Genomic DNA, 60,948 nt, shown 5'->3' with positions numbered 1-60,948 from the left:
CAAATGATGCACTTCTCATATAGTGTAATCAAGCTAAGAGGTGATTTAACAGCACAATGTTCTATACAGGCACAATGTTCTATCCAGACAGCTACCAGTAAATATTCCAACAGTCTGTTGATGTCCAACCAATAACATTTTATTTCCACAATTGTTGTATAATATGGAAGGTTCGAAAAATATTTAAAAGAAACTAAATGATAGGCACAAAATATTGTGAAGAAAATGTGCAAGAGCCACCTCTACTTTACTTCCAGAGACATCAAGTCTCAGAAAAAACAAACCAACTAATAGTCCTGCAATTGGAACAGAATTGAAACTTAGAAGTAGTAGCAGCAAGCCAAAACAGGGAGGTTCCTTGTCATTCAAAAAATTACACACACCTATTCACTAATTTTCCCAAAAGAATATTTATATTAGGCTAGTATCCACGGGTGAATGAGAAAGGGAAAAGAACATAATGTAGTACAGATTTAACCTTACAGTAGTAAGTTACATTTAGCTCCATATTACCATCAATGGCACCTTTTTCTAACCAGAAAGCAAAAGCAACTGCAGCCAAAGGTTAGGCCCATCGCCGTCAACTGTACAACATCCTTAATCATTATTATGGCTCCTTTGGAGTAACATGGCTCCTGCTCTCAGTGACATTGGCTTTTATGCCAACGACTTCTGATGCGATTTCCCAGCTCCCACTTCTCCTTCCCCAGCTCGAGTTTCGTATGTCTGCTTGCACATTGGGGGCTCGCCTATCTGACCCAAGAACCGAATCAGCCTCAGAAGAATTGTGGTGGGGCACATCACTCCCTCGGCTCCGTATCTCTGCTTCGATGTCTTCAATATTATGACGCTGTGAGATCTTTAGAAGGTCTCCACCAAAATCAAGATCATCTTCTACTTTCACCCGTTGATCCTCACCCATTTCGACGTCAGCTTCCCTGGTAGTGGGCAAAGGAGGTCGTGGTTCTTCCTCTCGTACAAAAGCTCGGAAGTTGTTCCGTGATGGTTTTACTTTTGTGCAAAATACTTCCATGAAGTTGTTCACACAGCCAAGGTCATAGACATTGATCCTGTTTTCTGCTTTATAGCGGAAATTCTCATAGGTTGTCTGAAAAAGAACAGGTTAAACACTAGAGTGAATGCCCAGACTGCTGCATATTTAAAACAGCACAAGAGGAAAATTTCAAAACAATTACAAATATTCAGGTATATCTACATTTACTGAATCGACCTCAGCTTTTAAAGAAGCAAGAAGGGCATTCATTAAACAAGCTTCTCGAGGAATCTCACAGCAAGATACCTTGTCTAGAAGTTATTTACTTTAACAACTACACCGACAAACTTGACTATAAGATAATAATGCATGAATACCAGCAAAAAAGGATTAGTTGGTTTAAATGAATACAAGGAAAGAAAAGCAATTTAGAAAACAGAGTGCATTTTATCCTAAACAAGACCAGCCAAAAACCTTTACAAGAACTACCTGCAACTATTAAACACAAATGCTAAGGAACAACTTGAAATAAAAAAGAAGACATAAAACACCAACCTAACCCTACCCAAGTGCAACAGTACACTAAAATGCAGAAGCAATTATAAGTACATTAGGCTCCTCATCTTTTCCTTGCATCACGAGGTCAAAAAGGAATCAAAAACTTCCTACCATATTCTGCTAAAAAAATTAACAGCAGCACATTCATGGGCCCAACAAAGGTATAAAAGCAGCCAGAAGGCAAATCACAAAAGGCCTACCTGTGGAATGCACCACAAATGACAGGTTCATTCCGTATCTTGAAGCACAACTAGTATCAAATTTCCCTTAACCTCTATAATACCCAATCCTATCACCATTATGAATACAAGATAAAGCAGCTGACCTGATTGGTGCTTATTAGATACAAGTGAAAGCCAGTGAGCCCACCAACAAACCACAGGGAAATAAAACAATAAGCCATTAGAATCACGGATGCTGGTGACTCTTTCATTGCCTTCAAGACTGTGCCTTGATTATTATCCATTAGCACCTTGATGTACAGAGCACATATTGCAAACACATAGATGCACAGCAGCATAGCAGAAGCAACAAAGCAAAAGAAAAAACGGTAGTTTCGCTGCATAATAAAATGAGAGCTGTCAAGAATAACCCAATAGATCCAAACACTACGGAAAACTCTCAAAACCAATTTAAATAGTATAATACCCTACCAATCCAATGCATTGGCCCACCCATGGGCAGTGGTGATCAAATCGCTCCACACAATTGTTACAGATGGAGCAGTGCGAACAACGTGGAGGGCGATATAGCATGCAGGTATCACAATATTTCACTCTGACTGGCATCCCATTAACAATTACTTCTTTTGTTCGGGGAAATTGAAGGCTGGGCGTTTGTCTTCCACCCTCTACAGATGCAGAAAATTCATGACGGAACTCTTCCTCTGGTGGATGAGAATTACGTGGAACAATACCTGGATCTCGAGCTGATGTAAGAAGCAGAAGCACCAGTACCTGCCAAAACGAATTCGTGGATCAAGCCACAGCTTGTGAGTTGTATTATTATTCCTCTACACTATTTCGGACTATCAAAAAGTGATTCATGTAGAGGCAATAACAGTACATAGTTCAACATAAAAAGAAACAATCACAACAAATTATCAGGGAACTATTTTCAGAAGTACTGCATTCAGCTAAATCTATCCGAAACATAATGATAAAACAAGTAACCTCAATCAAATTCTAAAAGTTTCACTACCAAAATCTGAGAGCTGACAAAACATATCCATATGTACATGACATTTCCACATGTTCAGCAGGGTCTAACTAGTAAAATAGTGCAACCTCCAACAGTCCAAACTAAGAAGAAAATTAAGGCCTCATTTGTTTTTATTGAGATTAAGACGTTTGAATCTTAATGCATATCTGAATATTAAGATGTGGTGTCTAGATTTGAACATGATATGATTAAGACTGATTGTTTTTTCAACATCTGAATGTGCACAATTTAAATATACAATTCAAATTTAAAAAGGATTGATTAAACTTGATATCAATTAAACAATTATTGTAACATATGTAATCAAAGAAGGGCCTACATAAATTAATCTTTTAATCAAAATTATCCAATCTACATTTTCTTTACAAAATTTGCTTTAATGACAAGAGTTCAAGCCTATTTATTAAATGCAGCTATAGAATCTGTCATCTACAAAATTGTCAGAAAACATACTTGGGAATAGTTCATTAGCAATGCAGAAGGTAAAAGTACAAATTTATCTTCATCACTTTGACAAGTAAAGATTCCACTTCTCATCAGTTTACAACACTTATTTGTCCCGATAGAACAGAAAAGAGAGGGAAAACCAGAAAATGGAATGAGCCAAGGCCAAAACTTATTAATTTTTTTATGTTAATGATATTGAAGGATGCAGGCATCCTTGTTCATTTTTCTAATGAAATTTACCCATCCCATCCAAACCCGCCATCTTTATCGATGCATCCTTCTAACCGCGGGTTAATGCATCCTTCCAGCCACGGGTTAAATTATAACTGAAATGGGTCTCTTTAAACCTTTAATTTCAAAACTAAAAATTGCCATTGAAAAAATGGAATCAAGATATATAATTCCAAATAAAATATTAGGAATCTTACAAATAAAATAATTCGGTTGGCTGGTTGATAGTTGGTGAAAGATATGCAGGAAGTGGTGAAATTGTTTTTGCCGAAAGAGACGAGGTGACATGGAGAGAAAAAAAGAAGTGTATTTTTATGGTCAGAATGGTGTAGACTGGATTACCGACCTCCATTAAGGGCAAACAAATGAAACCTAAGATTGCCAAAAAAAAATCATCTATACTATCAGATATAAAAAGGTTGGGTAAAGGCTATTTAGGTTAATTCTTCTTAGTTTTGTTTTTTTAAGATGATCTTTGTAGTTATTTACCTTATTCATCTTCAGCAATTAGGTCTGAAATACCTGAGTAACAGAAGAAGTCTTTACATCTTATGTAACTAAAAGATCTAAGAAAATAGAAATCCAGATCCCTGAGTAATATGAAATTAAAAACCATACTCCAACCAGAAATCTTACTGCCCTTGGCACTACAGATAATATACCCACCTACAGCCACACAAAAAACAACCAAAAAACATAATAGCAATATCTAATCACAAAATTGTTATAATTATGTGTAAAAAAAGATAAAAGTAAAAGCTAATAAATAATCAGAAGAATGAAAATACAGCCATACACACATAGGGGCAAAGAAATCCTAGATGCAAATGCTACAATATCCATCAACAAAATGAAATGCAGCAACTAGCCACTAGCTAAAAAACAGAAGAATTCAAAGCAAAGCAAACTTGTCACACTTTTTAATCCCTATTGGTTAAAAAAGTACTGTACAGCTTACATGAATGGTGAAAACAATTGCTACTACCAAAATAGCATATCCAGCATTGTACGATGAGAACTCATGGCGCAAATGCCTTGCAACGAAAACACAGAAAACAGTGACGGGCACTATGATAAGCAATAAGCTGATGAGCAACGACTTTGCATCCGGCCCAAAAATCAACCTGCCACGTAGAAAAAAATACTGCAAGAGACAGGAAATGAGTAAAAAAACAAAGCAGATGAAACCCCAAGCAAAAAGTATAGCATGGCATGCGACTGCTGATTTTTACAGACGCAACAGATGAATAGTTCCACTGTTGTTGCTGCAAATGAAAATATTGAAAAATGATTTATCTTTTTCATCCTTGATTCACAAGAACAGTTGGAAGATCAAGAGACAGTTTCATGGCAAAGAAATGAAGAATTTCTTTTCATTGCAATCATCAGTGCAAATGGTCTCACCTATTCCCTTCTTTATTATTTTCCTCTCGGTGGTCTAAACCAGCATTCAAAAACTGGTCTAAATTTAAAATATTTTCTACTAGGCTTGAGCACAGACAGATTTACACATGGTAGCAACAAAAATTGGGTGGTCATGAGAATGAGGATGAGTGGAAGCAAGCAGTGTGAGTGGCATAAGCAAAACGGAAAATGCACGTAGCAGGTATACTGATTCCTTCTATTGGTATTGTTAATGTTCCGATGGCAATCTTCTCCAATTTCTTTTTCAAGACTTCTCTCTGTTCAGAACAAATCTAGATCTGGCTATAATCATGATTTTATAATCAAGGCAGAATGATATGGGAGGGCCTTGTACTTGACTTCGTTTGTTAGTTGCACCCTTATACTCACGACTTTGCCAACTAAACCCTTAAACTCATTGAAACACAATATTTCAAACCCCTTTCTCATTCGATATGTGTGCATGTAGCACAACCATTTACATGTGGAATTCCATATCATTTTTAGTGACACATAAGAGATTAAATGTTAAAAATAAAAAAAATAAAAAAACTACCTTTGCACATTCTGAAAAGTTTCAACATTGTGTTCTTCATATTTGTTCAGAATTGAGAACCAATTCGTGCCAAATAGGTGTAATTCTTCCTATTTGACTTAGATTTTTACACTAAAAGTCACAAACACAAACCCAATAAATTCCCATCACAATTTTCAATTAATTTCATAAATTCATAAAACCCATTAGTTATTCTTCAAGCTTATTCATGAAATTATTCATTTTTTCAATATCCATCATCACCCACATTAATTCATACAAGATTCGAAAGATACTCACGAAATTAAATATTTGAGGGTGGGAGATTGGTAGAAGCGCTATAGGCGGTGTTGATTTGCAGCAAAAGAAGGAAATTTTGAGGGAGCATTTAAGGGCGAGGGAGTGATGCAAGTTAAACTCTTGCATCAGGGAAGCTGAAAAGAAGGGGGATAAAAGATTTGGTTGATTGGGGTGGGGGGAGGGGGGGAGTGGTTTTTTTTTTTGGTTTAAATTTTTTTTATTTATGTTTTTTAATATAAAATAGTATACCCACTAGCTTTAAGACACGTGCAATCACGCATTTTTCCAACTCAACAATATTAATGCCACATAAGTTCGGTCAACGGTCAGAGGTGTTTAAAATACTGTGATTTACTGAGTTTTAAGGGTTCAGTTGACGAAGTCGTGAGTATAAGGGTCAAATTGACAAACGGAACCAAATTCAAGGACCTCCCAGGTCATTCTGCCTATAATCAATGATTTTTGAATTATACATATATATCTCAACACAAACGGAACTCTAATTGTAAGGTCCAGGAGGATGGTACTAACAAAAAGCCAATACGAAAGGAATTTAGGCGCCAAAAGTCAATGATCTAGCTTAGAGGGGTAGCCGCACAAAGAAGATATTTATGAGGAAAACCGCCTGATAAACTTCATTAATATTACAACAGTGACTTTTACATAGGGTCTTCCCCTTCTTTTTACCAGGTCCTCCCTACTTTTGCAATGTCAAGCATTAGCGTAGCACATGGATTTTAACACACCTAATATTTGCTTATCAAAATAGGAAAATAATGAAGATGATTCGACTTGAAGTTTATGTCTTTTTTGATAAGTACACAACAACAACAACACCTCCTCTGCACATGTCCAAACCATCTCAGTCTCGCTTCTCTCATCTTGTCTGCCATAGAGGTCACTCTCGCCTTCTCCCAAATAACCTCGTTCCTAATTTTATCACTCCTAGTATGTCCACACATCCATCTCAACAACCTCATCTCCGCAACATGCATCTTCTGAACATGAGAGTTCTTGACTGGCCAGCACTCCACCACATATAGCAACAATAAGTAGAATTGAGGTTAATTTTATGAATAAGCAACCTTTAATTATAGGAATTCAAGTGCTACTAACGTCCAAGAAAGTCTAGCAAGACTGCCAATAAGGAAGATAGCTACATTTTTCTTTTTCTAATCACAAATATCTACTGAGAAAAGCACACATTAGCGGAACCTTAAGAAGTTTGTCAGTGTATTAGGGCACATGTACCATGCTGAGATCACCTTCAGTGAAGGGGCAAGAATGTTAAAACAACTCTATTTCAACTTCTTCAGGTAAAGGCCAACTAGAGCACAGTTCATCAAGAAGAGGATAAAATCCACACTAGGTTGACTAACAAATAGTATTTCATTTGGCAGGCCCTCAGAGTAACACCTAATTCCCTTCCTAACCCTTCTTTTGTTGCTAGCAACTATCTAATCATTTTGAGATAACCATGAATGGACACAACAATCACGAGATTACACGTCTTCGAGATATTTATGACACCTTGACCTTCTGTTATGCAAAAGTAGAACAATTGAGAATTTTGAGAATTATACAGGTTCTCTTTGAAGGCATTTCTGGGTTGAATATTCATTGGAGAAAGAGTCATCTTTTCCAAATTAATGAAGTATCAAACGTGGAGGATTTGGCACTAATCCAGGGGGAGAAGTGGAGACTCTTCCCACTACTTATCTAGGCATGCCACTGGGGGCCAAGTCAAGATCTACCAGAATATGAAACAATGTCCCGGAGAAATGTGAGAAAAAGCTCTCACGATGGAAGTACCAATATTTGTCAATGGGAGGAAGGCTCGCTCTGATTAACTCTGTATTAGACTCACTACTAATCTATATGATGTCCCTTTTTCCCATTCCTATGGGAGTAGTTCAAAGACTGGACAGCATAAGAAGGAACTTTCTGTGATAGGGTAAAAACCAAAAAAAAGGTCTATCACCTGGATAATTGGAAAGAGGTAATTCTCAGGAAGGCTCAAGGTAGATTGGGATTTAGAAATTTGAAGAATCACAGCAAAGCCCTCAAATTTTAGATTCAACTGATCTTAACTCCTTTGAAAGGAGTCAATAAAAAAGTAAAAATATGGAAGTGGTTATAGAGGTACTCTCAAGACCCTTGGAGTTTATCAAGCAAGGTGATTAAAGCCAAATATGAAGTACAAGCCAACTGGATCACTAAACCAATCAACTCAACTCATGGAGTTAGTTTTGGAGGTCTATAAGGGTATTATGGCAAGCTCTAAAAACCAAGTCTCTATCAGAGTGCTAAATGGTAGGAGGACATTCTTTTGGGTTGATAATTGGCTACTTGGCTGGGGAATGGAGCCCTGAAAGATTTATTCTCTGACATATATGCTCTAGCTCATCACCAATAGAGATCCATAGCTAAAATGTGGTCACCTCAAGGTTGGGAATTGATACTTAGAAAAGACTTGAATGATTGGGAGATGAATAGATTTCTTTGAGTTCTACAAACAACCGGATAATTTCACAGGAACCCAGAATGGAGATGACACTCTGAGATGGTAGGAACATAGCAGTGGAAAATTCAGTGTTAATGCAGCCTACAAAATGATAAACCAACCAAGAACTCAAGCCACCAACTAGCCCCGGAAACATACTTGGAAGTCCAAGATACCATACGAAGTTCCATGCTTCTCATTGTTACTGGCCAAAGAAGTTATGCTCACACATGAAAATTTAAACAAGAAGAAGTGGACTCTCTGCTCAAGATGTTTTCTTTGTGAAAAGGAGGAGACAGTTGGCCACCTATTCTTGCACTGTAGGATAACTGATCAGTTATGGAAGATCATTAATCTCATAGGCATAGAGTGGACAATGCCTAGCAAGATTACTGAAGCTCTCTTTAAATGGGAAATAGCTAGAGCTGGAGTAGTTGACAGAAAAAGATGGAGAATGGTCCCTACTTGCGTTTGGTGGACAATTTGGAAAGAAAGGAACTCTAGATTCTTTGAGAACAGTAACCACATAGTGGAGAAGATCAAACTTAACTGTATTGAGCTCGTTTGTTTTTGGTGCAACCAGATCTAACCTGAGGATACTATACTTATCTTAGAGTGAGTGTTTTGGACGGCGAAAGGTGACAAGGGTCTACCTCGCCTCGCGGCGAGGTGCTTGCCTGTTTGAATTGAGGCGCCAATTAATACCAAAAACTTAAAATATTAAATTGGATATATAAATAACCAAAATCTCAATAGCAATAACATATTAGCAAATATTTCAATTCAAAAACTAATAGTAGATAGTAGATACTAAAAGTCTAGAACTTGAATGACTCAATAATTTTTAAGACAACTAACAAGCAATACTAGAACTCTAGAACTTGAATGACTAAATTGAGTTGGGCAGAAAAAAAATTATGACTAGAAGATTTTAAAAAATAAAATAAATAAGCAGATCGCAGTCTGGAGAAATAAAAAATAGAGCATAAAAAAATAGAGAAATGACTAACAGAGTAATAGGAAGCTCTGCACACTGCTAACTGCACAGTTACTTGCCGGAAAGAAAAAGAGAAGAAGAAGAAGAAGCAAAAAAAAAAACTAACTGTGGCTGAAGAGAAGCCGCGAAGCAGAGGAAAAAGAAGAAGAAAACGACGTACCTGAAGACTGAAGCTGAGGAGAAGAAAGTCCTGTGCTGAAGAGAAAATTGGAGAAGAGAGTCGCGAGTCACGTCTGTTTTTAAAAAACCTAATATTGCCTTTTAATTATTAACTCTCGTCTGTTATTTAAAAAAAAAATTAAAAGGTGGCAATGGTGTCGCCTCACCGCGTTGCCATTGCTCGCCTTTGCAAGGTCGCAATGCATCACCAGTAATAGGCGCAAAGCCTTCGCCTCGCCTCGCCTCTCACCAAAGGCACAAAGGCAATCGCCTTTGAGAACACAGTCTTAGACACATAGGTTCCTATTAGAACAGTAGAATGGTTTTGCTCTCTTTTGCTCACTTGTATATATGGTTTCAGCGCAACCCATGTATTGTTTTGTGTTTAATACATACAACATGTTACTTTCTCAAAGAAAAATCATGAACATTTTTGTGATTATAAAACATCTCTTCAAGGGTAAAATGGGAAGTTTAAAGTTAAATTATTTTTAAATAACAACGTATGTAATTCTTTTTGGGACAGGTTAAAAAGGAAAAAAATGACACATAAAATTGGGACAAAAGGGGTAATTTAAAATTTAATCAGTATGCTACTAAATTCATATACGTCTAGTTTATTAATCTTCCGTAAACTTTGCATTTCACTTCAAGGAAGTGTGCGCCTCACTTATTGCTTTCCCCTTCAAGCCCCGTGAATCTTGTTCCTTTTATGAGCTTTTCACTTTAAAAGCATTGCCACGTGGTCATACAAGATAGAATGCTTCCTCATAATTTTAACTTTAATCGAGTGTCTCTACATCCTTGTCATTCTATCCTATAAATATCATACACCTAAAAGTGTACTTTTCACAAATCTCACCCCCACTTAAGAGAAATGTCATTTTGCTACTCAACTCAATTCTAATAGTAGTTTGAAAATCCCAGAAAATGTTTTCCACAAGAAAATAAGTGATTCCTCATATGTTTTTTTGGTGCTTGATAAGTAAGAAACCTATATATTCCAAAGACTATAACATGACAAATTAACCAACTTTTCAGGGTGGAGTTGGGGTTTGGGTGGGGGGTTGGGGGTATGGAAACCATATGTTGGAAGTAGCATGGGAGAGTTTCGAAAAATGACTTCCCTCCTCTTGCCAAGGAAGTTATTTTCCAGAAATTAGAGAAAAGTGTACTATTAAGAGAGAAATTCAAAACATTTAAGCCAACCAAACATGAAAAAGTTGGAAAACATTTTCTACCTACCAATAAGATGAAATTAGCAGAAATGAGCATGATGAAATGGACATAGAGATACGATTAGGAATGAAGAAGATATTCGAAAATCGGACAAAGTGAGAGTGGCCTACGTGGTGGATAAGATGCGGAAAAGGAGACTGAGATAGTTTAGGCATGTGCAGAGGAGATACAAATGCCCAAATTAGAAGGTGTGAGAGGTTGCCCATGGTGGGTGACCGTGGGTCAGAGGAGCGGAGAGGTAAAGATAGGTCAAAGAAGTATCGGGGGAGGTGATTAAGCAGGACATGGCGCAGCTTCAGCTTCCAAGTTAATGGCCCTTGATATGAGGGTGTAGAAGTAGAGAATTAAGGTAGAAAATTAGTAGGTTGCCAAATGTATTTCTTTTCTGTACCAGGAGTATTAGTATTATTTTTACACTTGCTTATTCTTAGATCTCTAGTAATACCTAATTGTTTCTTTTGCTTCGTTTATCTTAATATCTTGTTGTTGATATTGCTTGTTATTATTTTCACCTCTCCTTGAAGAGAAGGTCTATCGAAAACAGTCTCCCGATCGTCACAAGGTAGGGATAAGGTTTGTGTAAGCACTACCCTCCCCATAACCCACTTGTGGGGGATTATACTAGGTTTGTTGTTGTTGTTGTTGTTTCTACATACCAGACAAACCCTTAAAACAAAAAGAGCTCTGAAATCCTTCTCAATTTTAGGGTTGCCTACTGTATCTTCACAGATATACACATTAGCACTATTCATGCTCAACGTGTCACGAAGTAAAGAAAGACAGCAGCAATACCTTCTATATGTCAAAAAGAATTCGAAAGTCCATGTGACACGATCAGATTCCTAAGCAACTAGCATCCATATTCACCAAAAAAAATCCATTATTGGAATATGACATTTCAAGTATTATTAAAGATACAGCTCTTCTTTTTTTTTCTCATTGGATAGATCTTTTATTATACATAACTGTGTGCGGGTATATCTATTGAATGTACACATATGTAAGCTATGTCTTAACCTCAAAGAAGAGTTTCAACAATGTTCTTTAGATTTTATGAATGTTAGGAACTTGCAGACCCTTGTCTGGAAAACATCTTCTTAATCAGCAGTAGCTCCAGCATGTGGGGTTAGATGCTTGACTGATGCAAATCCCACGAATTCCAAAATAAAAAGAATGTTGAGGAGTAACATTCTTTACAGTTCAGATCAAAACTTAACATTTTAAAGGCCATGAGAATAACTCAAAGCTGCAGATATATCACACTAAGAAATTAAAAATTCGATCTTTATGCAGAACTTAAGAAAGTAACTGATATACACACCAAAAAGTTTATATTATTATCCTCACTCATAGTGCCTCAAAACAACACAGCTCATTTCTAAAATGATGATATTAAAACATTGTTACTGACCAAAAAATGAAAGACTTGCTTAAAAGTAACAAAAAATTGTCTGAATCCCACTACATCAAAAAATACCCTAACCAAAAATTCAAGCAAAACCCAGAAACATTCAAACCATAACACACGAAAAAACATCAGAGAAAAGCAAAATTCAAACAATCACAAGCAAGAAAGTAAGAGAAATTTCTCACATTGCTTCCTTTCCAGACTTGGTACACGCGCTTTGCCATGGGGCACGCCTCAACCCCACGTGCTACGGCCTTTCAAACCTTAGGCTGGAACAGAGTCAAAGACTTGAAACTTGAGAATATTCATTTTCCTCCTCCTCCTCCTCCTCCCTCAAAACCTACCCAACACTAAAAACACAGAGAACGAAAATTCTCAGTAAATTCTCAACAAATTCATGCAATTTGTGAGCCAAATGCTCGAAAAAATAGCATTCCTTAAAGGGTTTTTCTGGGATTTTGATTTGGAATATGAGGAAGAAGAGATTTTGAGAGCGTGGGGGTTACAAGGACGAAAGAAGGTGGTGTGTGGTGGGTGGTGGTGGCGGTTTTGGAAAAAAGTCCCCTCGTTTATGTTTTTGGGAATTGTTTTTTAAAAAAAAAAATTGAACTGGTTTCGAAAAAGGCTAAACACTTTTTAAAGTTAGGGAAAAATTTAATTAATACTACATTAATTTTCTCTCTCTTAGGTCACTATTTTTAGTAGTGACATGATTTTCAGAATAGTTTTTGACTATCATTTTTGGTCATTAGATTTGTTTAAGATTTTGGACAGTCTAGATGTATGAATGCTTCTTGTCATATCGAAAATGTTTAAGGAGAAAAAAATAATAATACTCTAATAAAGAAAGAAAAATATAAAAACAAAGATGTGAAAGTATATAAATGTCTGGTTAAGGAGGGCAAGGAATATTCATGACAAAAAGAGCTTAAGGGGAAAAAAAGACATGCAAATTTACCATTGGCATTAGTGTTATTTGCACCAAATTATTTAGAAAGAAAATATACTTTTGACTTTGTTTGATTAATAATTAGGTTGGTTTTAGCTTGTACCATTGCTTTCAAAAAAAGATTAGTTCTTTTTATGATTAAAAGATTAAATTTCCATTTAATCAAAAAAAAAAAGATGCTCAATTGCAACATGATAAAGCAACATGAACTCATAAGTCGGTATGCAGGAAAACTATATTTTAAAATTTTTATAATTGATCAAAATATTATCAATTTCTTTTGTCATATCCCAAATTGCAATAAAACGCGATTGACACTCAATTCATACTTGAGTGAACCTTGTAATGTCTAGCTCAATGTATGAAGCGGGGATGGAAAAATTAGCCCATAAAATTATAAAACACCCAATTTATTTAGGTTTGAGCTAATTAATGATCCACTTGTTTTATGAACTCAACCCATTTTAATGTGCTTAATTCAATCCACTATAACTTATACAAATTCATTACTTTATGAGCTAATTACTTAGATTCACGCTAGTTGCAATATTACACTTCTTACCATATTTTGGATCTAGAATACATGTATTCGAGATACACATATTAATTTGTGCGTCTAATTAAGAGTATAATTGAAAGTCATTAATTAAGGTGTGTGTCTTAATTAAGGGATATGACTTAAAACCATTGATTAAGGAAAAAATTACGTTTGCAACAACTTTAAAAGATATGACATATCACAACTCCTAAAAAAATCAAAACAATCAAAATTCTTTTTTTTTTGGTCGATTCAGCAAAATTTAGACTTCTTAACTCAGATTCAAGAACTATTATTCAGATATTGTGTCATATACATCAATAATGTATCAGATACATCAATAATGTGTTAGATACATGCGTAAATCTCTTATAATGCGTAAATCTCCAATGCATGCATATATTTGTTCAGATACACATACACTTAATCAGATACACTGAGAAAAATTAGATACATATAATTTTAACTCAATAATGTGTCAGATACATCAATAATTTCAACTCAATTCAAAATGTCTCTTTCTCATCTTCTTACTGGTTAAGGTTTATCATGTTGGAAAAAACGGACTAACAGAAAAATATATATAGTCAAAATAGTAGGAAAAAAATGGAAAAAATAATGACACCAAAAATTTTACGTGAAAACCAAAATAAGAGAAAAATCATGGGCCAAGAGGAGCAACTAATATTACTATAGTAAAGAATTTTACACTGGATAGTACCGAGTACAATACTCAAAAAAGACTACCACACACTCAAAATGAATAATACTCTTTTGATTTCCACCTTACAAAAAATATCGTTCATACTATGTTTTTCTTCACAGACTATTTTCTTATAGTCTATGGAATACCTTACATCTCAAATTTTTTCTCTATGTTTGTGAATTGGATGTATTGAATGAGGAGCTGAAGAGCTCCTTTTATAGGTGAAATTTTCATTTCACCGTTCATAATTTTGTCAACAAAATTGTGCTACTTTTTCATTCAACATTGGCAGCAATTTTTAATTTAACATTTGTTGCTTCTTTTTTTCTTTTTTTCTTGCAGCAATAATTGAATAAGAAAAAGAGGTGCTGGACCCCATAAATCCCCTCTAGTCTCATTCACTAGAAAGAGGTATCTTCATATTCTTAGAGAAAGCTCATGCCAACAAATTCTTTGCACAACTCGAACTTGTCCCTTATTACTACTTTGGTCAGCATATCTGCAAGATTCTCATTTGTAGAAATTTTTTCAACCTGCATAGATTCATCTTCTATCTTTTCTCGAATCCAGTGATATCTCACGTCTATGTGTTTTGTCCTTGCATGGTACATGGAGTTCTTGCTCAAGTCTATTGCACTTTGACTGTCAGAATAGACGACATGCTCCTTTTGATGCAAGCCAAGATCTTGAAGAAATTGCTTGAGCCATATCATCTTCTTGCCAACTTCAGTAGTCGCGATATATTCAACTTCAGTTTTATACAGTGCAACACACTTCTGCAACTTCGACTGCCATGATATAGCTCCTCCTGAAAAAGTAAACAAATATCCAATAATGGATTTTCTATTATCAAGGTCACCTGCCATATCAGCATCTATATAGCCCTTCAAGATTGGATTTGATCCTCCAAAACACAAACATTTATCTGAGCTTCCTCTCAGATACCTGAGTATCCACTTTACAGCTTTCCAATGTTGTTTTTCTGGATTGTCGAGAAATCTGCTGACAACACCAACAACGTGAATAATATCAGATCTAGTGCATACCATTGCATACATTACACTTCCGGTGATGGAGGAATATGGAACTTTGGCAATATTCTCTTTTTCCTCCCTAGCTATAGGACACATCTTCTTGCTCAACTTCATATGACCAGCAAAAGGTGTGCTAACATTATCTAGGAGCTTGTTTTAGCCCGTAGAGACTCTTTTTGAGTTTGCACACAAAATTTTCTTTACCATTTACTTTTAAGCCATTAGGTTGTTCCATATAAATCTCCTCTTCTAGGTCACCATGAAGAAAAGTCGTCTTCACATTCATCTGCTTAATCTCCAAATTAAGACTAGCAGCCAAACCAAGAACTATATGAAGGGAGGATATTTTTACAATCAGAGAAAATATTTCATCAAAGTCTTTACCCTTTCTTTGACCAAATCCTTTAACAACCAATATAGCTTTGTACCTGAGCTTCAAGCTGTGTTCTTCAACTTTAACTTTGAACACCCACTCGTTCTTCAAAGCTCTCATGCCCTTAGGCAATTTCACCAACTCATAAGTGTGATTCTCATGCAAAAATTTCATCTCATCTTGCATGGCTTCAATCAATTGATTCTTATGCTCATTTTTCATGGCCTTCTCATAACACTCTAGTTCATCCCCGTTAGTGAGTAACACATACTCATTAGGTGAATAGTGAGAGCAAGGAGTACGCTATCTTGTGGACCTCCTAAGAGGATTATTTGCTTCTTCCACAACTTCATGAGCAAGAGCATCATCAATAACAACATCTTTGTTATCATCAACATCAACATATTGATCTGGGACTTGATTCCGAGCATCACCATGATCATCAAGCCCACCAACGTCATTCACACTTGTATGAGTAACTTGATCAAGATGGACTACTCCATCTGAACTTGAAGATTTTAGCTTCTTCGCTTTATTAATATCTTCAATGGTTTGATTTTCCATGAAGACGACATCGCGACTTCTCACCAGCTTCTTCTCAATTGGATCATATAGCCTGTAATCAAATTCATCAAGGTCATATCCAACAAAGATGTACTTTCTTGTCTTGGTATCTAACTTTGACCTCTCATCTTTCGGCACATGTACAAAGTCTTTGCAGCCAAATACTTTTAAGTGGTCATAGAAAATATCTTTTCCATACCAAACTCTATTTGGAACATCACTTTGCAAAGCACCAGTAGGAGATAAGTTAATAATATGTGCAGCGGTCAATAAGACCTCAGTCCAAAAGGAGTTCGGTAACTTTGCTTCAGAAAGCAAACATCTAACTCTTTCCATCAAGGTCTTATTCATCCTCTCAGCCAACCCATTAAGCTGAGGAGTCTTAGTAGGAGTCTTCTGGTGTCTAATACCTTGATGCTTGCAGTATTCGTCAAATGGTCCACAATATTCACCACCATTATAAGTATGAATACATTTTAGTTTCCTTCCAGTTTTTCTTTCAACTGAAGCCTGAAACTGCTTAAAGAACCCAATACTTTGTCTTTAGTCTTCAAGATATAGACCTAAAACTTTCTTGAGCAGTCATCAATGAAAGTGCCAAAATAGAGTGCACCAACCAATGTCCTTGTCTTAATTGGACCACATAAATCATAGTGCACCAACTTAAGTAACAATGTCTTTCTTGAATGAGTGTTAGACTTAAAGGAGACCCTGTTTTATTTTTTCGCCAAGCAGTGCTCTCATTTTTCTAATTTAGCACTTTGAAAATCAGACAACAATTTTTTTGGCCAAAACATTGAGTCCTTTCTCACCGATGTGGCTAAGACTTTTGTGCCATAACGTTGAGGAGTTATCGCCTTCAACTGCATTCACCATATTAGCACAAGTAGAAGTCGTAGTCCAGTATAGACCACAATGTTTATTACCACGAGCCATAACCAAGGAACCCTTAATAAGTCTACATTTTCCACCACCATTGGTACTAACATATCCTTCATCATTTATAACACCAACAGAAATTAGGTGCAGACGAACATCAGGTTCATATTTTACATTTTTCAAAACTAGTTTAGTTCCAATACTAGTTTCCAAACAGATTGTACCAACACCAACCACCCTAGGTACAGTTTCATTACCCATACTCAAGGTTCCAAAGTCACCAGGAGTATAGAAAGAGAAAAATTCCTTCCTTGATGTCATATGAGATGCGGTATCAGTGTCCACAACCCAGCTTGACTCATCACAAGCAATATTTATCAGATCTGTATTAAGAAATGTAACAAGATCTTCGGTGGAGATGGTGGCTAGGCAATTTTCATTACCATCTTCTTTATTTTCCAATTTTTCTTTATTCTCCCTTTTCAATTTCCGGCAGAACCTCTTTATGTGACCTTTCATGCCACAATGTAGCTCTCAATATCCCTAAGTCTGCCTCTGGATTTGCTTCTGCTATGTTCTCTATTTTGAGAACCACGATTTTTATTTCTCCCCATGAAACCAGTTACTAGGACATCCGATGAAGAAGAAGAAGAAACTTGAGATTTTCTTCTCATTTCTTCGTTCAAGACACTACTCTTAGCGGAATTCATAGAGATCACACCATCTGAAGCATAATTTGACAATGAAGTTCTAAATTTTTTTCAAGAGTCTGGTAGGGAACCAGGTAGAAGAAAGTCTTGAATTTCTTCATCAAATTTTATGCCCATAGCAGACAACTGGTTAATAATTCCCTGAAAATTATTCAGATGATTTGTTATCGGATAACCATCATGATATTTTAAACTTAACATTTGCTTTATTAAGAATATTTTATTGTTCCAGTCTTTCGAGCATACAAGCTTTCAAGATGCTCCCATAAGGTACGAGCATGTGTCTCTCCAAAAATATGGCTCAACACATTATCGTCAATCTATTGTCTAATAAATCCATACACTTGTCTGTGTAACAGATTTTACTCTTTATCTGTTTTATTATCAGGCTTTACAGTGGTAAAGAGTGGTTGATACAAATTCTTGACATAAAGCAAGTCTTCCATTCCCCCCTTCCAAATGACATAATTAACATCATTCAAAGTGACCATTCTACTAGTGTTGGCTTTCATTATTTTTTTCCCCAAAATATATATTAAATCAAAGTAAATTTTTTCTGATGTGGAAGTTCAGACTATGTTGCAACCATAGAGCATACTTGGATAAAACCTTGCTCTGATACCACTTTGTTGGGAAAACGGACTAACAGAAGAATATATATAGTCAAAATAGTAGAAATAAAATGGGAAAAATAATGACACCAAGAATTTTACGTGAAAACCCAAATAAGAAAAAACCACAAGCCAAGAGGAGAAACTGATATCACTATAGTAAGAAATTTTACACTGGATAGTACCGAGTACAATACTTAAAAAAGAATACCACAAACTCAAAAGGAATAATACTCTTTTGATTTCCATCTTACAAAAAATATCATTCACACTCTATTTTTCTTCACGGACTATTTTCTTATAGTTTATGGAATACCTCACAGCTCAAATATTTTCCTCTCTATCTGTGAATTGGATGTATTGAATGAGGAGCTGAAAAGCTCCTTTTATAGGTGAAATTTTCATTTTACCGTTCACAATTTTGTCAACAAAATTGTGCTACTTTTTCATTCAACATTGGCAACAATTTTTAATTCAATATTTGCTGCTTCCTTTTTTCTTGCAGCAATAATTGAATAAGAAAAAGAGGGGCTGGACCCCACATATCACAAATATTATATAAACCATCTTTCCATTTGCATCAGATATAAATTCTCATACTATCTTTCTCTTTTGTTCGTTGAAGTTGTTGCATTTTTGAATTCTCAAATTGAGTGGCTGAAAATATCGAGAATTGGAGTGGTAATTTCCATGTCGTTTTTTGAGCAACAATAAATAAATATCCTTCTCATTTGGAGAATCACTAACCATGGAAAAAAAATTAAGAAAACTTTAAATCAATGGAGTTTTACCTTGAATTTTAAAAATCAGAAGACAAAATAAATTAAAAATCTATCACATATGACTTTAAATAGTGGTTAAATAGACAGAAATCTCAAATTGTTGTGATGTTGTTTCAAATTTCAATTTTAATGGTGGAAATCATGGCGGAGAGAAGAAATGAAGAGAGAAAACAGTGGTGGAGGTGGAGGTTGATGAGAGAGAGAGAGAGTTGATTAACATGAAAGCTTGAATTGGGATGATTTAATTGTGTAGATAACTAATTTAGGCTAATTTTTAGGAATATGTGTATATGAAATATCTTTCTTAATATATGGTACAAAACTTTTAACTAGTGGTAATATATGTAATTGTTTAAAAGTATAGATAAAATCAATATGTATGGTAGTGATATATGTCTAATAAAGTAGTTTAGCCTTTAAAAATTGAATTAATATGCAGTCTAGATTGATCGATGAGAAATTTTATCTAAATATTTATATTTTTTTATTTGATGTATTAGATATAATCGTATACCAGGGAAAAAAAATATTAGGTATTCAAACATTTTATAAGTAAACATATAAATAATTTAAAACTTACTGGTAAGCATTGAATTGATAGGGTAATGACCATGCTTTTAGTTCATTGTTGTCTAATATGTCTCAGCCCAGTAACTTTTGGATGGATAAATGATCAATATTTTGAGATGCCAAATTCAATCCAACTTTTTATTTGACATTTTAATTGTATGACCCAATAAATGAAATAAAGCTAAAATATTTGAAATCATAAATATCTAGAAATAGCTTAGGAACCTCTAACGAAATAATGTCTGAAATACCAACAAGAAGTAGTCATGAATATCTACAAACTAAAATAAAATATGAAGTCTTTGGAAAATTCTCTTGAATAACATAAATGACAAAATAAATAATGGTGTGAGAAAGAGTATGCTACTGCTAAATGAGTTAACAAAGTCTGCCGACTAAGTCTAGAAAGTTTATCTCTAATTACGTGTTTTGTCACCTATAATCTCGATACCCTTCAACACGGTATGATAGGCTTAAATGGTCCATCTATCTCTTAAAGAATACCCAATAATATGTTAACAACTCCTAATATTTGAAGTTTAAGTAAAGACTTAAGACCATACAGTATAAAAGACAGAGTACAAAATATGATACAAGACTTGGATTAATGCAAGTACTTAAATAAGATGAAATGGAGAGACATGATAAGGCAAAAATTCTGCCGCTGAATTGAAGGACAATGAGGTATATCCACAGGCTTGCTTACAACTTTATTAGGACAGAAGAATTTGAGTTAGATCAAACTAAATTCAAGTTTTGTATCTAAACTAAATTTAAGCAATACACACATACAAGTAATTAAATCACATCATAGAAGTTAGTCATCTTCTGTCACTTAAAGTGGTGAGCAAATATATACACATGACTGAATTCTCTCATGTAATGAATGCATTCTGTCATGTAGGGCTCACAATTTAAGTAAACAATTTCTTATGCTCACCAAATGTTTAAACATATAGGCTCGGATTATGCAGTTGAGCATTTTATCAAGCACTTAGAACCTGTTTGGATAAGCTTTTTTTAAGCTCCTTATAAGCTGAAAAGTGTTTATTTTAAACTAAAAAAAATTGGGGTAACCCAACTTATTATTTTGGCTTATAATCTATTTTCAGCTTATAAGTTGTTTTATATAAACTAAATCAAACAAACCCAATTATTTTTGGGGGTTTATTTCAAACACAAAATAATTTTAAGTTGATCAGTCAAACACTAAAAAAACTGAAAACAACTCATAAGTTAATCCAAACGGGCTCTTAATGTGCATATTTCATTCTAATCCTTGATTTAAGGAAGAATTCTTATTCTAATTCAAAATAATTATCCAAATCTTCTCTTAACATCACGTAGTCAACCCTTCGAAATGTATAATTTAAAAACTATTCATTCATCTCAATTGGCGTATTGAAGTGAAATTGAGCTATACTTCATTGTTGGCTAAAGTTCATATCTCGAAACTATCATATCTCGAAACCATCACGAATTATACAGAAATATCATGATATATAAAATCATAAATTTCAAAAAAATTATAATCATAGAAATATTAATGATAGGCTTAAAACTAAATGATTATTTTTTCTTTCTTGAATTTCAATCCAATTAAACAGATTTCAATAAAATAGAATAATAAATTGTAAAAGCAAAAATGAAGAGAGCCAAATTCTATTCCCATCTGAAAAGTCTTCAGTCAAGTATAGCTAGCTCTAGCAGCACTGAAACCTCCTAACAAAAATTAGAAAAACAAGTAAAGAAATTATTTCAACGGAGAACAGAGATCATTTTTGAAAAAACTACCTAATTAAATATAACTCACTATCATATATATTATTATTACTTATATTTTAAACATTGTATATCTTATCATTAATTAAGAATTTTTTATTATATATTGAGAAAATATATTTAGATACGTGTATTTTTGCTATAAGATAGACAAGGAGAGAGGTAGGCGAGATGGGGAGTGAGGCGAAATACATGTATCTTTATGATCTCAGATACATGCAAATCACATTAAATACATGTATCTATATGATCTCAGATACATAAGAGTGTGATGAGCGAGATGGGAGAGAGGCGAGGGAGATGAGCGAAATTTGTTATGTATCTCGAATATATGTGAATTCAATTGGATACAATGTATCTAAAACAAATTACAGTTAATTTTGACATCATGTACTTCAAGATACATGACGTACTAAAATTTGGTAAAATACTTAATATTTCAAAATAGAATGTAGCTAAATAATTAGCTCACTAACTAGTGAGATTTATGTAAGTTCCCCATTATTTTTCCCTTCCTTCCTTCTAGATGAGTGTTATCTCCTATATTAAGGTTAGTAAACCAGAAACACTAAATATGCAAAGTAAAATAATATTCAAGTCTACAGAATTTATTGTGTATCCTTAAGGAATTTAATCACTTCACTGTACCTAAGGTTATAGATTATTTCCTCCATGATAAAACGGATAGAACATTAAAGAAGTAGTGGTACCTTAAATTTCGATAATATCAGCGAACTCAAAAAACAGCAACGTGATCACACAAAGACACAACTTTGTTTATAAGAAAATATATGCAGAAGAGAAGAAATTTTTCGATGATCAAAACTGAGAGGAAGCCTCTCTATTTATAGTCAACAAGGTTTCTTTTGGGAAGGAAAGTATCTGTTAAGAAGGAACATGTCCTTTCTAAATCTGCGAAGGGAAGCATCTGTTCGGAAGGAATAGGTCCCTTCTGCGAATGGAAATACATGTTCGGAAGGAACAGGTCCTTTTCGAATCCGTGATTTTAAATTAATACCGTTTTGCAAATTAGTTAATTCCGTTATTAATTTCGCTATTTAATTAATTCAAATTAATTTAATGAATAAATTAATTAATTAATAATTAACGGATTAGTATTAAAGAAAAAAATTAATTAATGAGATTGATAAATAAATTTTATCTAAAAATTATTAATCAATCACATCATTTGTTAAAGCCGAACCGAGCGAACGACAATGGCAGTGCAAGGGTACCCTTTACTTAACTCTTTATGAGTTAAAAGGAAATCTTTCCTAATATAAAAATAAAACTTTTTCTTTCTTCTATCAATAATAAAAAAATAACTTTTTATTTTATCTTCATTTTATTTCCCCACATTTTTTAATTCTTATTTTCTATTCATACTTCCCTTAAAACCCAAAGTTCGTTGTATTAAACTTATCTAATAGTTTATATGAAAGCAATTTTTTTTTATCGGAGATTACTAGTGGGCATACTACTGTTAGTAGAAGTATAATGAAATTCTACTGTATGGACCGTTGACCGCAATCCCAGTCCACGCTTTCAGACAAGCCAGCATCTTCTCTTTCATTCAAAACCCCATCTTCCTCACCCGTTAATGGCGGCTTCTCCTTTTCCTTCTTTCTCTAATCCGCCAATTTCCATCTTTCCTATCATTCTTATCAACCAATCGGAAAAAGAAAAACCCACTTTTGCTTTTAATTTTACTTTATTTCTTCCATGGATCCTCCACTTCAAGCTTTTATAGCTGCGGCTTCCAGCTTCGTTGCAGTCATCTTGATCTTTACTGCTCTCTATGTTTTCTGCAGAGACCCTATCAAACGTCGTCGTATTGAAGAGACCCTGAATCATCCCCAGAGCCGGACCCGAAACACCCGGGCGATAGCTAGTAGAAATACGGAGCTTTCATCCATCGCCGTGACTGAAAGTGCAACATTTGACCCATCTCTGCATCAAATCTCCATGAAGGAGCTCGCCGACGCGACCCGAGATTTCTCACCGGAGCTCATCATCGGCGACGGGAGTTTCGGGATGGTATACAAGGCGAAGCTGAACTCCGGCATCACCGTCGCCGTGAAGAAGCTCTCCGCCGATGCTTTTCAAGGATTCCGGGAATATCGGGCCGAGATGGAAACCCTAGGTAAGATCCAACACGAGAATATAGTCAAAATGCTCGGGTATTGCTCCACGGGTTGTGACCGGGTCCTTATTTACGAGTTCATCGAAAAAGGTAGTCTTGATCAATGGCTTTACGACACGTCATCGACATCGGATATGTTGGAATCAATGCCATGGAGTCCACTAAATTGGGGAACAAGGATTAAAATTGTTAAAGGAGTAGCTAAGGGACTTGCTTATATGCATAATTTGGATACTCCAATCATCCATAGAGATATCAAAGCTAGTAACATCTTATTAAATGGAAATTTTGAAGCTTATATTGCTGATTTTGGATTGGCTAGGAGAATTCAAGGGTCACATTTACATGTATCAACACAAGTAGCAGGAACAATGGGGTACATGCCACCAGAGTACATTAATGGTGCACCAATGGCAAAAACAAATGGAGATGTTTATAGTTTTGGTGTGTTAATGTTAGAGATTGTCACAGGGAGGCGTCCTAATTTCCCATTTACAGGAGAAGATGGTCATGAAATTAGGCTTGTCAATTGGATTAGTAGTATGGTAGAGCAAGAAAGGTATATGGAAATGGTTGATGTCAATCTTTCAAAGGCTGACTTGAAAGAAAGTGCAATTGTTGAGTATTTTAGGATTGCCATGATGTGTGCTAATGAAAATTGTCACGCTAGGCCTCCCATGAATGAAGTCGTCGAGATTCTGAATGGAATTTCAACATGTTAAAGGGATGACATTCATTTCTTCGTAAGTATTTTCATAGATGATTCTATCAAAAAATGAGCGTTGTCTTTGTAATTTGAAGACGCCTTTTGGTTGTTCATCTTTAATGTACACAATTCTATATATATATATATATATATATAGTAGTATAAGGTAATATGTGTTATTTTTGAAGTTTGTACTTGGTAGTTTATAAATTGTAAAAAAGTAGGGCAAATTGTTGTTTTTAATTGATTGAGGAATGAGATAAGGTAATCGAACATTATGTAAATATATTATGTACAATTGCACCAATTAAGATTCTTCCGTCCTAATAAAGTTGTAAGCAAGCCTGTGGATATACCTCCTTGTCCTTCAATTCTGCGGCTGAATTTCTGCATTATCATGTCTTCCCATTTCATCTTATTTAAGTACTTGCATTAATCCAAGTTTTGTATCATAATTTGTACTTTTGTCTTTTATATTATATGGTCTTCTAATTATATCTTATCTTGTAGATAGAATTACTCCATACTTATGCTGATGAAGATAATATATACTTAGTATAACGGTCAAGATGTGCTCAAATCGATCCAAATACCAATTGTTATTCAAAAAATGTAAGTACATAAACACCTTGATTTTTCTATTTTTATTTTTGCAAGACCTGCATTATCAAATCAAGTAGATGTTATAATAGAATACGTCGGTTGTTGAAAAGTGGCGGCCCTGTTTTCTGGCTGAATATGGCAATGATTCATGGCAAGAAAGTTCCGACTAGCGAATTGGTTGACCTCTTTTTGCATCACATGGCCTTGTTCTGTCAAAGGTACTATCATTAATCACCAACCAAAACAAATGTATTAAGCTAGTATCTGTTTTAAATGTTTGAGAAATTAAAGTAAGAAAGTAAAATACATTTGCACCAAAGTAATGTTTTAAATGTGCTGTTTACACCACAGATTACATATGACTTCACAAAACTTTAGGGAACTTTGGTTTTGTGATCTTGGCCGACGAGAGGTCATAGGTACTTCTTAGAATTAATTGAGATGAACCAAAATTTATTTAAAAAATTGATATAAGAATGTTTTGAGAGAAAACCTTAAAAACTCAATTACCCTTTTTGAAAAAAATTAGATTGTTTGTGTACTCGGCGTGGAAGATTTGAGGCAGGCTGTCATGGAGTATGCTAATAGTTATCACTATTTTATTCTCCTAGGAGCTACAAAGATGTACCAAAGATGGAAGAGCGTGAAAAGAAACATATTTGACCATGTAACTCGTTTGAATTGTCAACAAGTCAAGCGTAAACATAAAAAATCTAGCTCCGATTTCTGTTAGTCCTAAGTGAAAATGAGAAGTTATCACTATAGATTTCATGGAAGGCTTGCCTGCAAGGATTTAATAAATTGTAAAAGCATAAACAATCTAATCAGAAAATCCTATAAATTATTCAGGATCGTGAAACTATCTGATTTTCACATATATCAACAGTTATAATAATTCAGTCAAAAGAACATACCGGAATCAGCCATATCGTTCTTTGTGAATTTTGACTTGAATTGAGAGGAAGTCTTCTTTAATTGTTTTTCTTCAAAAGTTACCTCTCTTCCTTGCCTTAAACTCTCAGAATAATTTTGATAGAACGGGCTATATTATTTGGCAGAGAGAGAGAGTACCCTTTAATAAGAGAGTTTCCTTTGACAGTTACTTTTTACGTTTCCATCAACGTAAGAGATTAGCAGTTTTACAACCAATAGGTAACTTGCCATCTCTAATTCAGATAGGATATTAGCTACATAATTTATTAAACCAAAGTGAGCCATAACTTACATTCTCCCACTTGGCACACATTCTTAAACGTTTAATAAATATGTCATTCATCATGTGCACAATAATGTTAAATCCAACATCATTTGTTGTTATCGAATAAATCAACTAATATGAGTCATGGTGGTCATACATCACATCTCGACATAATTCCTTTCATGTACTACAATATTAATCGATTACCTAACACAGCCTTTAAATACGTAATGGTCCAATCATAATGCTTAGTATATCTTTACCTAAGCAAAAATATGTTATCGGCATTCTCAACATAATATGTACAAGAAAAAATATATAATAACAGAAACATATATATAGTTGAGCCAAGTGTCAATTGCATAAACATAATGAAATCTTTACATAAAGTTATTCATTGCTATCAATAAGACCCATTCTTTCAACATGCTCAACAAATGTTTTGGGCAGTAATCCTTTCATCAAAGGATCAACAATCATAAGCTTGTTGCTAATATGTTCAATTGTCACTTTATGTTTCTGGACTTCTTCTTTAACCGAAAAGTATTTCGATTCCATATGCTTGGAACCTTTTGAATACTTATCATTTTTTTAGAAGAAAACAGTTGCAGTATTATCACAATAAATTTTCAGCAACCTGGAAATATTGTCGACTAGTCCAAGTCCTAAAATAAATTTTCGTAATCAATTAGCTTGAACTGTGGCCTCAAAGCATTCCACAAACTCAGCTTTTATAGTGGATGCATCTATAACAGACTGCTTCGAACTCTTCCATGATATTGCTCCTTCAGCTAACAGGAACAAATATCCAAATATGAATTTTCTTGTATCACACAACTAGCATAATCTGAATCTGAATATCTAATCACATCAAGATGATTAGATCTTCTATAAGTGAGCATATGATCTTTCGTCCCTTGCAAGTATCACAACACTTTCTTTGCAGCCTTCCAGTGGTCTATTCCTGGATTGCTTTGATAACGGCCCAGCACCCCATCAGTAAAACTTATATATGGTCTCGTGCATGTCTGGGCATACATTAGGCTCCCAACAATTGATGCATAAGGCATTCATTTTCTTACATTCCAATTCATTTTTTGGATATTGATTGAGACTAAATTTATCTTCTTTCTGAATTGGAACGGAACTTAATGAGCATTTTTCCATTCTAAATCTCTCTAACACTTTATTAATATAGGCTCTCCGAGACAACCCTAATAATCCCTGTGATCTATCCCGAAATATTTCTATTCCAATCACATAGGATGCCTCGCTCATATCTTTCATTTCAAAATTGTTAGAGAGATATTTTTTGATATCGTACAACAAATCAAGATCATTAGTAGCAAGCAAGATGTCATCAACATATAGTACCAACATAATAAACTTAATCCCACTGACCTTTAGATATATACACCGATCAATGGTATTTTTCTTAAATCCAAATGACAATAGTTTCATTAAATTTAAGATACCATCGTCGGAAAGCTTGTTTAAGTCCGTATATTGACTTCTTAAGTTTACACACCATGTGTTCCTTTTCTTTAATAGAAAACCCCTTGGGTTGATTCATATAAACTTCTTCCTCTAAATTTTCATTTAGAAAGATTGTTTTCACATCCATTTGATGTAGCTTTAAGTCGTAATGAGCTACTAGAGCCATTATAATTCTGAGTGAATCTTTTCTAGAGACAGGTGAAAATGTCTCCTTATAGTCGATGCCATCTTTTTGAATGAAGTCTTTGGCAACAAATCTGGCCTTGTGAAGTTCGATGTTGCTAGTTGAGTCTCATTTGGTCTTAAAGACCCATTTACACCCAACTCTTTTGCAACCTTCAGGTAATTCAACAAGGTCCCAAACTTCATCATGCTCCATAGATTTCAACTCATCTTTCATAGCTTCTATCCATTTATCAGAATTCTTACTTTCAATGGCTTGTGAAAATGAAACTGGATCATTATCAATTCCTAAATCTATTTCTGACTCGTGTAGATATATCAAATAATCATTAGAAATAGCAGATCTCTTTTGTCTTTGAGATTTTCTTAATATTATTTCTTCTGGTTCATCTATAAGAGGTTCATTAATTATGACTTCAGTGTGATTAATAAGAGCATTAATTTGTTGTTCTTGTTGATTGTTAGTTTCTATAACAATTTCAGGAACAACAATTTTAGAAGAAATGCAGGGTAGAGGAATATGTACCCTAACTTCTTTAATTTCCACATTGTGTGGTTTTTCACTCCCACTAACTTCACTATTCTCAATGAACCTAGCATTTTCATTTTCAACTATTCTTGTATTATGATTTGGACAGTAAAGTCTATACCATTTTGATTTTTTTGAATAACCAATGAAGAAACCACTGACTGTTCTTGAATCCAATTTTTTTCTTGTGAGTTATAAACTCTAACTTCTGTCGGGCAACCCCAAACATGTAGGTACCTTAAACTAGGTTTTCTACCAGTCCAGAGTTCAAAAGGTGTCTTTGGAACTGCTTTATTAGGAAACCTATTTAATAAGTAAACGTCAGTCCTTAAAGCATATATCTACAACGAAGGAGGTAAAGATGAATTACTCAACATACTTCTAACCATATCCATTAATGTACGATTATGCCTTTCTGCCACACTATTTTGTTGTGGTGTGCCTGGCATTGTGTATTGAGTATATATGTCATGCTTTTCAAGAAATTTAGCAAATGGATCAGGGTGTTGTCCAGTTTCATCATAACTTCCATAATATTCACCACCTCTATCTGATCTGATTATTTTCACCTTTCAGTCTAGTTGTCTTTCTACCTCGTTGATAAATACCTCTAAACCATTTATCGCTTGAGATTTTTCATGCGACAAATAAACATATTCATAACATGAAAAATCATCAGTAAAAGTGATAAAATATTTTTCCTTACTAAAAGATGCGATATCAAAAGGATCACATATATCAGTCTGTATAATTTCAAGAAGTTGTGTGCTTCTTGTGGCTCCTTTTTTGTGTGTTTTGTCTATTTTTTTAATACAATCCACACAAATGTTAAGGTCTGTAAAATCCAAATCTGAAGAATTTCATTCTTAACTAATCTTTCCAGTCTTCTTTGGATATGTGACCTAAACGTTTATGCCACAAGTATGCAGATTGTTCATTCACCAAACTCCGTTTAGTTCCAATATTATGATGCAAATTTAAAAATGTTTCGACAAATAAATTATCAACATTTAATTTATATAAGCTATCACAAAGACTACTAGTACCAATGAGACGATTTTGCTTAAACAAACTAAAACATTCATTGTTGAAATTAAAAGAGTAACCAGTCTTATCCAACTTAGACAAAGAAACTAAATTTCTCGAAAGAGAAGGTACATAACAAGTTTCAAATAAATCTAAGTGATGCCCAGTATCAAGGATCAAACGATAAGTCCCGATAGCTTCAACTAGAGCCTTCTCTCTATTTTTCATATACATAAATCTTTCATTCTGGTTTGTGATATGTATTGTAAGGAATCCTTGCATCGTATTAGAAACAAGAACAGTACAACCAGAGTCAATCCACCAAGTATTATAAGGAACTTTAGTTAAATTTGATTCGAGACATGTAAAAGCACAAGACTTATCCTTCTTCTCAAATCATGCCTTACGTTTCAGGCAATCTTTCTGAAAGTGTCCAGATTTTCCACAAAAATGACACTTATCATTCTTATATTCCTTCTTACGTACTTGAGATAAGGATTCATTAACATTTTGTTGCCTCAGTTTTTCCTTAACATGCTTCTCTCCTTTCTTTCCAGCTCCTTGATGATTTACAAAGTTGATGGAGTGAGTTCCTTGATTCTTCATGCTTATTTCCTCTTGAACTAGCATCCCATGCACATTACATTTTTCTTTCATGGTGTTGTAGTTCATTTGGAAAGGACCATACTCAAACTATAATGAGTTGATGAAAAATTGTACAAGGAAATTTTGTTCCACTTTCATTCCTAAGGACTTTAGTCTTGCTGCTATTATTGTCATTTCAATGACATGCTCATGCATGGTACGTGAACAATCAAACTTCATAGTGGTTGAAGTACACATTAATGTCCCAGCAAGAGACTTATCAGCAGTTTGAGAGAATTCTTCCACAAATTTAAGAAATTCTTTTGCATTCTCAATTTTGAAAAGAATAGTCTTAATGTTGTCTGCAATATTCATTCGCATGAATATTAAGCCTAATCTATTAAACCTGTCCCAGTGCTTATAATAGGACCTTTCTTCAGCATTGCTAATTTCAGTAATAGCAGTTGGCTTCTCAATATAAAGAGCAACATCAAGATCTCAAACCCCAAGATGGAATTTGATCTGTTTGCACCAATCTGAGAAGTTAAGACTGTTGAAAGTCGTAACAAAGGCAGAGTGTGAATGAAGAGCAAATGCTGCAAATAGAATATGCTCATTTGTTAATACGTTGTGTTATGAATTAAAACATACTATCAAATTCAGAAATGATTTATTTACTCTTAATTATATATTGATGTCCTCCTTTGGGCAAACATCAAAATGCAACTTTAGACATAATGATGCTTAAAGGTAAATTTAACGTAATTCAATAATTTTTAATGCATCAATTGATAATATTTATTATCTTTGGATATATAAATAAAACTGACGATACATCTAAATTATCTTCTTGATGTTAAATGGTTATATGAACAAACAATCTACCTTTGGGTGATTCATAAATCTTATAACCAAAAAAAAAAAAATCAATTTACGTATACGTATTATATCGATTATAAGCATCAAAATTAATGGGTAATTAAAATTGAGTTTAAGCATTTATTTAGGAATTAATCATTCATAAAGATTTGATCACTTTGGTGATTAACAAATCTTACATACATAATTCCAAGGTTATATTCTATACGAAAATAAACTTTAGGTATAAATTTAGATAGTCAAATTTAATGTGAATTTATATCACTTACTAAAATAAATACATAAATATGATAATATACTGCAATGAGAAGTTTGTTAATTTATTGAATAATATCAAAATTCTTAAACACTTGAACCCATCATCATTACATAGATACAACAACAATCAATGTTAGTTTATGATTATTAACTTTAGTAGTAAGCTAATAAGCTCGACAGGGAACAAAAACAAAATTGTAAGTCTTACATAATAAGTGAGTTAAATTTTTGACCTCATTTAAATTTCCTCAGATTCAGTCATATATGCAAATCAGTATGCAACAAAAATCAAATTACGGATCATGAATTACAATGAAAAATCGATTATGAAACTGAGATATAATTAAAACTATAAAATAAATCATTCTCCTAAAATATTCAAACTCGTATCCATAAATTACCAGTAACCTACGACTCCTAAAATTTCATAAATAGAGTTTATTAATTGAAAGAAATATTAACTTTAATGAAAAATCATTAGTTCCTCAACCTGTGCGCTGACACCACGTATAAGGATTGAATAGATTGTAAAAGCATAAACAATCTACTTAGAAAATCCTATCAATTATTCAGGATCGTGAAATTACCTGATTTTCACATATATCAACAATTATAATAATTCAGTCAAAAGAACATACCGGAATCAGCCATATCGTTCTTTGTGAATCTTGACTTGAATTGAGAGGAAGTCTTCTTTAATTGTTTTTCTTCAAAAGTTATTTCTCTCCCTTACCTTAAACTTTCAGAATAGTTTTGATGGAATGGACTATACTATTTGGCAGAGAGAAAGGACCCTTTAATAAGAAAGTTTCCTTTGATGGTTACTTTTTACGTTCCATCAACGTAAGGGATTAGCAGTTTTACAACCAATAGGTAACTTGCCATCTCTAATTAGGATAGGATATTAACTACATAATTTATTAAATCATTAATAACATAATTTATTAAATCAAAGTGAGCCATAACTTACATTGCCATGTACTTCAAGAAAGTATGAGTCAGCGTGGGTAATTGTGGATCGGCTCACAAAGTTCGCACATTTCAGACAGGTATCGACTATAGAAAATCAGTTAGTACAAATTTACACTCGTGGGATAGTTCGATTGCACGGGGTACCCATTGTAATCATTTCTAACAGAGGGTCGCAATTCTTGCTCAATTTTGTTAGTTTTTTCATAAGCAATGGATAGGCGGGCTGAACTCAACACAATATTTCACTCGTAAGCTGATGGTCAGTCTGAATTGTTCATCAAGATCTTGGAGGACATGTTGAGAGTATGTGTCATTGTCTTTCAGCATTATTGGGATGACCAATTACCTTTGATGGAGTTCGTCTACAATAATTATCAGTGTAATAATTAGATGACACCGTATGAGGTCTTATATAATAGCAGTGTTATTTTCAAATTGGATGGTTTGAATCAGGTTAAAGAAAATTTTTAACTCTAAAAATAGTACAACAAAGATAAAAAAAAAGATGAAAAGAATTCAAGACCGACTTAAGACAAGTCAAAGTAGCAAAAGTCCTATTCTAAGAGAGTTTGAGGTTTGTGGTTCATGGAGGGTGAATTGGCACTTCTGAAGGTTTCACCGTATGAAGGGCATCATGACATTAGCCAAGAAATGTAAGTTGATCCATTTAAGGTAATGAAAATAGCATTGACTTACAAATTAACCTTGATAAGCAGTTTTCAATTTATAAATTACTTAAAATAAGTCTATTCAAATAGGCTATTAGTATGATCCATAATGTGGGGGTATGAGAAGAGTATAGACAACTCTATTCCTTACAAGGTAGAAATGTTGTTTTCGATAGACCGCCGACTCAGAAAAAAATAATTCAAAGCAATCCAACGAAAAAAATGAAAGTACTAGAAACAACAACTAATAAAAAAACAATAGATAGTAACATAACATAAACTATGACAAAACAATACGAATACTAAAATGAACGGGCAACAAGACAATATACTGCTACCTACTAATCTTCTGTCTTAATTCGTGTCCTCCACACCTCCTATTTAAGGTCACATTCTCGGTAAGTTGAAATTGCGCCATGGTCTGTCTAAGCACCCCTCTCTAATACTTCTCCAGTCTACCTCTACCTCTTTTGAAACTTTTCATTGTCAACCTCTCACACCTCCGTATCGAGACATCCGTGCATCTCCTGTTCACATGTCTCAAATCATCTCAATCTTGTTTCCCGCATTTTGTCCTTCGTTAAAACCACTCCACCTTTTCCCAAATATCTTCATTTGTAATTCTATCATTCCTAATATATTTATATATCCATCCGGCATTCTTATTTCCGCAATCTTACGAGAGTTCTTTTCATTTTCTTAATAAGCTCTTATCTCAGCAAAGCGTCTTTGTATCTAAATAATCTAAACTAATATCCAAAAAAGAAAAAAATGGGATTTACTACCCTGAAAAGATTAGTGATTAATTGGAATTTTCCAATTAGGCACCTGTTTTACCAAGGGAAGCATGAAAAAAGCTGTAATTGTTTTTACTTATCTTAAAGTAGCAGCATATCTGGAAATTCTGTCAGCTTTGGAGAGAAAGCCCACAATATGACACGGCAGCAAGAACACGTTGGATTGCGCATGTGGCAATCAGTTATTGGATTATGGACATAAGTCAACATTTGCTATTTCATTTTCACCTAATCTTAAATACATCACAAAAAAAAAAAAAAACACAGATTGAAAAGAGACTTTCCCAGTTTTACACTTTTCAGCCGTTGCTGCTCAAGTTCCCTTTCAACATTTCGCTTCGAATCTTTAGTCTTCGCATCCATCAATCGAGATCTGCAAGGATTTAGGATGTTCTCGACTTCGATCGGGTCGTGGCGGTGAACATATCCTTTTTTCCGGTGGAATTTATCGTCAGTGTATCGGATCCCGATCTGCAAATGCTGTTTCGTAAGAATTTCTGCATTCCTTGATTTAATTGGGTTTTTACACTTCAATTATCAGTTTTATTGGAGTTAAAGTAGTTGTAACTGCTTGTGCTGGTATTTTAGGATGATCAATTGTGTTTCGTGGTTTTTTTAAATCTAAGTGTTACAGCATTGATTAGTTCCAAATGTGTTTATTTGCAAGTGAGTTGATTTTATTCGGTAGGTTTGTAGTTGGAAATGGTTCGTTTTGATCTTCTGTTCAGTTGTTCGTTTTGTCTGCTTCTGTTCAACTTGACTGTTTTTAGCTCTCTTTTGTTTGATAATGGTTTGTTTGATTATTCGTGTTTCTGTTAGTCTACCATTGTGTTTTGACATTCCATTTGATTTTCAATTTATATACACTTGTGAATTAGCTGTAACTCGTAACTGCTCTACTGTCATTGTTAGGGTTAGATTGCGTTTGACGAGCTTTTCTATCTAGACTAGATGCTTCAGCTTTGATCAGTTTCAAATGGGCTTCTTTGCAAGTTCATTGATTTATGAACATGTAATGTTTCCTTTCTTTGTCTTATGAACATGTAATATCTGATAGAATGTTTTTGGTTTTCCCCCCCCCCCAGGACCTGAAGAATTTATGCAAGTGGGTTTAATGGTGGAGAAGTAAACGTCACAGCTGCCTCAACACGAGCTAAGGAATTAGTGGAAGTGATTAACAAAAGAAATTCAAAATACAGCGACCAGGTTCAGGGGGCGATTTGCCCCAAAGTGAGTTCAGCTCTTTCCCAGTAGCACGGAGAGTAAATTCTTTTCAAACTGTTGCAATGGATGATGACATGGAAGGAGGGAACTTGGGACCTTATCAAGATAGACCAAGGACATTTCCTAGCATGAAGAGCAAGGCTTATGCACCATGGGTAAGTTACATTATTTAGGTGCACTTGTTTCTCTATTTTGCTCATGTTTCATCTAGCTCCAAGATTTTGGGTTTTCCGATGAATCAAAATCATGCTTTTTGATTGTTTCATGGAGAAACATTTGTTCTTATCTAGCTTTATGGAGAGTAATGACATGTTCATCATGGTTGTTTACTATACTAAATCTTCTTACACAACTTAGTTTTGTTCCTTTGTACTGTATTTACATCTGTTATCTCACCCTCTAATCCCCTGTATGGTGACACAATTGTATTTTGCATTGAATCATCAATTCCTAAATGTGTCTCACTTGATAGTCTTCTATAAACTCTTTTTTAAATTTTTAAAAAATTTTGCTAGATATTTTTTTCTAGGAACAGGAAACTATTACTGGTGCAAAAAGGCATATGATTGAACTGAAAGATGGTATAATAGTTGAACAAACTGTGCATGAAAACTGGTAACCACTTGGCTGTTACAGAAGGAAGTTTATTGTGTTGAGGGTGATTTAGCAACATCTTCCATCTGGCCTATTCTCCACCAACGAACTAATTTGCTATGTTGACTTATAGTATTTTTTGTGTACTTTTCAACTTTTGAGACGAGGGTCCATTGGAAACAACTCTACCTCATAAAGGCAGGGGTAAGGTGTGTGTACATCCTAACCTTCTGGACTACACTGGGTTTGTTGTTGTTGAAGAATCTATACTCCAATCCATAATCAAAGTTAAGTGTTTTGTCCCTTGTAATCCGAACTCCTTCACATAAGTTGGGACAGAGGGAGTAGTAAACATTAACTCAGATATGTATTCCAAATAATTAACCTTGAGGCTTGTCTTGACTTCCGCTCATGAGCACCTCAAAAGAGTAAATATTAGGAACCCAGAACTCTCCTAACAACAAATATGTAAACTTCCAAATGCAATACAGAAATAGGAATGGCACTTCAACTGTGATTTACTAACACCAACAAATAGAATAAGTTTTATTAATAGCAACTAGAGATTACTTCTAACAACCAAGGTATTTCAAGGAATCTTAACCTCCAAATCTGCCAGAGAAAATCCTACCCAAAAAACCGACTGTCTTTTTCTTCTTCCCAGTACCATTTATCACAAAATAACTACCTAAACTTCTAGATAATTACTAGAAATACACACTCATAATAATTAATAAATAAAATAGTTACATTTAAGTATTACTTTCACCCTTCTTCCTGCGGCTATAGACCCTAGTACAGCAGGTCTAACAGTAAATATGCACTCAGAATTCCAAGAGTTTAGGACATTTCAGATTCAATAAATTAATGTGGTTGAGAAGTGAAAACACAATAGAGTTATGAGATCAACTATTGAAGTCTTATTTGAATATCTATAGACTAATAGAAGTAGAAGATCCAACTAATTGTACTCTTCTTTGGAAGAATAAATTTACTCATAGGAGCATGCTGAGCAGGGACTAACAATATAAACATGGAAATTATATTAGGCTTATTTCCTAACCAGATACTTTTCAGAGATTAGCGAGTGCACCATTATCCACTTAGAGAAATATGAAGGATTGCTGGGTTTTCAACTCTTCAAAATAAACTTGATTTTCTTCCTTCCCATATTCACCCACAACCAGATACTTTTCAGAGATTAGCGAGTGCACCATTGTCTACTTAGACAAATATGAAGGATTGCTGGGTTTTCAACTCTTTAAAATAAACTTCATTTTCTTCCTTCCCATATTCACCCAAATAAACTAAAATTTGTGACTATTGCTTAGGATGATTTGTCAGGTTGTCTGTAGTATTTTTCCATGATTGTCTTCATTTTTGTTATTTCTTTCTCTATACTATTTTGGTCTGTTTTTTCTTGAGCCGAGGGTCAAGCGGAAGCAGCCTCTATACCTTTAAGGTAGTGGTAAGGTCTGCATATACTCTACCTTTTCCATACCCTACTTTGTGGGATTACACTAGGTATATTGTTGTTGTTGTTGTTGTTGTTGTGCATATTCACCCAAAATTAAAAAGGGTCTGTCTTCCAAATCACGTTATAATGTCTAAGTTTCTCGTTCTCCTACCGACGGGTGATTCAGCGTAGATATGTTCACCTTTTCATGCTTTGGGGGATGAATAAGGTGAGCTATTTCAATTTTTTTTGCTATTTCAATGTTTTTTTTCTTTGTTTACTTTCTCGAAAACTTACAATTTGCATGTTTGTTAAAGAAATCAATTATTGTCAGGTGTTTGCCTCATAATGTTGTACATTCTACATACCCTAGCCTCCTCTTAAGAGAAATATATTTCATTAAATATTGTCTGCGGAAGAATAAATGATCTTTATTGTTAGTCGCAGAAGAACTAAGTTCCTTGTTCTCTTGAAATTCATGGTTCTAGTCGTTAATTTTCATAAAAGTTTATTCACCATTCATTTGCTCATCTGTACTTCTAAATTAGTAGATAAACATAAAAGAAGTGCCTGTTTTGAACCTCTAAGGCATCTATTATCTATGAGTAATAAACTTCTCTGATTTTTAATCTTTCTTAAGAAGTTTTGCCACATCAAGTCAGAATATGTTGAAAATTCAAGATGATAGTAGTGTTAGGCAGGAAAGCTCTTTACAATTTTGTAATGCAAAGTGAATGAGCAGGACCAACATTCTGAAAGTATACAAAAACTTGATTTTTTTTCTAGAACCAATCTTGTGTCTGTCTCTCTCTCTCTCAGTATAAAAATCAATTATTAATTCAATTGCTTGTTTATGATAATACTTTGTGTTAGAGTAGGAATAGGTGTACATAATCCTACTTAGAATAGGAATAGAAATAAGAATAGTTTATAGTATCCTACTTGGAAAAGATTGGTTTATAGTGTCTATAAATAGGGTCTTTATGTAATATTGTTCTTACACAATTCAATAATATGTTTCTCCTATATTTCTCACATGGTATCAAAGCGTTGGTGAGAAACTTCAAGTCACCGTGTGTCAATTATTTTTTCGGCGACTTTTGGGGGCTGAATTTTGTCAATTTTTTGTTTTGTGGGTGTTGTGAGAAAGCCAACACCATTACAAAGCTCAGAAAGTTCAGGAGACCAAACCCCAGTTAGAACCATCGAAAAATAACACCTCACGCGCTGTCACACGCCGGTCGAAGGTGAAATTTTCCGGCAAGATCTGGTTTACGTGCCGGCGCGTGAGGCTTCTTTGATCAGTTATTTTTGAGTTTTTTTTTCTCAATTGGGGTTGTCCAGTCATTCCGACCAAACCCCAGCTAGTTTTGTCCAGATTTGAGCCCCAAAATTAGGGTTCCGACAATTTTCAGCTAGTTTCTGCGCGAGTTTCCGGCGAAATTAGGGTTTTCAGACTAGATTTCGGCAGTCAGATCTGTCTTCGATTTTCGGCGACTGAACTTTCTCCAATTTTTTTTCTAGATTCCTATATATATATATATATATTTCATAATGTCTTTTGGGATTGATATTTTTTGCTCCAAAAATATAGAAAGTTCAAGCCCTATGATTACTTCGGAACCATTAATGGGAAGCTCAAACTATTTAGCATGGGCTTCCTCGGTTTAGCTATGGTGTAAGGGTCAAGGCGTCCAAGATCACTTAACCAATAATGTTTGTGTGGTTGATGAAAAGGCCTAGGCTAGTGAGGAAGATGCAAAAGTCATAGCACAATGGGTGAAGGTTGATACTCAATTATATAGTCTCCTATGACGATCTATCAATTCTAAGTTGATGCCCCTGTTTCGCCAATCCCAGACATGTTATTCAATTTGGAAAAAGGCTCGTGCTTTATACACTAATGACATATCTCGATTCTATGATGTGATATCTCGAATGACCAACTTAAAGAAACAAGATTCCGATATGTCTACTTACTTGGGACAGGTACAAGCAGTCATGGAGGAATTTGAAATGTTGATGCCAGTCACTACGAATGTGGAAAAACAAGAGTACAAACAGACGTTTTTTCTAGTTCTTACACTTGCTGGACTTCCTACTGACCATGATTCAGTGCGTGATCAGATTCTAGCTAGTCCTGTAGTTACTACAATTGATGAATTATTCTCTCGTCTACTTCGTCTTGTCGGGCCTCCGAATCATAAAGTAGCCTCATCACCCATCATTGACTCCTCTGTTCTTGCATCTCAAACCATAGAAAAATGAACATATCAATCTATGGAGAATCAGCGAGGAGGAGGTCGTTTTAGAAAACTTCGATCCAAGTGTAGTCATTGTCATAAACTTGGGCACACTCGTGACATATGTTATATTTTGTATGGTCCACCACCCAGTTATGATCCTATTGCTCTAAAGGAATATAATGAGTTCCTTCGAAATCGTGCAAGTAAGCAGACATTTCCACAAGTAGCATATGTGGCTCAGCCTAATTATTCATCCAATAATGCTTATATTGCTCTTACAGAATATGATGAGTTCCTCGAGTACCGAGCAAGTAAGCAAACATCACCATAAGTAGCTTTGATTGCACAACCTGATGTTTCTGTTGCGGGTAATTCTTTCGCTTGTGCTTCACAATCTAGTACTCTTGGTTCATGGGTCATGGACTCAGGCGCTTCCGATCATATCTCTGGTAATAAATCACTTTTGTCTGATATTGTTTATTCACAATCTCTTCTAGCTATTACTTTAGCTAATGGGATCCAAACAAAACCAAAAGGGGTTGGCAAAGTCTTCTGTCACTCTAGACTCTATTCTTTATGTCCCTGGCTCTTCGTTTAATCTAGCATCCGTTAGTCGTTTGACGCGTGCCTTACATTGTGGCATATTCTTTTTTGATGGTTTTTTTCTCATGCAGGACCGCAGTACGGGACAAACGATTGGCACAGGGCATGAATCACAAGGCCTTTACTATCTTACCTCTTCAAACTCCTTTACAGCATGCTTTGTTACAGATCCTCCAGACCTAATTCACAAACATTTGGGACATTCGTGTCTATCCAAGCTGCACAAGATGGTGCCTAGTTTGTCTAGTTTAGATTGTGAGTCGTGTCAACTTGGGATACACACTCGTGCTACATTTTCACGTAGTACTGAGGGTCATTCGGAGTCTATTTTTTCATTAGTTCATTCTAATATTTGGGGTCCTAGTAGAGTTAGTTCACCCTTAGGATTTCGTTATTTTGTTAGTTTCATTGATGATTATTCAAGATGCACTTGGATTTTCTTAATGAAAGGTCGTTCTGAGTTATTTTCTATATTCAAAAGTTTCTTTGCTGAAATACAAAATCAATTTGGAGTTTCTATTCATACTTTTCATAGTGATAATGCCTTAGAATACTTATCCTCCCAATTTTAGGAGTTTATGACTCACCATGGAATTATTCACCAAACATCTTGTTCGTATACCCCTCAACAAAATGGTGTAGTAGAAAGAAAGAATAGGCATCTCATTGAGACTGCTCGCACTCTTCTCATTGAATCTCATGTTCCGTTGCGCTTTTAAGGAGATGCAGTCCTTGCGTCCTGTTATTTAATTAATAAAATGCCCTCATCCTTTATTCAGAATCAAGTTCCACATTCCATACTGTTTCCTCAATCATGTCTTTACTCTATCCCCCCTCGTGTCTTTGGAAGAACATGCTTTGTTCATAACTTAGCCCTAGGGAAAGATAAATTAGCACCTTGTGCCCTCAAATGTGTTTTCCTTGGTTACTCCCGAGTTCAAAAAGGGTATCGTTGTTATTCACTTGAACTTCATCGATACCTTATGTCCGTCGATGTCACATTCTTTGAGTCTCAACCTTACTATACATCTTCTGATCATCCTGATGTATCTGAGGTCTTATCCATACCTCAGGTCTTACCTGTACCAATTTTTGAGGAATCTATGGTCTCTCCTACATCTCCAATTGTAGTGCCACCACTCCTGACTTATCATCGTTGTCCGCGTCCAGTTGTAGTCCCAGATGATTCATGTCATGTGCCAGACCTTGCTCCTACTGTGGACTTGCCTTCTCCTAGCCAACCGATTGTATTTCAAAAGGTATACAATCCACTCGAAATGCTAACCTACATTATACTTTCTTGAGTTATCGTCTATCCTCACCATATTATGCCTTTGTATCATCTCTGTCTTCTATTTCCATTCCTAAGACTACAGGTGAAGCACTTTCTCATTCTGGATGGAGGCAAGCTATGATTGATGAGATGTCTGCTTTACATACAAGTGGTACTTGGGAGCTTGTTTCCTTTCCTGCAGGTAAATCAACTGTTGGTTGCCAATGGTTTATGCTGTCAAAATTGGCCTAGACGGTCAGGTGGATCGATTGAAGGCTCGCCTTGTTGCCAAAGGGTATACTCAGATTTTTGGGCTAGATTATAGTGACACTTTCGCTCCCGTGGCTAAAATAGCATTTGTCCGTCTTTTTCTATCTATGGCTGTTGTTCGTCATTGGCCTCTTCATTAGTTGGACATTAAGAATGCTTTTTTGCATGATGATCTTGAGGAAGAAGTCTATATAGAGCAACCACCTGATTTTGTTGCTCGAGGGGGGGGTCTAGTACCCTTTTATGTCGATTGCCTAGGTCACTCTATGGTCTGAAACAGTCTCCTCGAGCCTGGTTTGGGAAGTTCAACACAGTAATTCAGCACAGTCTCCTCTAGTACCCTTGTATGTCTATTGCGTAGGTCACTCTATGGTCTGAAACAATCTCCTCGAGCCTGATTTGGGAAGTTCAGCACAGTAATTCAGTAGTTTGGCATGACTCGTAGTCGAGCTGATCACTTAGTCTTTTATCGGCATTCTGCACCAAATTTGTGTATTTATTTAGTTGTTTACGTTGATGATATCGCTATCACCGGCAATGATCAAGATGGTATCACTAATTTGAAGCAACATCTCTTTCAGCATTTCCAGACTAAAGACCTCGACAAACTGAAGTATTTTCTAGGTATTGAGGTTGCTCAGTCTAGATCAGGTATTGTTATTTCTCAACGCAAGTATGCCTTAGACATTCTTGAGGAGACAGAAATGAACGGATGTAGACCCATTGACACTCCTATAGATCCGAATGTTAAACTCCTTCTAGGACAGGGGGAGCCACTCAGTAATCCTGATAGGTATAAACAGCTGGTTGGAAAGTTGAATTATCTCACAGTGACTAGACCTGGCATCTCTTTTCCTGTGAGTGTTGTAAGTCAGTTTATGACTTCTCCTTGTGATAGTTATTGGGATGCAGTTATTCGTATTCTGCGATATATAAAGTTAGCTCCCGATAAAGGACTACTCTTTGAGGATCACGGCCATGCGCATATCACCGGATATACAGATGTTGATTGGGCGAGATCACCCTCTGATAGACGTTCTACATCTGGGTATTGTGTTTTAGTAGGAGGTAATTTGGTGTCATGGAAGAGTAAGAAACAAAGTGTGGTTACTCGATCTAGTGCAGAAGCAGAATATCGAGCAATGGTTGTGGCAACTTGTGAGCTAGTTTGGATCAAACAGTTGTTGACAGAACTAAAATTTGGAGAAACCGGTCATATGGAACTTGTGTGTGATAATCAAGCGACCCTTCATATTGCATCAAATCCAGTATTTCATGAGAGTACTAAGTACATTGAGATTGATTGTCACTTTGTTAAAGAAAAGATACTCTCAGGAGATATTGTTACAAAGTTTGTGAAGTCAATTGATCAACTTGCGGATATCTTCACCAAGTCCCTCACCGATCTTCGTATTAATTATATTTGTAACAAGCTAGCTAGGTAAATATGATTTGTATGCACCAGCTTGAGGGGGAGTGTTAGAATAGGAATAAGTGTACACAATCCTACTTAGAATAGGAATAGAAATAAGAATAGTTTATAGTATCCTACTTGAAAAATGATTGGTTTATAGTGTCTATAAATAGGGTCTTTATGTAATTTTATTCTTACACAATTCAATAATATTTTTTTCCTATATTTCTCACACTCTGTGATTCAAAAACGATTAGATATTCTAGTTGTTCACTTTTTTGCTTGAATAAAATTGTTGAATGAGAAGCTGTTTTTAGCAGCATAATATAATTTTCTTTCTTTCATAATTCATAGTTTGCATTATTACTTTTTAGGTAGTTATTTTAATGTTGTCTCGACTGTTTCATGCAGATTTTTCGTGTTCTCATGAGAATAAACTCTCGCATTCTTCTGGTGGCCCTGCTTGTTTGTTTTGGAGCTATCTTTTACATTGGTGCAAGTACCTCCCCCATCCTTGTGTTTGTGTTTTCAGTTTGTATCATCAGCTTTTTCGTGTCAATTTATCTTACTAAGTGGGTGCTGGCAAAGGATGAGGGACCACCTGAGATGTCCGAGGTACAATCTTCTTAATCAGTTTTTAAATTGTCTTTCAAAGTTTTCCTGGTCCTTTTGTTTTTTCTGTGTTAATTAACATGTGGATAAGAGAGTTTGGACAACGTTTTCTCGTACTAGATCATATATTATTCTTTTGATACGGGTCTCAAGGTCTATGCAGTAAACTAAATGAGTCTAGATCTTATTATTATTCTTTAGTTCTTTTCTCCTTTCTTCTTTTATTTTATTTGTTTATTAATTTATCAGTGGAAGAAGAGGTGGATGGAGGAATTGGGTTAGGTTGTAAGGGAGGCAGGAATGGCATTGTATCCAAAACCTTAGTCTTGGTTAAGGGGCTCCTATTGCTTGAGCCAACTCTTGATCATCATGTATGAATGGTTGTTCCAAGGGTTAAAGTTGTGTGCTAGAGTTTCATCTGCAGAAGATGTTATGGAGATTCAGCGTGAGCTTCTGCCTTCTTCTCCTGCCAACCACAAAAATGATCTCTTCCTTCCATTTTCATTTCTCTTCTCCATGCTCCTAGTTTACATGCCACCCGATCTTAGCGTCCTTCATAGACATGAATTTCAGAGAGAAGTCGATTCGAAGGCAAAATTATCTTGTTCCATTATGAGAAGTTTAATGTAAAGAAATTGCTAAAAAAGCTTGATGATATTCATGGCAGCCCCCAATTTGCAGAAACTTGGATTTGCAGTCATGATTTTGCTCCTGTTTTATTGGAACATGTTGTATATTGTCTTAAAGTCTTGAGCTCATTATTGAACTTGCTAGATATCAGATGCAATACGGGATGGAGCTGAAGGTTTCTTCAGAACTCAGTATGGGACCATCTCCAAGATGGCACTATTGCTGGGACTGGCTATACTAGGCATATATTTATTTCGTAAGATAACTCCTCAGCAAGAATTGTCTGGCTTAGGCAGGTGATGGCAGGTTTTGAGTTGGATAATTTTTCTTCTTTCACAGAAGTTTGAGTTCACTTTATGATACTTCCCATGCTGTGATATAGGGTAACATATGCTTGTATTACGGTCGCTGCATTTCTTTTTGGGGCTCTATGTTCTGGTGTTGCTGGGTATGTTGGCATGTGGGTGTCGGTACGTGCAAATGTTCGAGTATCCAGTGCAGCAAGACGGTCAGCCCGCGAGGCATTGCAGGTTCTTTTTATTCTTTTTATTACTCTTCATAATAATGTTCGACAAGAGCAACACTAGGATCCTTTCTTGTGGAAATTAACTTGAGATCTTTCTGATGTAGATAGCTGTTCGTGCTGGTGGATTTTCAGCATTAGTGGTTGTTGGTATGGCTGTAATGGGTGTTGCTATACTGTATGCAATTTTGTATGTGTGGTTCGGGGTGGATTCGACTGGTACAATGAAGGCAACCGATTGTGAGTAAAATCTGCTGACTTTTCGCATTCTTTTATTTCACTAAGATGTACTTTTGCTTTTGAATGTCTGTTTTCTAGTTCACAATTATGACTTCTACTTCATCTTTACACAGTGCCTCTTCTACTAGTTGGGTATGGTTTTGGAGCTTCATTTGTTGCCCTTTTTGCTCAGTTGGGTGGTGGAATATTCACAAAGGCTGCTGATGTTGGAGCTGATCTTGTTGGAAAAGTAGAGCAGGGTATACCTGAAGACGACCCACGAAACCCTGCTGTAATTGCAGATCTGGTATTTATCTACTCTTTTTTTATTGTCTTCTTTCATATTCTTCTGCGACTTCTGTGTTCAATCATGCATTTCAGTCATGTATTCTAGCTGGATGTTTATTGAGTGATTTCGTTAAGTTTTACTTTATGCCCCATACACCTTGCTAATGTAGCGGAATTTCAAGTTTCTGTTTAAATTGTGCTTTAACTTTGAGATTAGAAACATTTTTTGGTGCTTGAGTAGCACCAGTGATTGTCATTTTTCTAGATGAAAGTTATCTCCTTTGATAAATTCTTGGAGTTTAAAGAAGCAGTTCTTTGTCTTCTCTGAGCTCCCTATATTGTTTCACATTCTAGCTGTAGTGCTTGCAGTGTCTTATATTTAGCACCAAATAAAAACAAAAATAATATAAAAGAAAGTAAAGTTTGCTATTTTAAATTAACATAGAAAAGGAATTCTAGAGTATTGACATCTGCTCCGTCAATTATTTGACCGGTAACTGTGACTACCTATACTTTGTGTTGATGTGCCCAATGCTAACCTTATAAATTCTCAAATTTAAGGTAGGAGACAATGTTGGCGACTGTGCTGCTCGAGGTGCAGATCTTTTCGAAAGTATAGCTGCGGAGATTATTAGTGCAATGATACTTGGAGGAACCATGGCTCAACGCTGCAAAATTGAAGGTAGGATGACACTCACACTTGAGTTGATTAAATTGTAACTTAGATTGCTGTAGAAATTGGGTTTGAAGGTGAGTAGTAATCTTGGTGGGAGTGTATCAAAAAGGCTACTTTAATTGTTCTATGCCAACCAATGCATTTGAATCCAAATATTACAGAAAAGGGAATTGGTCAACATAAGTATGTGTACTGTGAGGATGGAACTGCATATTTGCAAATGAAGGACAGCAAGTGTTTGTAGATCAGTGTTGTCAAAGCTGAAAATGCCCAACAAAGTGCTGAAGTCAGTGGAGTTGTAAGTGTTTGAGAAAATACAATTAAAACAAGTGATTTAGTGAGCACAGAGCTGTTGGTTGGCTTTTTTTTTATAAGATGGGGACATTTCATCAACTTAGTTTCTTCACCAAAGCAGTTGTTAAGCTGGGCGAAAGCACGCCTTCGACAAAGCTGTTTTAGATGCTGCCGATTATAATGCGAGAGGGGAAGAGGTCTTGTAATGATATTTGTCTTATATTGTTCATCCCATGATTAAGTTTTGTCATCTTAAAATTTGGATAACAGTTGCAGCTTAGCTTAATAGTCTGTTATTACTCGACTTTGTTGTGGATTGAAACTACCCAGGTGCCATAAAAAGAGCTCTTAGTATTTGTTTTGCTGTAGTAAACAGTGATGATTTTGTATCCAAATGGATGGAGAAGGCTGGTGAGAATTCAGTGATGATTTGTAAACAGTGATGATTTTGTATCCAAATGGATGGAGAAGGCTGGTGAGAATTCATGAAGGCGACATGAACTAGCTCGGGGTTGAGGCTTTGTTGCTCTAGTTGTATGGTATACACTAGATAGAATGAAACTGCATCAATTTCTCACCCTCTAAAGCCTTATTTTTGGATTTTTCTCGATGACATAATTAACTTATTAATGTGCTATGCAAGGCCTATACAAAAAGTAGAGAATTTTACCCAAAACGTGATTCTCAGCTATGCTTTTCATATATTTGCTTGATTAATTGCTAGAAATATATGTGTACAGAATGATCACCCTTCCTATAATGTGGCTAAATACTAAACTTTTGTTCCTAGAAATTATTGCGATCTGCTGTTTCCTTACAGTTCTATCTTTTTCTAATTTAGATCGATTTCTTCTGCAGATCCATCCGGCTTTATTCTGTTTCCTCTAGTTGTTCATTCATTTGACCTGGTTATATCATCAGTTGGCATATTCTCTATTCGGAATAAAAGAGATTCTGGAGTAATTGGAACTATAGAGGATCCCATGAAAACTCTTGAAAAGGGGTACTCGGTGACAATATTTTTAGCTGTTCTGACATTTGGTTTGGTAAGTTTTATTTGCATTGGAAGTCGGAGCATTATCCACCATTTCTACCCTTATTGGTTATTTGACTTCCTGTCTCTGTTCTCTCCACTAATAGTTTGCATTGCATTCCATTTGCAGTCAACACGGTGGTTATTATATACCGAACAGGCTCCTTCTGCTTGGTTGAATTTTGCTTTATGCGGTCTGGTTGGAATTGTTACTGCCTATGCCTTTGTTTGGATATCAAAGTACTACACTGACTACAAATACGAGCCCGTGCGTACCTTAGCCCTTGCTAGCTCTACTGGTCACGGAACAAACATAATTGCGGGTGTTAGTTTGGGTCTGGAATCCACAGCTCTACCTGTCCTTGTCATAAGCTTGGCTATTGTTTCTGCTTTCTGGCTTGGTCGCACTTCAGGATTGACAGACGAAGTTGGAAATCCAACTGGGGGGTTGTTTGGCACTGCTGTAGCAACTATGGGAATGCTTAGTACGGCAGCGTATGTTCTCACCATGGATATGTTTGGTCCAATAGCTGATAATGCTGGTGGGATTGTTGAGATGAGCCAACAGGTGAGGCTAATGTTTCTGAGCAAAAGCATGAGGTCTTGACTTATTTTTCTCATAAATTTTGTTAGCTTGGTTAGTTCAATAAGCCTTTTCATGTGCAGCCTGAAAGTGTTCGTGAGATAACTGATGTTCTTGATGCTGTTGGGAACACTACCAAAGCTACAACCAAGGGATTTGCAATTGGATCTGCAGCACTTGCGTCATTTCTTCTGTTCAGTGCCTATATGGATGAGGTAGCTGCATTTGCTCAACAACCCTTCAAGCAGGTATGGAATTGCTATGGCTTTCTATTTGGCCTTGTTCTTTAACTAGGTTAACTATACAGTTGCAGGACCAAGATTTTTTAATTCTTATGCAGGTTGATATAGCGATACCTGAAGTATTTGTTGGTGGTTTGCTGGGTTCGATGCTCATCTTTCTGTTCAGTGCTTGGGCCTGTGCAGCTGTTGGTCGAACTGCTCAGGAAGTAGTCAATGAAGTAAGAAGGCAGTTTATTGAGAGGCCCGGGATCATGGTTAGTAGAATTACCTTTCAGAAGGTTGCCTTGTGTTGCAGAATACTCATGGAGAGGCTGAAGTTAATGCATAATACTTTTACTGGTGGCAGGACTATAAGGAGAAGCCAGATTATGGTCGATGTGTGTCCATTGTTGCATCTGCGTCTTTGAAGGAGATGATTAAACCTGGAGCCCTAGCTATCATATCCCCTACAGTTGCTGGTGAGTCTTGCACTTCGGTGTTTTTTCCATGCTTTATGTGAACTGTTTTACTACTATAAAAGCCATATAACTAACCCGCAAGGGTGACCGAGTTGGTTGAGCAGCGGATCTCCTAAATGGTGGTGGGTCTCAGGTTCAAATCCGCATGCTTTCTCGATCAAGCTCGTTGCATAGGACTTGCCTAGTGCGATTTACCTCTTCTTTGTGGTTTGCGAGCTATTACACCGGAGTGCGGTTTACCTTGTGCTCTTTAAGAGTGGCAATTGCGAGTTCCTTTGTCATAAAAAAATAAAAGTCAATTTAACTGCAGGTTTTCTGTAATATGGAAGCATAAATCTGTAGCTATCAGTGTGTTTTGGTGATATGTATGTACCAAACTAAGTTGACCTTACTAGGAAAAAATGGAAATCGGCACTGGGGCCTTGACTGGAACCCTTGCCAGAAGTTTCAGCCCTTATTTGGTTCCCCTGATTCAAACTAGAAAATATTTGACCTAGTGTTTCGAAGATAGTTCGTCGCCTTAGATGGAAAACTGTACGGCTTGTTCTAGTTAGAAAAACTCCGATGAGGAGTTTGCCAGGGAAAATGGAGATCTTGTTCTTTTACATGACATCTTGAGACCTCTATTGAACAAAATGACAGTTTTTCTTTCAGGGACTTGGATCATAGGACCCCTTCACTCCACCCCACCCCACCCCTGGCAAGTGTGAAGCTGAAAACCCCCGGAAAAATCCAGGGGGTAAAATATGTACTATCCATAATATCTATCTTCTGAAATAACCTCTGTCTTGGATTTATTCAATGAGTTTGTTGTATTTGCTCTTATCGGCATCTGCTTGCATTTTTTTGTAGAATGTCTGGGTAATATATATGGTACTTTAACTCGTATGAACCACATCATCAGGTCTATCTTATTTTTTTCTACCTTTTTTATACTCCCTCTATTCCAATTTATGTGGCATTTTTCATTTTTCGAGAGTCGAACAGTTTAACTTTGACCGGAAATTTGAGCATGGAATCTTCAAATTTTTTGAAATGAAATTTATATATTTGTAAACTACGTAAAAAGTACTATAAGTCACAATAATTGACAATTCAAAATATTTAAAAGATATATGAAAATTTGTTGTCAACGATAGACTTGTTTGAATTTTGAAAATCGAAAGGTGCCACATAAATTGCGATGGAGGGAGTATTTTGTTTGTGGTAAAGCTTAGGACTTGATATTGGAAAGTAACAACTTGCTTAGAATTGCAAAATGTGTTGTGAGGTGAGGTATCATTGAGAAATGGGAGTCGTCCACCACACGTGATTTCAGTGAGAAACTACATCTGTACAAGTCTACCCTGCAATTTTTTCTGCTGAACCATGAAACATCTACGCTCATCCAAATTCTACCCGTTCACCACATCGCATTATCTCTGTTTGACCATTTTCCTCAGCAGTGACTGTACAGTATATTTATCTGAATATAGTACATGTCAATTATTTTGTGTCCTTCCTGTTAGTTACTGAGTAGTATTGTCTGTGTGTGCACTTTGTAATCTCTCTGGTAGGTGGTGACTCTTCTTCACCAAACATTAGAAGTAAAATCTGAGGAGAATTCTTTGCAATCTGTTTATTCCCATCAGTTCATGTGTGCAGGCAAATTCTGATTCTTAATTGATGCCTTTAAGTTTGTGTTTCATATCTTCTTTGATCTTAGTGTTGAATTTTGAGTCTATTATATCATCTTGATTTCCGTATAGGTGTTCTTTTCCGCATTTTGGGCTACTACACGGGGCATCCTCTTCTTGGGGCTAAAGTTGTAGCTTCCATGTTGATGTTTGCCACGGTTTCTGGTATCCTTATGGCTCTTTTCCTCAACACTGCTGGTGGAGCCTGGGATAATGCAAAGAAATACATAGAAACAGGCGCTCTTGGAGGCAAAGGGAGTGACACCCACAAAGCAGCAGTTACTGGAGACACGTAAGTGTTCTTAGATGTTTCACATATTCTCAAGCTATGTTGCTTGTATTCTTCAAAACTGCCACAGCATCCATGTCAGATCTTCCGGCGGTGGCATTTTTGAAGGATCTGAGCAAAACATAGTTCTCAAGAGTTGGTAGAATCATATTACTCATAGGTCATTTCTTGCAAGCTTTGTTACTTTCATTCGTCGTTTTCCTTGTGCTTGCTTTATTGTTCTAAATACTCATCTAGTCATAACAATATATCTTCTTAGAAATCAAAACCACACGTATCGCGTTGCAGATTTCTTATAATTTCATTTCTGTTTGCAGGGTAGGAGACCCATTCAAAGATACAGCTGGACCTTCTCTCCATGTACTAATCAAAATGCTTGCAACAATAACCCTTGTGATGGCTCCTATCTTTCTATGAGAGTTAAATTTAAGAGATTTTTTAAATATACGGCACAAGTCTCTTGGAGCTTTTCTATGTTCACTGGATATATGACGAGAGATGTACTTTCTGGTTTACATAACGAATACCACATTTTTTGGCACATGAATTTCTAACTATATAGGCAACACTCTTTTTAGTTGTAGATTTCTGAATTCTCAATTTAATGCTTTCTTTAGCTTCCCATACTTTTACTTGGTTGCTATGCTCTTTCATGGTTTCCTTATACATATTTTTCCTAATGATACTAAAGTAGGGTCTTTGAATATGATAGAACTATTAGGTTTATATCCTCAAGTTTTTGGCTATGAATAAAAATTTCCACAACTTTCTGATAACGAAGTCTAAGGTCCCACTTTCCCTTGGTACCATCATGATATATAGACCAAAGATAATATGGTGGCGATTATTGGCTGAAAGTAGGCTGCCTAAGTTAGCCCAACCAGAGAAAACTTAGACAATACAGTAGTCCTAATATATCAAGAATGTCATCTTAAGAGTGCAGAATTCAGTAGTATACTATAATAATACGCTTTTGTAAAGTTTGAATATGTAAGATTGAACCAATAACAGCTTGCAAGCAATTCTATGTCAATAGAACCTTAAAATAAAGGGGGGAAAATGTAAATATACCACCTACGACCCTCTTTTCACAATATATCCTAGTAATATTATTAATTACTAGAGAATCCTACATATATTTATCAAATCATTCTTTGAAAATTTGTTGAGATATACAAACTACATACGAAAAGGTAAATACATAAACTTGTTGAGACATATAACGTATTATGATTTGTTTCTATGCTAATCAACAAATTTTCCTATGAAACTATAAATAATATTCAATCCAAAACAATAATATTTAATTCATATTATGGTATTCAATCCAAAACTATAGACTATAATATTCAATTCACAAATAAATTATTCAATTCGAAACTACGCTATTCAATTTAAAAGATATAATACAATATTCTATTCAAAACTATAGTATTCTCGCAAATTACAATATTCATTTCAAAAGTGCAATACCGAATCCAAATTTATGGCATTCAATTCAAAATTACAATAGTCGATTAAAACAATACAATATTTGAAACTTCAATATCCAATTCAAAATATTAGAATTCTCTAGCAAGGGAAAAAAAAATATATACAAATATACCACCTATATGTAAAGAGGAAGGAAATGAGTTCCCGCAATAGCGACGCACTTGATTTGATAACGAAAAGTTATTTAACTTTGCTTAAGAATAACGAGGAGTTAGTTAACAATTTCTTGTAACGAAAAATCATTCAACTTTACCTAAATAGTATCATATAAAATATATCTTTTGATTGTTCCTTATAATTTTCTGTGTTACTTCAGTAAAATTGAGTAACTTTTTTATTACAGGAAATATAGCGGCTTTCGTAATATTTAATTTAAATATTTAAATTAAATTAAGTAATTTTAATTTCATAAAATAAAAATTCAGTGGCCATATGTAAAGTAACACAAATACAAAGAAATATATTTTAGAGTGTTATAAAATAAACTAATTTTGCAAATTAATTAAAAAGAAAGATAGCAAGCAAACAAAAGAGAGAGAATTGCTGTGTATATTTCTGTATCTGTGCATGTTTTTACAATCAATAAACATGGCATTTATAGCCAGCAATGGAAGAAAAAGGAAGAACAAATAGGCAAGTTGGTATATTTAAGTGGGCCCCTCAAAAGGGACATCCACTAAACAACTTGCTCATTAACACTCCACCTTGAATGTCCACGTAAAATATGTCTCGTTAAAAACTTTACAAGAAATAATATACATATTTATCGTAAACATCCATAAATATTGTGCCTCGTTAAAACCTTACTAGAAAAAATCCAGTGAAAAAAAGCCTAGTGAAAGAAAAAGAGTACACAAATCTGGTAATACGTCTTGACTGTTGCCTCATTAAAAATCTTACCAGGAAAACCCAGTGGGACAAAACCTTGGCCAATCAATCTCTTAACCAAGATTTTATCCCACTGGATTTTCCTGGTAAAGTTTTTAATGAGGCAGCACTCAAGGCGTATTACCAGATTTGTGTACTCTTTTTTCTTCACTAGGCTTTTTCCCATTGGGTTTTTCCTAGTAAGATTTTAACGAGGCACAATATATATGAGTGTTCGGGATAATATGTATATTATTTCTTATAAAGTTTTTAATGAGACACATTACACGTGGACATCCAAGGGGGAGTGTTATGAAAGAAAAATAGTGAATGTTCCACTTTCTTTAAGGGACCCACTTAAAAGAATAACATTGCTCTCTCCCTTATCTTCTTAGATTGTCAGACTATAAATAGCCTCATGCAATGTGTAATGCATGTACATAGAGATACTCAATTTTCTCTCTTTCTCTTACTATCTCCCTTTCTTATTAATTTGCTAAGTTAGTTTATTTTATAACCATGGATGAATTAATATAATTATTTCCTACGTATTAGAGTAAGCTTTATGAACAAAAAAAAGTAACAAAAGTTAGTGGCAAATAGGATTAGGTGAGGAGGACCTTTAATTGTGGTAGTTGGCTTATTCTACCCTGTCCCTCCTATATTACTACTTGTCCATCAAAAATGTTTTTTAATAATTTATTCTTTAAAACTTTTAATATGCTTTATTTATGCGTCTTATTCATCAATATAAAATTAATAATAAATTTTTAAAACACTTTATAATGTTTATACTTTCATCAAGAATAAATTTTAAAAGCAATTTTTTTTAAAATTAATTATATCTTTATTTTATAGATTAACAAGTAATTTAAAATAAATATTTTAATAACATAGACAAGTAATATAAAACTAAGGAAGTACATATTTTTACTGTCAATCGCACGCGGGCGGCCAAAATATTAACTCCTAGACAAGTTGTCTAAAAAAACTCGGATTTATGTATTGACTACATTGCATTCAGACTTCCATGGAGCGTCATTAAATTGCATGGAAGTATCATACATAAATGAGGTGGTCGGTGTGGCTTTCGTGACGGATAAGATGAGAGAGGTGAGATTGAGATGGTTAAGATATATATATGAAGAGAAGATGTATGGATGCTCCAGTAAAAGGATGTGAAAAATTGACTATAGTTGTATCGGGAGAGGTAGAGGTTGGCCGGGGAAGTCCTGGGTGAAATGATTAGACAAGACATGGCATATATGGAGTTTATCGAGGACATGATCCTAGATAGAATTAATCGAACGTTGTCTAGTTCTCTTATCAATATTTGGTGTTTCCTTTGCTTCAATGAAGCATATTGTTTGTTGTTACTACTTGTTCTCTTTGATTGTTTTCAACAAGACTTCTTCATTATTGTATTTAATTTGCTCTACATACTTTATTTTTGATATGCTTACTCGAGCAGAAGGTCTATCATGAAAAAAAACCTCTATACCTGTAAGGCTGTACAACATAGAATCTGTAAGGCTACAATAGTACATGCACACCAAAATCTCAATTATTTGTTCTAAAATTTTAAAAATAATTTATGAACTTTCAAGAAAGAGAGTTTTTATTTTCTTGTGGAGAGAAATTAAATATGTTGGAAGTGTCTGAGAGGGAAATGACCATAACAAGCCAAGCAGCAAAGGCTTTTTTAGTGTTTTTTCCCCACAAAGTTTCCTTATATGCGATGGGTTGGGCTGGTTACTTAATTAATTTGAGCTAAATTTTACATCTACTATAACCTCGATAATAATTAAGAGGAGATTAACAACATTTACTAGATTATTTGTTACTTAATTATTAGGTTCATAAAATAAGTTAAGCAAATATAATAAGGGAATATATTACCTAAGTTCCTAAGTTTGTTGGGTTACATATATTGGCCCGGGCAGGTTATACTCTTTTCCCTTATTCATATATATAAAATATGATGTTTTACTACTCTAAAGAAGAAAGTTTTTTTAAAAAAAATAAACAACGCAATAAATTATGCAACAAAACAAATCCTAATCTTTAGTTTTTTTATAAATTTTAGCTCGTATAATTGTCGGTGTACACAATGATGAATATTTCTTATTATACGGTTGATATACACTTTGTATACATCAATGATGTTCACGTATTCTTTTTGAAATTCTCACCCGGTGTCCAGTGCTTACATCAAAGCCCGATTAAATCCAAATCGCCTATTGAAAAACCTATTCTGAAAATGACGCTTTCAGTAAGATTTTCTTCATATTCAAGATTCTAATATAAAATCAGAATGGAATAGTCTTTATCATTGCATTCCAAACATGAAAAAGCAGCCAGTAGGAATTAATCATTACACCTAAAAATATATTAATCCTAATTAAGAAAAAGGAAGATGGCAGCTTGTGACGGCCACAAGCACTAATGACCCTTTCTTTTCTAGGAAATCCAATGGCCTAATTAATTCAAAAAAATCTTACACTTGGCTATTAAAAAAATAATTAATAATTTTAAATAACTAGCACTACATGGCTATAAATTTGACCATTGCTTAGCTATGTTTTTTCATCAAGATAAAGTGACATTAATACTTATGGCTTCTACTGGTGTCTCTTCAAGCTTTGAGCTCTTGTTTATCTCCTCTCTTTTGTTTTTTTCTCAATATTTCATTGTCTCATCAAAAGGTCAAGGTCTTCCTCCTTTAGTGAAAGGGCTTTCATGGACATTCTTTGATTCAACTTGTCCAAAATTACAATCAATTGTTAGGAAGAGACTTGAGAAAGTTTTTAAGGATGATATTGGCCAAGCTGCTGGCTTGCTTCGTCTTCATTTCCATGATTGCTTTGTTCAGGTAATTAAACATGCTATTTATATATGAATAGTATAAAAAAATTACATTATTAGCATAATCTATATTTGTTATAGCAGGTTGTCAATCTTATGTTTTAAGTAAGTTTCACTCTTCTTAAGCTGATGAGCTTAATGACTCTTGTCCATATCATAGCCCCACACACATGACACAACTATTATATTCGTTTGTAATGCGTGTTAAGACTTAAACATATATATTCTTTTTGAGTGATATATATGTTAAATTTGACCCCCTGCAAACAAAGCGTTTTTTCCCTTCTTTTTGTAATGGATAAGTGGTTAATGACTTGTGACATATCAAGCGGAAGACCAATGCTAAATATGTGATAGGATATGGTAAGTGACAAATTTAGTGACCTTGCTATTAAGATCCATTGTGATTCACTTTTTTATCGCTCTGAAGCTCTTAACGTATTTTTAATTTATCTGTAACATAACTTTAACCATGATCCTTTTAAAAGAGGAGGGACGTGTACATCAACAACAATAATATACCCAATAAAATTTCATAAGTGGTGTATGGAGTGAGTACGGATGCATATGTATGCAATCTTACCTCTATCTTATGAAGGCGGGATATGTCTCTGTTGAAATTTGCTTTTAGTTGCAGTAACTTTTTAACAAAATAGGTTGTTTAGTTTAAGATGAATTTGAAATTTAGTTAGATTGTTTGAGTTGTTGAGATATTTTAGATTGTTTTTAATTTCAAGTTATTTGCTTATTAAAAGACATTTCAATCCAAATCCAAAGAGAGATATTTTCAATCATTTTTTGCTACTCCATCTTTTAAAAAAAACCAATAGTATCTAACTACATTTTATCTAATTATTTATTTATGAATATTGTACAAATGATGGATGCAGGGATGTGATGGATCAGTAATGCTAGATGGATCAGCAGGGGGTCCAAGTGAGAAAACTGCAATACCAAATCAGACACTAAGAAAAGAGTCATTTAAGATCATTGAAGATCTTAGAGAAAGAGTTCACAAGGAATGTGGAAGAATTGTTTCTTGCTCTGATATTGCTGCCCTTGCTGCTAGGGATGCTGTTGTCTTGGTAAATTATAAATATATTACCTCCTTATAATACACTAGTAGTGCTTAATTTATTGAAATACTAGTAATTAAACATTTTATTTCACATGTCAATTACTAATTACGTACCTATTTAACCCAAAAAATACGATTATTCCAACAAGAAAAAATAGCTGCTCCCTTCGTTCCAACTTATTTGAAGGTGCTTGACTGGACACAAAGAAATCATAAATATTTGTGAGACTAAAACCCTGTTGACTTATCTTATTTAAAACCGTTTATAAGAAGAAAACAGCTTATAAGCTGTTTAGATAAGCTAAGTCAAACAGGCCCAATTATTTTTTAGGTGTTTATTTTAAGCACAAAATGACTTTAATTTGTTAGCCAACCAAACACTCAAAAAGGTTGAAAACAGCTTAGCAACTTATAAGTCAATCCAAACAGACTCTAAATCATTTCAATATGGGTAAAACAGGAAGTTTAAATTCCTTCTAAATATAGAAATGATCAGTCATTATTTTTCGGACGGACTAAAAATGAAAGAATGTCAATAGATGAATGGAGTATTAGGAAACAAACTCTTTTTATTTATTTTTGCTGCTTTATTTATTTATCTACCATTGTTATTCCAGACTGGTGGCCCCAACTATGTTGTACCTTTGGGAAGAAGAGATGGACTTAACTTTGCTACGGAAACCGCAACCATAAACAACCTCGTTGCACCAACTGCCAACACTACAACCCTCCTCACTCGCCTGGCTACCAAAGGCTTCGACGCCACGGACGTCGTCGCCTTGTCTGGGGCCCACACTATCGGTATCAGCCACTGCGATTCCTTCACGGAACGTCTCTACCCGAACCAAGACTCCACCATGGACCAAACATTCGCTAACAACCTCAAACGTAGTTGCCCTAAAGTTGACTCAAACAACACGGTCAACATGGACATTCGTAGCCCTAATATTTTTGACAATAAGTACTATGTTGATCTCATGAATAGGCAAGGGCTTTTTACGTCCGATCAAGATTTGTACACGGATCAAAGGACTCGAGGGATCGTTACGAATTTTGGTACGGACCAAAAGGTTTTTTTTGACAAGTTTGTAATAGCCATGATTAAAATGGGACAATTGAACGTGTCGACTGGCGGACAAGGTGAAATTAGGGCTAAGTGCTCAGTGAGGAATAAGGATAAGTTGTTGGTTGATGTTTTTGAAGGATTGGAGAAAACCTTGGCTGCTGCATTTTAAGTTAACTTAACTTATTGGAAGTACTATACTTTGTTTAATGCAAGTCTTTTGTTAAATATATATGTTTCTTGTAATAATCAGAGGCAAAATGTGGCATGACTGTTGTTTTTTCTGTTTTTCTTTTGTTTCGTTTGCGAAGTAAATTATCATATGAGAGAATCAATAGATTTCTTTTCGAGAGCGATTAATATATTAGTACGGCCTATACAGGCATGTATGTCTTAATGTCTACTTTCTGTATGGATAAATTTCTATATGCTGTTAGATTTCCAAGTTGAACACATGTTGTATGACGAATCTAATTTATTTGGCGCTTTTTTTTGGGAGGGGGGCTGCATAGAGGGATATTTAGATACTAGTAAAGTCACTTACATTTTATTTTTATGAGTCAATTCCACTTTACCCTTTTAATATTTAAGAATTGAAAAATAATACAACCTCCAAATATTTGAATGGTGAACAATAACCTATGTAGTTGTAAAAAAATAAATGACATATGTAGTACTTTCCTATGATACCTATTTCAAGTGTTATCGATATTATCCACATTGATTTCCAACTGCAGGGGCGGAACTACACCTTAACAAGGGTAGTCAGATAAACAACCTTCATCAAAAATTCTTTGCGAGTATATAAGTTAAATAATGATATTTATGAATATATACTAACTGTTGAACATTCTTTATATAGCGAAGAAAGATAGCTCAATGTTTAAGATTGTTCAAAGCTGTCTTAGTAGCGGGTTCAAGCCTAGACTTAGGCGTTTTGTTTAATTTTTTTTTAGTTCTATTTTTTAACTTAAAAAAGAGAAGAAAACATCAATTTATTTTTTTAATTGTCTTAAAGTATGAACTACCTCTGATTTCCAAGGCAATCAGAATATATACACAAATTATATATTGTATCAAAGTACAAGACTCCTACAAAGACTCATGGTTGTACTGCAAATCGAAGGAGTCCGGAATAAAAAAGCTAAATGAATCAAGAAGTATGTACAGTGCAAAAAAATTGTATTCAAACTAGAGGTGAGTTTAGGATTTATAAAATACAAGTATACCACTTTAAAAAAGTGAAAGTTTCATAAATAGCTACTATAAAAATCTTAATAGATTGAAATAGCTATAATCTAGGTAATTACATTTTGTAATTATAGCTATAGTAATTGTTTGTATAATTTGCATAACCGTTTATATAATTCGCTGCAAATATACAAATCCGATTGTATAATTCGCTGAACATGGTAAGTATATGCAAATTTTGTATTTATACATTTTAGGAATTTTTCAGAATTTATACAAATCAAATGTATCAATATTATATTATATACATAGTAGCGTAAGTATATACGAAATCTGAATTTATTCAATTAGGAAATTCTGAATTTATGCAATTGGGAGCTTAATTATACAAATTCTGGATAACTATAGCTATGCATATTAATTACTAAAATAGGTTTGACGCTAGTGAAAATTAACTTAAATTATAGGTGTATATTAATTAAGTAGTATTTGTTTGCTAATTCATGTAAAAAAAAAGTTTAAAATATACATTATTAAGTGAAAATTGATCCCTTATCTAAATAACTCAATATTCAAACAAGTGCACCATTTAACTTGACGACCTAGAATTAACTAGAAAATATTTTGATTAAATATCACCGGATAGTCCTTTTTAAAGTTAATGTAGTTATTTGCGCGACTTACAACTCGTGCTTAAAGTGTCTTTATTAATTCTGACAATAAATAAATTAGAACAAATTGGAATTTTCTTTTTTTTTCTCGATTAAAAGGAATTAGTGTCTTGCACCAAATGAGAAAAGAAACCAAATCGAATAAAAAGAATATTAATGATTGTGACTACATGAAAGAAAATTACAATATTTGACATAATCGTAAGAGAAACAGTAAATTTTGACAACGAAAACAAATAATATATAACGAGGCAAAATAATGTGGGGATAAACGGGACACGATATGATTGTATTTAAATAATTAGATAAACTTTATCAGAAAAATACTTAATTCACCTGTCGTATTGTCATCCCTATTTACAACTAGAAAGGTGCCACTTATTGCGATTTAAAAATCTCACATATCTATTTTGCATAGTTAATATGCTTATAATTAAAAAAAATTGAGGACATAACCTTTTTTCTCTACTTTGATTATTAAATTTTAGCCACATTAAATATTTATATTAAATCATATTAATTTATTATGATCAAGCAATTTAACAAAGTGAGAATATATGTCAATTACAAAAAATTAATTATTAAAAGCTTGTACAAATACATGTTATGCATGTATTCTCTAGGTATAAACACTAGATATAAATAAATTTTTAATTTGATTTAATCCTCATCCACCCTTTGTATTTTACGTATAAATTTTAAATTTGAAGAAAAACGAAATCTGAGAGCCAGCTTAGAAAAAAGTGAAAGTATAAAGGGAACGTGAGAGCATCTTCTTTGTTTAATATTTGAATTCCCTCTCTTTAATTTTTTATTTGAATAATAAGTAATTTTGAAATTAATTATTTTGGATTTAATTATTAAGGATTGTTGTTCTACCCTTAATATGAGAGAGAAATAACATTAGAATTCCTGAATAATTAATTTCAAAATAAGTTATCTCAAAAAAAAAAATCCAATTAAGTATAAAAATAAATTCATTTTAAAATTAATTGTCTCTTATCTCTATTATTAAACGAGCCCAACATAGTTATTATTGTACTACATTTCATCAAATTGCGACGGTTGAAAAATCAAAGATGCTCAATGATACACCTAAATTTTGAACAAATGAAAAGACTTTTGCTTCTTCTTTCAAACATAATATAATGATTCATTGAATGATAGAATGTACCATGAACAAGGTAGCTAGGAAAAGGATTATGTGAACTAAAAGTTTCTTGGTCGGATACAAAGACTTTTATTTATTTACTTTATGGAGTATTATTATTACTGAGGTACGTGTTCTTACTTTTAGTTTTTCGTTCGGTATTTAATATTTATTTTAAAATTTAATTATTTTAAATTTATGCTAGGAAGTTCTATTTTACTCGTGAAATATTCTCTATCAATAACAATTACATTGTCAAAAATTTAGCATACAAAAATTATTTTTAATTACAACAACAATAACAATTCAGTAAAATTTCACAACGTAAAATCTAGAAAATGTAAAGTATATACAGATTTTACTCTATCAAGATAAAACAGCTATTTTCGAGAAATACTCGACTCAAACAATGCATAAAAAGAGGCCAG

At 34.5% G+C, this 60,948-nt stretch overlaps 4 protein-coding genes across 4 annotated transcripts; 3 read left to right on the top strand and 1 right to left on the bottom strand.

The window, feature by feature from the left end:
- Positions 1 to 214: 214 nt before the first annotated feature.
- On the bottom strand, positions 215 to 12,629 carry LOC129902257 (protein S-acyltransferase 8-like). The gene is made up of 5 exons (XM_055977404.1): positions 12,182 to 12,629; positions 4,410 to 4,595; positions 2,206 to 2,508; positions 1,878 to 2,111; positions 215 to 1,108 (listed from the first exon to the last, which is right to left on the bottom strand). The coding sequence occupies exons 1-5, from the start codon at positions 12,218 to 12,220 to the stop codon at positions 608 to 610; spliced, it is 1,263 nt and encodes a 420-aa protein (XP_055833379.1). The 5' UTR covers positions 12,221 to 12,629; the 3' UTR covers positions 215 to 607.
- Positions 12,630 to 22,956: 10,327 nt separating this feature from the next.
- LOC129904193 (leucine-rich repeat receptor protein kinase EMS1-like) lies at positions 22,957 to 25,132 on the top strand. The gene is made up of 2 exons (XM_055979733.1): positions 22,957 to 24,380; positions 24,854 to 25,132. Exon 1 carries the CDS (start codon positions 23,217 to 23,219, stop codon positions 24,357 to 24,359), a length of 1,143 nt encoding a protein of 380 aa, XP_055835708.1. The 5' UTR covers positions 22,957 to 23,216; the 3' UTR covers positions 24,360 to 24,380; positions 24,854 to 25,132.
- Positions 25,133 to 33,794: 8,662 nt separating this feature from the next.
- Positions 33,795 to 50,767, top strand: LOC129902121 (pyrophosphate-energized membrane proton pump 2). The gene is made up of 15 exons (XM_055977169.1): positions 33,795 to 34,025; positions 34,624 to 34,917; positions 43,030 to 43,233; positions 44,005 to 44,156; positions 44,243 to 44,390; positions 44,491 to 44,623; positions 44,737 to 44,909; positions 45,452 to 45,572; positions 46,719 to 46,906; positions 47,024 to 47,461; positions 47,560 to 47,724; positions 47,817 to 47,972; positions 48,065 to 48,176; positions 49,925 to 50,144; positions 50,459 to 50,767. Exons 2-15 carry the CDS (start codon positions 34,825 to 34,827, stop codon positions 50,556 to 50,558), a joined length of 2,403 nt encoding a protein of 800 aa, XP_055833144.1. The 5' UTR covers positions 33,795 to 34,025; positions 34,624 to 34,824; the 3' UTR covers positions 50,559 to 50,767.
- Positions 50,768 to 55,107: 4,340 nt separating this feature from the next.
- Positions 55,108 to 57,864, top strand: LOC129902755 (peroxidase 12-like). Its single transcript, XM_055978137.1, has 3 exons — positions 55,108 to 55,374; positions 56,258 to 56,452; positions 57,063 to 57,864. The coding sequence occupies exons 1-3, from the start codon at positions 55,117 to 55,119 to the stop codon at positions 57,678 to 57,680; spliced, it is 1,071 nt and encodes a 356-aa protein (XP_055834112.1). The 5' UTR covers positions 55,108 to 55,116; the 3' UTR covers positions 57,681 to 57,864.
- The last annotated feature ends 3,084 nt before the right edge of the window (positions 57,865 to 60,948 follow it).

The sequence above is a fragment of the Solanum dulcamara genome, chromosome 9 (assembly GCF_947179165.1).
Source record: "Solanum dulcamara chromosome 9, daSolDulc1.2, whole genome shotgun sequence".
Classification (NCBI taxonomy): domain Eukaryota; kingdom Viridiplantae; phylum Streptophyta; class Magnoliopsida; order Solanales; family Solanaceae; genus Solanum; species Solanum dulcamara.
This window is presented reverse-complemented; position numbering and strand designations above follow the sequence as displayed.

Excerpts from the sequence above, each read along its gene's own strand:
- LOC129902257 (XM_055977404.1), bottom strand. The coding sequence starts at position 12,220 with ATGGCAAAGCGCGTGTACCAAGTCTGGAAAGGAAGCAAT. Across the intron at positions 2,112-2,205 it reads TGGGCCAATGCATTGGATTG|CGAAACTACCGTTTTTTCTT; the intron begins GTAGGGTATTAT and ends TTTATTATGCAG. Across the intron at positions 1,109-1,877 it reads ATCTAATAAGCACCAATCAG|ACAACCTATGAGAATTTCCG; the intron begins GTCAGCTGCTTT and ends GTTCTTTTTCAG.
- LOC129904193 (XM_055979733.1), top strand. The coding sequence starts at position 23,217 with ATGGATCCTCCACTTCAAGCTTTTATAGCTGCGGCTTCCAGCTTCGTT.
- LOC129902121 (XM_055977169.1), top strand. The coding sequence starts at position 34,825 with ATGGATGATGACATGGAAGGAGGGAACTTGGGACCTTATCAAGATAGA. Across the intron at positions 44,910-45,451 it reads CTGCTGTAATTGCAGATCTG|GTAGGAGACAATGTTGGCGA; the intron begins GTATTTATCTAC and ends CTCAAATTTAAG. Across the intron at positions 47,973-48,064 it reads TTGAGAGGCCCGGGATCATG|GACTATAAGGAGAAGCCAGA; the intron begins GTTAGTAGAATT and ends TACTGGTGGCAG.
- LOC129902755 (XM_055978137.1), top strand. The coding sequence starts at position 55,117 with ATGGCTTCTACTGGTGTCTCTTCAAGCTTTGAGCTCTTGTTTATCTCC. Across the intron at positions 55,375-56,257 it reads TCCATGATTGCTTTGTTCAG|GGATGTGATGGATCAGTAAT; the intron begins GTAATTAAACAT and ends TGATGGATGCAG. Across the intron at positions 56,453-57,062 it reads CTAGGGATGCTGTTGTCTTG|ACTGGTGGCCCCAACTATGT; the intron begins GTAAATTATAAA and ends TTGTTATTCCAG.